Genomic DNA, 72089 nt, shown 5'->3' on the forward strand with positions numbered 1-72089 from the left:
TTCACTATAACTAGAGACATTGCTGCCGAACACTATTGAGAGACTCACAGAGGTGATCTCTCTCTCTCTCTCGCTCTCTCTCTCTCTCTCTCTCTCTCATAACTTAGTTATTAACTGCATTAATCTGCTATCAACGGCTCAAGCCTCCGTTACTAGGTTTAAAATGACGTTTTGGAATTAGCAACGGAGGCGTTGGATGAAATGTGGAAGAAATAATCCTACTCACAATAGCGATTTAAGTAGAAATACCGGACGAATGCCTTGAAATATATCATCTGATCGATGTCTTGAGGTGTGGCAACTGTAGTATAAGCGGAATAATTGACTTCGGTCCGTTGGATTATTAGAAAAATTAAATAAAAACCTCGGGTGTGCATTATTTTTCTAATAATCCAACAGCCCGTCGTCAATTATTCCTTATATATATATATATATATATATATATATATATATATATATATATAATATATGTGGGGCAGTCGAGACCTAATAGATAGAGAGTCGGACTTGTAACCCGAAGGTCGCAGGTTCAAGTCTCAGGTCCGGCAGGAATTGTCGGTGGGGGGAGTGAATAACCAACGCACTCTCCACCTTCAATACCACGACTGAGGTGAGACCCTTGAGCAAGGCGACGAACCCCCAACTGTTCCCCGGGCCACTGCCCACGTGTGTTCGCGGTGTGTGTGTTCACTACTGTGTGTGTGCACTTGGATGGGTTAAATGCAGAGCACAAATTCCGAGTATGGGTCAACAAACATAAAATGTTCCAGTCATGTTTCTAAATTACCTCAATAATGAAACGAAATTAAATATAACCACTTTGCCATTAAAAACCAAAACTGAACTTTTTTAATGGCTGCAAGAGCAGCTGTGTAAAGGGGAGAGAGAGAGAGAGAGAGAGAAAAAAGACACGGGCTCGGGTCGGAGACTTCTGATAAGCTGTCGAACAAGGGCCAGGCCCGTGCAGTGCTCTATATTCGTTCCCTTGTTTCAAAAAAATTGAAAAGTTCCTGCTCGGCGGGCCCCCAATCTCCCCGAGCCCATATGCACAGTCTGCATACCCAGATGCTATGCCCCTGGCCAGCGCGCTCGTGAAGCTCGGACAGTGCTGCCTAGCATCCATCTGGCGAATCTCCGTTCTCTACCCAACAAAACAGACAAACTGCTTCTGCTCTCCTGGACAAATAAGGATTTTTCAAACTCTGCTGCTCTGTGTTTCAAGGAAACCTGGCTGAATAACGCCATTCCGGACAGCGTGTTAAGTCTGGCAATCACGTGGTGGCAGGACATGCTTTTACATCATTGAATGGTGGTGTACAGATGTAACAGTGTTACAGAAATTGTGAAGATAATTTAAAATCCTGTTTTGACCTTGCTGATTGGAGTGTTTTTGAAGCTGCTGCCAATGATCTGGACAAGCTCACAGAGACTGAAACATCTTATATCAGTTTCTGTGAAGACATGTGCAATCCTACCAGGACTCGTGTAGAACCTGGTTGAAAAGGACACACACATACAGGTGCATCTCAATAAATTAGAACATCGTGGAAAAGTTCATTTATTTCAGTAATTCAACTCAAATTGTGAAACTCGTGTATTAAATAAATTTAGTGCACACAGACTGAAGTAGTTTAAGTCTTTGGTTCTTTTAATTGTGATGATTTTGGCTCACATTTAACAAAAACCCACCAATTCGCTGTCTCAACAAATTAGAATACTTCATAAGACCAATAAAAAAAACATTTTTAGTGAATTGTTGGCCTTCTGGAAAGTATGTTCATTTACTGTATATGTACTCAATACTTGGTAGGGGTTCCTTTTAATTACTGCCTCAATTCGGCGTGGCATGGAGGTGATCAGTTTGTGGCACTGCTGAGGTGGTATGGACGCCCAGGTTTCTTTGACAGTGGCCTTCATCTCATCTGCATTTTTTGGTCTCTTGTTTCTCATTTTCCTCTTGACAATATCCCATAGATTCTCCATGGGGTTCAGGTCTGGTGAGTTTGCTGGCCAGTCAAGCACACCAACACCATGGTCATTTAACCAACTTTTGGTGCTTTTGGCAGTGTGGGCAGGTGCCAAATCCTGCTGGAAAATGAAATCAGCATCTTCAAAAAGCTGGTCAGCAGAAGGAAGCTCCAAAGTGCTCCAAAATTTCTTGGTAAACGAGTGCAGTGACTTTGGTTTTCAAAAAACATAATGGACCAACACCAGCAGATGACATTGTACCCCAAATCATCACAGACTGTGGAAACTTAACACTGGACTTCAAGCAACTTGGGCTATGAGCTTCTCCACCCTTCCTCCAGACTCTAGGACCTTGGTTTCCAAATGAAATGCAAAACTTGCTCTCATCTGAAAAGAGGACTTTGGACCACTGGGCAACAGTCCAGTTCTTCTTCTCCTTAGCCCAGGTAAGACGCCTCTGACGTTGTCTGTGGTTCAGGAGTGGCTTAACAAGAGGAATACGACAACTGTAGCCAAATTCCTTGACACGTCTGTGTGTGGTGGCTCTTTGACCCCAGCCTCAGTCTATTCCTTGTGAAGTTCAACCAAATTCTTGAATCGATTTTGCTTGACAATCCTCGTAAGGTTGCGGTTCTCTCGGTTGGTTGTGCATCTTTTTCTTCCACTCAACTTTCTGTTAACATGCTTGGATACAGCACTCTGTGAACAGCCAGCTTCTTTGGCAATGAATGTTTGTGGCTTACCCTCCTTGTGAAGGGTGTAATAATTTTAGCTCTTTATTGAAGCTTTTAATTTGAATTTTAGCTTTAGGGAATCGAATCATAGAGATTCGCTGGATCTGATTAATTGGTATTAATCAAAACGTATAATTTATACTTTCTTAAAGACTCGAGCCAGCGAGCATTAAACCAGTATATTTTAGCAATTCTGTTTATTTCATGGCCCCAATAATAATACAGAATTCGTTGGGTAATTTTGAGCAACAGGTAACAAGATCTTTGGCAAATAGTTTCAAACTTGAAAAACACAGCACCAAACCATTCATCATAAATGAAACGAGAGTTTATTTACTATTCTATGATACAATACTAACACAAAACATACACACACACACATACATACACACGTTCGGGCAAGAGTGTTGCGATTTGAAGAAAGTTTAAGGTTCTCAGACCTGATGGAGTCACAAACAGAGGCTTTGACTTTACTCTTAAAGATTAATGCACATCAGCTCAGCAAATAGAGATGGTTTTGTTTGGTTACTTGCGTTAAGTTGACTTGAAGGCTGAGCTGGCTCTCTGTATGGTTGCTTGAGGGAATCCTGGAGCTGATTTTGCGGCTGCGGTGTCGTTGTTGCGTGCCGTCACTCCTTTTGGATTGGTGGCTTCCTGGCCGCGCGCAACTGGCAAGGCTTTGAAGTCCTTACGCTGCAGGCTTTGCAAGTTTCTTTGTCAGAAGTTGATAGTTTTGAAGTCTTGGATGGTCAACCTGATGTTAAGGCTGTGGGCTTTCCAGCAGCAAAGGTTGTCCAGTCGCAAAGATCTTCCAGCGGCCCAGTTTTCAGCAGCAGCAGCAGCAGCCCAGTTCTTTTTTAGCAGTTTTAACGGGCTGGATTCTGTCCACCCACTAAAGGCATCTTCCAATCAGATTGTCTGTACAGGGCGAAGCCACGCCCCGCACTGCTTTTTTCCGTGCATATTTTAAAATAATGCTTCGTCCATCATGTGAGGGATGTTTCTAATAGATGGTTATAAAAGTATTCACCCTTCATATGAAACTGAACATCGACATAACATTAATTTAAACTTCCTGCATTTGAAATACGCTCTAATATGATACTACACACGGCCATCTATTCAAAAGAAAGTTATAAGGTAAAGATCGAAATATAGCACACCACGCATAACTGTCACGGCCCTGCTGGTGTGCCCCGGTTGGCCACCAGATGTCACTGTGTGTGTCAGCACATGGCTTATTGTTTGTTGTTTGTGCCATGTGCTCTCCTGTCTATTGTCTGACCCCGCCCTCCTTGTTATCTCATTATTGTTTCAGTTCCTTCACCTGTGTCCTCCTCGTTTGGCTCCCCATATAGTCTCCTGGTGTCTGCAGTCCTGTGCTGTGTTGTTGTTAATGTTGGATGTTTGGTATCGTGTGTGGGTTTGTCTATGTGTGCTGTAGCTCTCTGCCGGCCTGCCTGTTTTCCCCCTCGGGGTGGTTTTTGTTCATCTTTTGTTTCTTTTTTTAATAAAAGACCCACTTTTCTCCTGCACTTGAGTCCTCGCCTCATCTCTCGACCATCCCGTGACAGAACGACACAGCCGAAATGAGGACTCAGCGGAGAATGGGCTCACACCATCCACCAGCCGCTAACGTCAGCAGCCCCCTCTACCAACGCATCCTCCAGTTCCAGGCCCTGAGCTCCCTCCGTCAGCAGGATACTGACGTGAGGAAATTTGCCCTGAGGTTCTGTGGTGCAGCAGAGGGTTTGGGGTACAATGATGCGGCCCTCAAGGACCTTTTCAATAGCGCCCTTGAGGAGCCCCTCAAATGGTGGAGGATGAGGGGGCTGGACCACCTGACGTTTGGGGAATTTGTGGAGTTCCTGGCACGTTCCCCAGCTAGGGTGGCTGGAGGGCCTCAGGCAGTGCTCGCCGAAGCTGCAGCGCCTCCAGTGGTGGCTGACAAAGCTGCAGAAGCCGCAGCGCCCCCAGTGGCGGCCGACGAAGCTGCAGCGCCCCCAGCGACAATCAAAGGGGCGTCAGAGGCCTCGTCTGCCGCACCCAGTACCTCCAGCCCGCTCCCAGAGCGTCCCGGGCTGATACGAAGCGTGCAGGAACCCCCACTGATGTCAATGCGAGCAGCGTGGTCGGCTCGCGCTCCCGAAGCGGCGGTGTCCGCACACAGGGTTCCCGAGGCGGCGGTGTCCGCACAGGGTTCCCGAGGCGGCGGTGTCCGCACACAGGGTTCCCGAGGCGGCGGTGTCCGCACACGATCCTCACAGTTCCTCCCGAGGCGGCGGTGCCCGCACACAAGGCTCTCGAGGCGGCGGTTTCCGCTCACATTCCTCCCGAGGCGGAGGTGCCCGCTCACATTCCTCCCGAGGCAGCGGTTTCCGCTCACAAGGCTCTCGAGGCGGCGGTTTCCGCTCACATTCCTCCCGAGGCGGCGGTTTCCGCACACGTTCCTCCCGAGGCGGCGGTGCCCGCACACAAGGCTCTCGAGGCGGCGGTTTCCGCTCACATTCCTCCCGAGGCGGCGGTGTTCGCTCACATTCCTCCCGAGGCGGCGGTTTCTGCTCACAAGGCTCGAGGCGGCGGTTTCCGCCACATTCCTCCCGAGGCGGCGGTGCCCGCCACATTCCTCCCGAGGCGGTGCCCGCACACAAGGCTCTCGAGGCGGCGGTTTCCGCCACATTCTCCCGAGGCGGCGGTGACCGCACATTCCTCCAGGCGGCGGTGCCCGCCGCATTCCTCCCGAGGCGGCGGTGTTCGCTCACATTCCTCGAGGCGGCGGTGCCCGCACACAAGGCTCTCGAGGCGGCGGTTTCCGCTCACATTCCTCCCGAGGCGGCGGTTTCCGCTCACATTCCTCCCGAGGCGGCGGTGCCCGCACACAAGGCTCTCGAGGCGGCGGTAGCCGTTCACGATCGTCCCGAAGCGGCGGTGTCCGCACACAAGGTTCCCGAGGCGGTGGTGTCCGCACACAGGGTTCCCGAGGCGGCGGTGTCCGCACACAGGGTTCCCGAGGCGGCGGTGTCCGCACACAGGGTTCCCGAGGCGGCGGTGCCCGCACACAGGGTTCCCGAGGCGGCGGTGCCCGCACACAGGGTTCCCGAGGCGGCGTGTCCGCACACAGGTTCCCGAGGCGGCGGTGGCCTCTCACGATCCTCCCGAGGCGGCGGTGTCCGCACACAAGGTTCCAGGCGGCGGTGGCTGCTCACGATCCTCACAGGATCCCCGGCGGCGGTGGCTGCTCACGATCCTCACAGGATCCCCGGCGGCGGTGTCCGCACACAGGTTCCCGAGGCGGCGGTGTCCGCACACAAGGTTCCCGAGGCGGCGGTGGCTGCTCACGATCCTCACAGGATCCCAGGCGGCGGTGGCTGCTCACGATCCTCACAGGATCCCCGGCGGCGGTGTCCGCACAGGTTCCCGAGGCGGCGGTGTCCGCACAGGTTCCCGAGGCGGTGTCCGCACACAGGGTTCCCAGGCGGTGTCCGCACACAGGGTTCCCAGGCGGCGGTGTCCGCACACAGGGTTCCCAGGCGGTGTCCGCACACAGGGTTCCCGAGGCGGCGGTGTCCGCACAAGGTTCCCGAGGCGGCGGTGTCCGCACACAGGGTTCCCAGGCGGTGTCCGCACACAAGGTTCCCGAGGCGGCGGTAGCCGTTCACGATCGTCGGCGGCGGTGTCCGCACAAGGTTCCCGAGGCGGCGGTGTCCGCACACGATCCTCACAGTTCCTCCGAGGCGGCGGTGCCCGCTCACGAGGTTCCCGAGGCGGTGGTTCCCGCTCACAGAGCTCCCAGCGGTGGTGTCCGCTGAGCTTTTCTCCGAGGCGGCGGTGCCGCTCACATTCCTCAGGCGGCGGTTTCCGCTCACAAGGCTCGAGGCGGCGGTGCCCGCTCACGAGGTTCCCGAGGCGGCGGTGGCTGCTCACGATCCTCACAGGATCCCGAGGCGGCGGTGCCCGCTCACAAACCTCCCGAGGCGGCGGTGGCCTCTCACGATCCTCCCGAGGCGGCGGTTTCCGCTCACAAGGCTCTCGGCGGCGGTGCCCGCCACATTCCTCCCGAGGCGGCGGTTTCCGCACACAAGGTTCAGGCGGCGGTGTCCGCACACATTCCTCAGGCGGCGGTGCCCGCTCGCATTCCTCCCGGCGGCGGTGCCCGCGCATTCCTCCCGGCGGCGGTGCCCGCTCGCATTCCTCAGCGGCGGTGCCCGCTCACGAGGTTCCCGAGGCGGTGCCCGCTCACATTCCTCGAGGCGGCGGTGGCCTCTCACGATCCTCCCGAGGCGGTGTCCGCACACATTCCTCAGGCGGCGGTGCCTGCTCACATTCCTCCAGCGGCGGTGCCGCACACATTCCTCAGGCGGCGGTTTCTGCTCACAAGGCTCTCGAGGCGGCGGTGGCCTCTCACGTTCCTCTCGAGGCGGCGGTTTCTGCTCACAAGGCTCTCGAGGCGGCGGTGTCCGCACAAGGTTCCCGAGGCGGCGGTGTTCGCCACATTCCTCCCGAGGCGGTGTCCGCACACAGGGTTCAGGCGGTGTCCGCACACAGGGTTCCCGAGGCGGTGTTCGCTCACATTCCTCAGGCGGCGGTTTCTGCTCACAAGGCTCTCGGCGGTTTCCGCTCACATTCCTCCGAGGCGGCGGTGCCCGCCGCATTCCTCCCGAGGCGGTGTTCGCTCACATTCCTCAGGCGGCGGTTTCCGCTCACATTCCTCCAGGCGGCGGTGGCCTCTCACGTTCCTCTCGAGGCGGTGCCCGCACACATTCCTCCAGGCGGCGGTGCCTGCTCACATTCCTCAGCGGCGGTGTTCGCTCACATTCCTCAGGCGGCGGTTTCCGCACACAAGGTTCAGCGGCGGTGTCCGCACACAGGGTTCAGGCGGTGTCCGCACACAAGGTTCAGCGGCGGTGCCGCTCGCATTCCTCAGGCGGCGGTGCCTGCTCACATTCCTCGGGTGGTTTTTGTTCATCTTTTGTTTCTTTTTTTAATAAAAGACCTACTTTTCTCCTGCACTTGAGTCCTCGCCTCATCTCTCGACCATCCCGTGACAATAACATAAAACATCAAGCATATATGTTAGACATCAAATATGTTATTTGTTGATACACTTGCATCAATGGCAATGGAAATAAATGATTGTCTTTAGAGATCATTTGTGTAAGTTAGTGTTTCTTTTGTTGCAAAAGAAAAGTTGGAGACCGAGCACGCGGGAGTCATGTTACAGATCTCGTGGTTTTGACGGCCTGAGGGCTTTAAGTTCCTTTAATGGTCCTTTTCCTTTTTGAAATGTATGGATCCCTATATCTTGACTAAATCACGCGGTTGCTCCACGGGTTGCAAGAAAGACTCTTGCAGTTCTTTAAAACACAGGAGCTTTGTTTTTCCTGATTAAGTTAGTCGTTATCGTCCCTCTGAGTGGATGAGAAAACGCTGACAGGAAGCGGGTCAAACCATGGTCTGAGATTAATCGTTAACTAGTCTCATGATCGCAGATGGCTGGTAGAGGACTTCTTTTAAGGACTGTGCTGTTTTTGCACTAATTTTGTGTGTCCGTTTGTTGAGGTCCTACAAGGGTGTCAGTGATTGTCTTCTGGACAACTGTCAGATCAGCAGTCTTCCCCATGATTGTGTAGCCTAGTGAACCAAACTTAGAGACCATTTTGAAGGCTCAGGAAACCTTTGCAGGTGTTTTGAGTTGATTAGCTGATTGGCACCATATTCTAATTTGTTGAGATAGTGAATTGGTGGGTTTTTGTTAAATGTGAGCCAAAATCATCACAATTAAAAGAACCAAAGACTTAAACTACTTCAGTCTGTGTGCACTGAATTTATTTAATACACGAGTTTCACAATTTGAGTTGAATTACTGAAATAAATGAACTTTTCCACGACATTCTAACACCTGTATAGTCCAGTTTTGTGGACATTCACACAAAGATCAGTCATTAGTCAGGTGGCGACTGCATTTGAACACTGGATTTACAAAAATCATTTCCGGTTTAAGAAGGGTTTCAACATTGCATCAACTAGGCTACTGAGGAACACATTAATTTTTATTTAAATTATTACTTTTTTTTAACCATGTATTATTAATTATAACTAATTAAAATGCACATATTGTCATTATTTCTTAGTTACATGTAATGCAGGCATTCCTAAACTTTTATATATGGCCGCCTAGTGAAGAGACTTTTCTTGAAAGGGAATTCAAATAAAAAAAATAAATAAAAAAGGAGTTTGTTTTAAAATGATTTATTTTCATGTAAAATTTTTTATGATTTAATTAATTGTCAGCTTTTCATTAAACTCACAACCCCTCTGCAGTTCCTTTACGAACCCTAGTTTGGGAAACCTTGATGTAATATAATGTTTAATGCACTTCATATTGTAAATTACAATGAATGGAACAAGTTTTCTTACTCTTTGCATTTTGTTACATCATTATGGTACAAGATAATGCTATTTAAATCAATGTGATAAACTAGTTAAATCAAAAGTAATCTAAAAGTAATCTGACTATATTACCTAAAATGTGTGATGTAACGGATTACATTACTGACTACAATTTTTGTCATGTAATCTGGAATCAGTAACGGATTACAATTTGTAAGTAATCTACCCAGCTCTGCATCTGATCATATGCACATTTTCATTCTTTTGCTTGGGTTGAACACATCATCATTTTTTGCTTAGTTGGAACAGCAACTATGCTAATTTTTCTCTATTTCCTTCTCTGTTTCTGCCACGAGATGCAACTACACTCTTAAGAAAAATGGTACTAAACAGTACCAGAAAAGGGTTCTTCAGCTTGTAACAATAGCAGAACCCTTTTTAGTGCTAAATGGAACCTTTTTTATAGGGTTCCATAGAGAACCATGCTTTGAATGCTATATATGACCTTATTGGTGGTATAAATAACCTCTTTAAAGATAGTTTTTCATTAATATTAGTATGTTAATATCATTAATATTAGTATTATTTGTATACATTATTTATTAATATAGTTTTTTCCCCTTCTATCTGCCTGGTCTTATAATATCTTGAAGTGTCTATTAGGGTTTTACATAAAATCAACAACAACAACAACAACGTGTCAATTAGGTACTTTTTTTTTTTTAATGACATGAAATTGTAGCAAAAATGACAGCGTTCTAACAACAGTTAATAGCAGAATACATTAATGAATGACAATGGACATTGAACATAAATAAATGCTTAAAGAAATAAAACAAAATAGAACATAAAATAGTGTATTGAAGACCAAGCTCCAGTGAAATATCTTCACAGTCCTCTATGATGCCTTTAAGTTAATCATTATCTGTATTTTGGTGTGACTGAATGGCAGTTTCTCTCTGCAGATGATGAGGTTATAGGATGTGACAGCATCTGAAATGCACAATTGAGTTTAGATATACAATGTGTCTCCTTTCATTTGTTTATGTGAAAACAATTGTTTATGAAGGTCAAAAGTAGCATGTGAGCACTTCACAGTGTTAAAAGGAAAAAGTAATATGAAGTCAATATGGGTATGTTTATGCATAAACCCTATACTAGAATAAAAAATATCTAACAAAATGGACCAAAAATTCAATCTTTGTTACTTTACCCGGGAAGTCGAGGCCTAATGGTTAGAGAGTCGGACTCGTAATCCAAAGGTTGCGAGTTCGAGTCTCGGGCCGGCAGGGATTGTAGGTGGGGGGAGTGACTGTCCAGCGCTCTCTCCACTTCAATACCACGACTGAGGTGCCCTTGAGCAAGGCACCGAACCCTCAACTGCTCCCCGGGCGCCGCAGCATAAATGGCTGCCCACTGCTCCGGGTGTGTGTTCACGGTGTGTGTGTGCACGTTGGATGGGTTAAATGCAGAGCACAAATTCCGAGTATGGGTCACCATACTTGGCCGTATGTCACTTCACTTTCACTTTTCACTTTCACTTACTTAGTGAAGAAGAGGAGAGTATCCTTAACTGAATAGAGCTGGTCACACTTACATGTTCTCTTAAACTAAAAAGAGAAAAGACATAGGAAACCAATTAGCATTTGAAAGTTATAATTTAAAGACATTTTAAGAAAGAAATGATTTACCTGTTGAGAGTGTGTTGACAGTCTATGTAGTTGGATGGCTGAGCTCCAGAAAATCAGTAATGAGGCTTCTTAAGGGTGTAGCCTTGGTTAAGGTTTTACAGTAAAACAACAACAACAGCAGCATGTTGTGTGAATTATGTTTTTATTCACATGCAAAATTGTCAGTGCTCTTAACAAGTTATTAGTTGAATACATTGACACTGAACATGAATAAATACATAAAGAAGTAAAACAACATAAGAACAAAAAAATAGATGTGATGAAGACCAAGTTTCAGTGAAACAATCACAATCCAATCAATATGATGCCTTTAAGTCCATCATTTTGGTGTGATTAAGTGGTGATTTTTCGCTGCAGATGATGAGGTTGTAGGATGTGATACATCTGAAAAACACAGTTGAGTTTAGAGTTACAGTGTGTCCATGTGTTTATGTAAAAACAATTATGTTTATGAAGGCCAAAAGCAAAAATGGGCAGTATGTGAGCCCTTCACAGTCTTAAAAGAAAAAAAGTGATATAAAGTCATGGGATAGTTTTAATATTTTTTTTGTGACTGGGTATGTTTACATAAACCCAAATAATAATTTGAAAAATCTAACAATATGAATTATAAATTCATTGTTTCTTTTACTTATTTAGTGGAGAAGAAGAGAGAAGTTTCCACAGCTTAACTGAGCTGTAAACACTTATATGTGACCAAAACCTAAACTAAAAATTAAAAAAAGATAAGAACATGTTTTGTTTGGAAACCAGATAAAATTAAATTTGTATTTAAATTTTATGAAATGAAATCATTTACCTGTTGAGAGTGTGTTGACAGTGTGTAGTTGGATCAATGAACTCCAGAAAATCAGTAATGAGGTGCTTTGACAGTGACAGATTTGAAAAACAAAAGGGCAGGAATAAAGAACCCTAAACTCTGACACAAAGAACCATTTCAGCATAAAAGGGTTCTTCAGGATGCTATGGTTCTAAATAAAACCATTACTGCATGTAAAGAACCTTTAAAGAACCATCTTTTTTAGAGTGTAGGAATTACACAAGCTTCAGTCTGGATCCAGCCCTTACAAAGACCTGAGATGACCGAACACCTGAGAAGAGATGATGTCAACCCCCAGAAGACCTCAGATGATGCCAACATACAAAACTACCAAATTTTGCTATAAGTTTGATCGCAACGTATAATCATTACTGTTAATAGTGTTCACCATCTGTTTGATTACATGACATTAACTGCTTGATTTTTACTGTACATTTCTGCCATATGTACATCAACTTGAGATAATCACCACTGATAAGCTATTACTAAATATAATGTAGAAACTTTAATTTTCTGTAAAGCAACGATTTGCATCGTGAAAAGCGCTATACAAATAAACTTGAATTGAATTGAAATATATATGAGAAAAAGCATGTACAAAAATAAAGAAACAACAAAGTGCAGCACAGATATATTATGTTTGCTCCTTTGACAACACACACACACACACACACACACACACACACTCTCTTTTGCATATGTGGTTTACGGGGACTCTCTATAGGGGTAATGTTTTTTCTACTATACAAACTATTTTCTATTGTCCTACACCTAAACCTACCCCTCGCAGGAAACTAATGGCAATTTTTGAATTTCAAAAAACAGTGTTTAATGTAGCCTTTTGGTTTACGGGGGCACATGAAGTGTCCTCATAAACCATGTTTACATTTTAGTACCCATGACATTATACACATTTGTGTATAATGATACACATAAACCATATAAACCAGAACACACTCTCACACTCGCACACACACACACACACACACAGAGAGAGAGAGATTGTTATGAGGATCTCAAATCGATCCTTTGATCCTTCACATGGATGAATCATTCACTGTGAAGGATTGTATAAAATGAAATTAGTTGATCTTCCACTGCCACATGACTTTTGTTGCATTTTTCTTGTTTTGTGTCTCAAACTTTGAAATAATTTACTAGCAAAATTCTGTTGTAAATAAAATGGTTGGAAAGTCATAACTCTTTATATCAATGTCAGTCACAAAGAGTGCAGTTGTTACAACCAACCCAACTAATAGTGTGATTTGTGATAGTAGGTCAGTTGAGCTGTAACACTATGCATGGACACACATTTAAATTTGGTACAAATATTTTGTTAATCAAATGTTCTTGTTCACAATCATTTTTATACTTTTCACCTTTTATATTTTTAGACAGTTAACCTTTCATATGGGCAGCAAAAGGTAAAACAAGTAAAACCAGCATTCATTCATTCCAAGCTCTTTCCCTTTGTCTACAGTTATATAATGCTAAAGCATAAATAGTTCCAAATAGTTTAAGTATGTAACACACCCTCTCTCTGTTTTAACCTCTAACGTAGGTTACACCCTCAATTGTAAAGGCCTCACCTTGCTGTCAAATGTCAAAGCAAACAAAAATATGTAATTAATTATCACTTTCTGTTATGAAATGGGCCTTCAAAAGGCAAAGGTCGCATGTGGTTCGAGGAGCACTAATTCACAACATCATCGGTGCTTCTCAATATCATAACCAATTCTTTCTTACTTCCCAGAATCCTGTAATCCAATCAAACTCTGCCAGGGTATATTAATTTTTTAATTGCTTTGTGACGAGGCGATGAAGGAGGACAGAGGAACAAAGACACAAAGTCGCTTTGCAAAATCTTCACCTTCTCTCATCCTCTCCATAGATTGAGGTGCCACCTGAACTGCTGATACATCACAACCCACAAACCTATACCAATTCACTTGCAAAAAACAAACAAATCCTCTTCTTACTCTTCCTTGCATTTTTCCTCTGCTTTAGTGTGTCTTCTAACTGAGCTTTTTAATAAATGTGGCACAGATACCGTTTGGCTCTGTAACAAATTGTTAATTTTCCTCTATTGTAAGTCACTTTGGATAAAATCATCTGCTAAATGCCTTACTGTAAATGTCAGTAGCATCCTGAGAACATGGTAAGGATACACATGTGCATCCTATGCAGAAGCCTTGTGTTGAAACTAGGGCTTGACATTAACTTTTTTGCTCACCAGCCACTGTGGCTAGTGGTTTTCCAAAATTACAAGCCACTCAGCATTTTCACCGGCCATAATTTTGTTGTTGGGAAATTACGTTTGACTAAAGTTACTGCATACTAAAATAGAATTGATTTCTTTCTTTTTTTTTGTCTATTTAAAGGGCATTTTTCCCTAACTGTATTAAATGCCTGCATCATCTTTTACATCAAATTCGTAAATTTTTTCTAATAATTTCACTTAATATAAGAAGACACTAGGGCTGTTACCCATCCAATGAAATCAGTATTAACAAAAAATATCTTTCCACTGCAGAATAAACAGGAGCAACTGAAGTGGCATTTAGAAGCATTTACACAGACAGTTTAATGAAGCTGAAATATAGAACGAATGCATTTAGACTGCAAAATTATAACAGCATAAATAAGGTTATGAGCTTGGTGTTTTAAATTTTTATTTTTTTATGGTCGACAGCCATATCACCCTGCAGCCCAAGACTGGTTACCCACTGAAGCTAAGCAGGGTTGAGCCTGGTCAGTACCTGGATGGGAGACCTCCTGGGAAAACTAGGTTATTGCTGGAAGAGGTGTTAGTGAGGCCAGCAGGGGGTGCTCACCCTGGGGTCTGTGTGGGTCCTAACGCCCCAGTATAGTGATGGGGACACTATACTGTCAAAAGCACCATCTTTCGGGTGAGACGTTAAACTGATGTCCTGACTCTCTGTGGTCTGTGGTCTCTCCCAGGATGTCCTTCGAAAAAGAGTATGGGTGTAACCCCTGGTCAAATTCGCCCATTGGCCCCTGACACGGCCTCCTAATCATGCCCCATACACTGATTGGCTGCATCACTCTCTCTCCTCTCCACCAGTAAGCTGGTGTGTGGTGGGTGTTCTGGTGCAATATGGCTGCCGTCGCATCATCCAGGTGGATGCTACACATTGGTGGTGGATGAGGAGACTCCCCCCTTTCATGTTAAGCACTTTGAGTACCCAGAAAAGCACTATATGAATGTAACAAATTATTATTACTATTTTTTTTATTATTATTTATTTATTGTAATATCCAAACATAAAATTATGGAAAAAATGCAAAGTAAAGGTACTTTTAAATATAAATGTAAACCACCAGTAGGTGGCAGCAAGTGACTGTCTTAATGAGTGAGTCATTGAGGCAAACAAATAATAATTTGTTACATTCATATAGTGCTTTTCTGGGTACTCAAAGTGCTTAACATGAAAGGGGGGAGTCTCCTCATCCACCACCAATGTGTAGCATCCACCTGGATGATGCACACTTTACTTCACTTGTAAAACTAAAAAAGGAAATCACAAAGGTAGAAATGACAAAATATCATAAATAACATAAAACTTGCACATTTGTAAACATTCACTAACATATTTAAACTGCTAAATAAACAAATCGAAGTGCAGTAGTGACGAGCATATATACGAAAACGACTGCACAGCTCCGTTAGCATGTTGGCTATCAGATTGCGATGGATTTCAGGACAGAACATCAATCTTTAAACATGTCAATAGTGACCCCTTTTTCATCAAACTAACACAGAGGAAGTATTACAGATGTTTTCAAAATAAAATTTGTGACTTACGGTCGTATCTACCACAAGGACTGAAAGCAAACAACAGCACGTCTCTAGATGCCGATCACAGTCTATTCTATACATGGGCGTAACCACCATATACTTTATTAAATTAAAATGATCATTAGGGTCAGTCATTATTCTTCAAGAACAATAATGGTATATGGTCATAATGCAGGCAGCACAGAGAGAGGGAGAGAGGGACAGTAACAGGCATGATGGAGGGAGAGGACGAACAGAGGCCTGCTCTGAAGATACACGTAAGATATTGGAATAGGAACTACAATGTAATTTAGTACAACACATAAATAGTAAGTGTAAGCATCCAAGAAGCTTAGTTTAGCACTATAGGTCAATAGTTCATATTTATTTTTCAGGAGCGATAGAACCAGACAGGGAGAGCAGTGATCAGCACGCAGAGGAGCTTGGTAGCTGCCCACACCAGCCAAATACCTGTTTCATTTCAACTCAGTCCTTGACAAAAAAGACACTGAAATTTCAGGACAGTTGGTTTAGAAAGTACACATGGCTTCACTACAGCCCCTCATTGAAGGGAGTGCTGTGTTTTTACTGTGCCAAATATTTTGGAGACCAGAAATCCTCTTTAGCCAGTAAGGCTGATGGAGCTTTTATTAAAACAGGATTTAGCAACTGGAAAAAAGCACTCCAGAGGTTCTCTCAGCATGAAGACAGTGATTGTCATTCAGCAGCGATGACAACACATTTGCACTGCAAACAGCCGATCAGTACACAACTCTCAGTTAAAAAAACAGCAGCACGTGGCCAGAAATAGTCTCTTGAAGATTGTGGGAGGGATTATGTGCTTGGCAAGACAAGGCAATGCTTTAAGGGGGCATGACAACAAAGAGGGCAACTTCCACCAGCTTATCAAGTACAAAGCAGAGGATGACGATGAACTTACCAGCTGGCTTCGGTGGCCCAATACTTTCACCAGCCCCAAAATCCAAAACGAGGTCCTTAAAATCGTCAGTAACACAATTGTACATGACATTACAAAGGAGATCTTGTCATTGCCAGTAGTTCAGTATTCTCTTATCATTGATGGGACACAGGATGCAGCAGGATTTGAGCAAGAGTCCTTCTGTCTGCTCTTTGTTGACAAAGACTTGCAACCCAGAGAGTCTATATCAGGTTACATCCACTACTGGAGAAAATATAGCGAGTGTAGCTAAAGATGTTTTGATTCGCCTGAATCTCCCACTATCACAACTACGAGGTCAAACGTACGATGGGGCTGCCAATATGTCTGGTAGGATGCAAGGTGTGCAAGCTCATCTCAAGAAAGACCAACCTCTTGCTGTGTATGTTCATTGCGGGCCACATTGTGTTAATCTGATTACCCAAGCTACCCGTGTATCTTCCCCCATTATAAGTGTTGTGCTTCTATACCGGTTAAAAGATCCAAAAATTCATCATTTACATCTTCATCATCCATAAGTACCTTATAAATGGCAATTGCATATTTACCTCTTATCTGGATGGATGCTGTTAACGATCCTGGGTGCTTTCCAGCCGGTGACCGTCCTGACTCAGTCAAGTTCGAACCTCTTGAAGCTCGATTAGGTTGTATTCAGGTTCAGATAACAAGTTATTATTATTATTAATTAAGCACTCAGAGACTTGTTTAAAAAAGTTAACGAATCACCAAAGCATTGGTTTCGCTTTATTAAAAAACAAATAACTCATAAGCAAATAATAAAAATAACAGCGAGTAGTCTTCACGAAAAGTCGGCCTTGACAAAAAGTCTAACAAGCATTTATATAGTTTTCTCTGTTACTAATTGCAACTGCCTCCTCCATCTCAGGCAGGAAGCATGACCTTTTATGTCAGAGTCTGCACAAAGAAATGTCAAAAGTTCAAAAGGAAATATTATCATATCTCTAGATAGCGCAGGTGTCTGGTTCTATTTTAGACTATAGGAAAAATTGTGACACCTTTTTAAAACATAAGCAACATATATGCCTATATACCTAAACAACACAGGATCCCTTTGGCGTCATGTTGTAACTCACTGGGTACCCCTTTGTCGTCATGTTTTGACTTGCAGGGATTCCCATAGACTTCTGACCGGAACCGGCGGCGTTGACATTTGACGTGCAGGAAAGCAGACCGCAGTGTGTACGGGACTCGAGACTATGATAAATCGGAATAAAAAAGAAAAGGCTGCAATAAATTAGTCATGGCAGGGCGAGTCGATTGGCGTCCCCCAGGTCATATTTAACTGATTTTTCATTTTAAAAACCACTCGTTGCCTGATATCAAAGTGCGTCTGTGAAACAGGTTCAGCGGTGACTTTAACAACGCTCCAGCGAGCAACAGCAGTAGTGTATTCCTCGGTAATGCTGGTGTTTTTGTCGAGGCTTGTTGATGATGATAAACGTATTTAATGTGGTGTGATTATGTTTGGTTAATCAGTGATTAATCAGCGCAATGCGATGCAATCAACCTATTATTTATTTATCTATTTATTTATTTATTTATTTATGTATTTGTTTGTTTGATTGATTGATTGATTATTTAATATTTTTATTTATTTATTAATAAGTCAATCAATCATGGTGCTGACCTCATTGTAAGGCGCGATCCCAAGGTCCACTGCGATTTCCCGCTTGGTAAGTAGAACAGTTAATTAATACAGATGGGAACAATCCTTACATTTACCGAACAAAAACTGTATAATCAGGTCAAGAAGTTGTGCTTAGAACCTTAAGAATTGCAAGGTAGCGGTTTCCTGATGCAGTAAATGACAGCAGATATTATAAAAATATAACGTGCTGCACTAAATGTGTAGTCGGCTAGCTTAAGTTAGCTAATTAAATTCAAGCTTGTTTATTTTTTTTCACATATAATCATGCAGGATAATATCATAGGAGATTGTATGATTTGTAATTATGATGTGTGTTCAGTTACCCATATTACAGTAAGTTAGCTCGATCACAACACTATAGCCATTTATAAATGTTCAGATGAAGAACAGTGTTGCCAGATTGGTGTGTTTTCCAGTAATTGATCAAAATCCACACAAAATTATATAGTAAACACACAAATCTTACCAATAATAAACTATACAAATTAATTCATAACTACAACAATAACATTTGCTCATCAAATGGCATAATAAAGCAAATTAAGTGTTCTCTCATTTTCCATGTCTGTCATTTGCCTTAAAGAAATAAAAGAGTACAACAGAAATATCAAAATGCCACCTGTCCAAGCCACGTAGTACAACTCAAAACTGCCCAATCTGCCAACACTGACGAAGAAAATACTGGTAAAAATCATTTTTGATAAGAGAGGGACCTGATAAGAGAGGAAAAAAAAATATTGAACTCCTTACATTTTTGAAAAATGTAAGGAGTTCAATATTTTTTTTTCCTCTCTTATCAGGTCCTTCAAATTTGCCAGCTTCCAACATTCTCCTTTATTTTAACCTCCCTCCACACACACACACACACACACACACACACACACACAAACCAAAGGCACTTTTAAGAGCCACGTCTGTTTTGTTAACCTGTACTTGTCTCTCTGTAGCTCGCTCTGTCTCTTTCTCTATTTACATTGTTCGATCTGTCTATCTTTCTGTTTCTCTCAATAGGTCCTACAAAAACTCTATTTTAACACATTGTCTGTCTGTTTTTTTGTATATTTCTTCTTTATATTTCTTGTCAAGTTATGACGAGGCCCAAATTCCGGCCCTGCCCATCTTGCCAGACTCCTAATCAGGCAAGCAGGAAAAGTTGTTATGTCTGCTTTGGAAGTCTGTCCACTAAACAAAAAATAAATGACAAAGTAGTGTCACTGGATAGCCAGTGGGGGCAATCTGTCAAGAAAAGCAGAAATGTTGGGCGCATAATTGATTCTGCCCGTATTGCAGTAAGTAAAATGCAAATTTTTCATAAGTGTTATTTGAAGTGTAACTGAAAGCCCATGTTTGTCACATAGTAAATATCATAGACTGTTAGCAGTATGATGTGGCCTTTATAAACTTAGTCTTATGTCATTTAAATTTTTATGTATCTTTAAATTGTGCTAAAGAGAAACAATAAGTTGTGTTCTCTGTCAAATAATGAGTCAGTCATGTTGGCAATGGTAGAAACTGAAAGAGTACCTCTGGCCTTATCTGAAATTGAACTTTGATCGTATAAAAAAAAAGAAAAGAAAAAAAGATTAAATTTAAAGTCCATTAAATGACCTTAAAATAAAATTGCTTTATACAGTACTAATGTATCTAATAATTCAGTGGGTTTAACTAATGTGTAGTAACTGCTTTTGTTCATTTCAGGTGCGGAAACTTGAGGCAGTGGGTTACAAGCCCATTTTATTTATTGGAAAACAAAATAAAAAGGCTTCAAATAAGTGGGTTGCAGACATAATTACCCATCTGCACCCCACTCCTGTCACAAGAAATTTTTTGGAGAATATGCATAGGGCTTATGAATTTATCTTGACTAAGGGTAAGAGCAAGATTTGTGTTCAGAAATGATTATTATTATTTAAAATACATGTATTTTTTTTTTGTTAATATAATACAGATTTGAAATGAATGTAAACTTGTATTAAAGCAACCTCCACAGCACAGCAGCTGGACAGTGACATCCCCACAGCAGAGCAGCACAACAGCCCCCGTCAGGAGCAGTGCAGTGGTTCCATTCTGGAGCCGGAGAGCCTCACCGAGGACCTGCCAGAGAACCTCACCGAGGACCTGCCGGAGAGCCTCACCGCGGAGCAGTCGAAGAATCTCACAAAGGAGTCCGAGACTGTATTTATACTCAACCTTGTTTCTCTGTCTTCCCCACACTCTCCAACTTCTCTCTCTCCTCCATCTTCTACTACTTTTACAGCTGTTCTTCCTCCACAGTCTTCTCCACTGCCATGCTCTAAGTCTTTGCAACAGAGGAAGAAAAGGACAAAAACCTCAATCTGTTCACCAGCACCTTCTGCCACCTCTGTCTCTCCTCCATCTCTTATCCCCACAGATCTCTCCCTTCCACAGTCTTGTCCTCCACCTGCTGCCTCTTCCATCTCCCAGTCCTTGAGTCAGGAGGGGCCAAGTGTGAAGAAGAAAAGAAAGGGTAAGTTTTGTTTTGCCGTGGGATATACCTTAATACACACAATTAATATAATTTGCTCTCAGACAAAGTTGACTTTAGGCAAATTAAATTTATTCGGGTCATCAGTCATTGGTAGCCATAGCCAACACACAGTATTTTGTGCTTTAGTTATTTAGCTGTGTTTAAGTGGACAGAGTCCAAGGGCTGAGGTTAATGTCAATCACTTACTTAAAGGTGCAGTAGGAGATCTTGGAAAATGCTAACTTTAGCCTGATAGCACTGAAAGCGAGCGTACCACCCTCCCTGCAAATCGCTGTCCAAAGCCATGCCCCCTGAACACATGAACGTACACAGATCAGACGATCAGAGACAACATTACTACAATACATCACATGTCATTAACTGGTGAGAAAACTTCACAAGTACTACAATACCAGGAAGGAAGGTCAGGTTGTTTGCTTGCCATTCTCGCTCTGTCTGCGTAGCGTACGTGAACGCGCTGATGACGTATCTCCTGTCTGCGCAAACCGGGTGTGCAGAGGTATGCAAATACATGTTGACAGGCAGGTAGGAAAGCCAATAGAAACGCTTGGAACGAGCGTTTTGATTGGACGTATTGGGCCTACGCCTTCCACAGATTATATAAATGCATATTAAATACATTTAGACCACTTAACTTAATGATTGCTATCGGGATGTGAAGAGACTTTCAACCAGCATAACAATAAATATTTCTGAAGACAATCACCTATTGCACCTTTATGCTAGGAGGGCTTTTGGAGACCCAGCCCAGTACATTTAGCTTGATCCACAAAAAGCAGGGACACAGTCACTTGGACACAAGTGGACAGGACCACAGATCACCTCACAAGTGAAATGACAACTATTAACTTGAGATTCAACTACAAAGCATGACACTCATTGCTTAATAAACTTTCCTTGTTTTTTGATCATTAAGGTTGCCGAAAATGTAGTAGACAGAAGATCTTCCTGTTTGATAAAATAACTGGGGAAAGAATAAATGAGGTAAAATGTCTTTTATTAGGCTACTTGCTTGTCTTGGTGACTGATTCTGGCCTTTAAAGATAATAAAACAATATGTTATGCCCTATCCAGTAATTACTTAAACAGCTCAAATAATAATTACTGTGTGTGTGTGTGTGTGTGTGTGTAGGGAAAAGCAGAATTGAAAGTCCACTGGTTGCCTTGCACTGTGTGGTAAGTCGTGTTTTATTAACTCTTTCATTCCATTATAATGCTGAGTAGTCTATTCTGTGACCAATATAATGTAGGCAAGGTTAAAATGGTGTCTTGCAAGCAGCATAGAAGTTTCTGTTATTGATGTCTGTGGCAAGAGAAGGGCTGATGGTCAGTAGTCTGGACTGAAACTCAGAGAGTGTGACTGAATTTCAAATTCTTGAAAGAATATACCATTATTTTTGATAGAAAAAGGAGAATGATCTACCTCCTTGTGTGGATTTAGATATCTAGTTATTAGTTAGAGCCCAAAATTTTGTGATTAAAGTGGACACAATGGATTGTGGGAGCTGGACAATTCAGTGCTTTCTAAGTAATTAATACAATTTTAAAAATAGTTGACAGGCAGCCAGTGTATTGACAATAAAATGGGGCTGATGTGACCATATTTTTGGTTTTAATTAAGTACTCAATTACATACACAACTAGCTGAAGCTTATTTATTGAGCAGGACATTTACCCAATAATGCATTAGTAGTGAATCATGAAGACATAAAATAATTTTTAAGCATCTGAAACATTAAAAAAAGCAATATTTCTAAGATGGAAAATGCTGTTCTACATGTGATTTTCAATGGACCGATTGCAGTCAAACGAGATCTGTGGTCTCAATTGTACTAGATGATGTAACAATACATCCAGTCTGTAGAACTGACAGATCTGCTTGGAATGCAACATGAAAGCATGCTGAAATTTTAAAACTTGTTCAGTATTCTGCAACTTATTCTGCAAGTCATAGCCCCTTTCCAGCCAATCCAATAATGTTTTTTAATAAATGTCAGTGAACTCTCTAAATTAAACCCAACAATGATCTTTATTTTTGTTCTGTGTCCTAATGATATGTTTCGCTTATGATACTTACAGTAGCAAAACTTGGGATGACACATGGGAGCCTGCCAGCGAGTTGCATCATTTTTTGCCAGTGTCTCCAAATCCCAGCCATCTTTCACCATGACAGTCTCCTCACCCTGAACACCTGGACTCGTCAAGCACACTTCAGTTCTGAGTGTGTTGTTGTTGTTTTGCTTGCTGTTCTTCATTAAAGTTTTTGCACAGTGCATACACTCTTTTAGTATTTTTTAAAAAAAAGTTGTCATTTTAAACACCTTTTGCATTTGTCATGAACTGCGTAACAGCCAGGTAGTGTAGCATGGAGAGGGCCTGCTACAAACACGCTGTTTGTTATAATGGCATGCCCAAAGATATTATTTTTAAAGATTTTTGCAGTGCAATTTTAGTATTGCATTGATGCAAACTCCTCCCCTGTAGGTGACAACTCAATTTTTTGAGAGCAAAATGAGAAAGTGATCCAATGAGAAAGTGTTTTTATTATATTTTAATATTCAGTTATGAAAAGTTAGACTGGTCTTATTTGTTTTGGAAAAGAAAGGCTGATAACCACTTGGCAACTGCTACCAGGTTTTGTATAGTATTTTCTTTACTCTTTACTAAAATGTCTAAAAAGGGTAATATTTTATGTAATTGAGGTTTGAGATGTGGAAACGGTGAAGAGAGAGAAGGCAAACATTTTGCATTTTAGGTCTAATCATCCAATATTGTCTTAAATAACCTGCATAGCACTTCATCTTTTATAACATGGGATTTTGACCAAATATATTCAATCTTGATTTTTGTAAACTGTTGCAAAAATATGTTTGTTTGCTTTTTTGGTGTAAAATTACAGTTTGGACATATATGGTAATACAAATATTTGTAAAATACCTGGAAGTATCTACATATGAGCATGTAAAACAAATATCTTTAAAAAAAATTCCTTGTGGAGCATGACCCCGGTTCTCACCTTTTTACCCCTTTTACCTGTTTGCATCTGTTTATAGGTAAGTTTACATGAACTGTCTGTCTGTTATGCCAAACATGAATAAATACCATAAAATAAATATAATAACAATATATTTGTTGTTACATATTTCCCAGTTACATATTTGTTTCCATTTTGTCTAAAATATAATAAATTTATTAATAAGAATGATTATTTAAATTTTTATATTTCACTAAAACGGATTGCTTTTATTTGCGTAAAATTTTATAATGAAATGCTATTTTTATGTCTTTAATATCAAGTATCTAGGTGAGAGAGGATACTGTACTACATCTGTCTACGTTTGTCTTTTTCTCGTTTTACATATTGATACATTTTGGGAAAGGATTATATATCTGTATATATATATATATACATATGTATATATACACGCAGAAATTAAACATTTTGAAATAGATTATTATTTTTATTTCTTATACTGTACACAGCTGTCACAGTTAGTTACCCTCCGGTTCATACCATGGAAATCATTAGGTCCTTGCTTTGAAAAAAAGATTAGCCAGGTTAGCCCCAAATAGGAATCTATAACTATAAAAATATATTTTTATTTTTAGTGAGAAGAAACAAATATTTAACTAACCTTCTGTTATAACCCACCTTCAGCCGGAAGATCCCGTAATGACCATATTTGGACAAGTGTGATGTTTTGACACGCTGTGGCTGGACTAACTTTTAGGCAAAAATACAATGTGCTTCATGTTGCAAACCATGTTTTATTGACATTATGACTTCAGTAATACTGTCATTGAACAATGACGGATTGCTATGTTGCAAGAATGACCCATTTACCGAAATCCTAACCCTAACCCTACAGCGCAAGTAGGGAACTACAATTTACAGTGCCATGTCCCATCGATAGAGTGACAATGGCTTATGGGTAACGTAGTTTAATAACCTTTTAGTAATTAAATTAAGTAAATACTATATTTAATTAACAAAGGGATATCTAAATATGTTCATTGTGCAAATCTTTACGATATATTTGAGAGCCAGTTCGAAATTTGGTATTTTACTAAGAACACTTTTTAAAACACTTTTTTACAAACTTTCTATAAATGTGAGAAAACTGTGTCCAACATTATTTATTAAACATAGGATAAGTAGTTGTCCTGCTGTTTTTCCCTTTGATATGCTCATTGGACTTTGAGTTACAGCCATTTGAAATGTGCGTTTTTCCTCTTCCAGGGGGCACTTCTGGTCCCCTGGGGGTGAAAGGGCAATAAAATCTATACAGATGTACTATCTTTGTCATGGACAACAAACTGTTGTCACATTTATGCCTGAACATTTTTATTGATTTCTGCCCTTTCTGTATTTACAACATGCGTATGTTAGGTTTTGATGGTGCTGTGAGACTCTGAAAACAGAATACAGAAATACAGTAAAATGTACACAAAAAAAGCTAAAAGTATGTCTAGGCAACATATTATTTCTTTATATATCATTCATTTTCCTTTAGCAAAATGGCAATGGGTGAACTTGCATGTAGTGTTGGGAAATAATGATTCTTCATCATGATTTTTTGTTGTTTTTTGTCATGCTTGTCTCCCTGTCATAAGCTGCTTATTCCATGTCTCCAAACAGGTTTCAATTGTTATACAGCACCCTACACTAGGACACAGGCATGTGGCCACAGTTGTTTTTCCTCAGCCCAGGACTGAAGACCAAAATGATTTTTTCCCCTGTGCATCATATTTCGTTTGATTATTATTACTCATGGTTATTTAGTCTTGTAGTTGGTTGAGGTGGAGCTCATTTTGAACTATTTTGTAGACAACTGTATCTAATGATCATTGTCAATATGAGTTAATCTGCTAATTATTTTCTCTGTCACTCAACTGATTGTTTGGTTTGTAAAAATTATGAAAATAGTGAGAAATTACACATTACCCAAAAATATATCATCACAAATACTGTGAACAGTTATAAAATATACATAGCAATTAAGCAACTAAAAAATGCAAATCTTACAATTTTCTAAGCTGGAACCATGACATTTTTTTCCATTAAAATGATCAACTTAACCATCCCCATTTCTTGCATTGTTTGGTGTGGCCTCTGAAAACACCCTTCTCAACACAAGAGAAATTAACATGTTGGCCTTCGGCTCTCTTTTGGCTAGGAGACTGATGTTGTTTAAATGGAAGGACCCTATTCCACCGACACAGCCACTGGATAAGAGAAGTCATGGGTCATCTTAAGTTATAGAAAATCAGACAAACAATCAGAGGGTCTATTGGGACATTTTATAAGATCTGGCAGCCTTTTTTAACTTTTGTGGAGGAGATGGAAGCACACAACATGGCAATGTAAAAGAAAGGGAACCTTTATTATACTTTTACTTCATGCTTTTTATTTTCTCTTTACGGTGGGGGAGGGGTACTGTATAATGTGAAAAATAAAAAAAAAACCTTGAACAAAATGATCAACTTATAAATCAACAAATTGTAATACTGTAAATATAAACTACTGAGTAGTTTTATTCATACCAAAATGCCATATTTTACAATCTCTTCATGAGCTGCAAGTTCAGTAAAAAGTTTTTTTTTTTTTCTTCTTTGAAGTCTAGCCTAGCACAACTACACAGTGGCATGAGAAGAAACAAATCATCTACGTAGAGGACAAGTACCTCAAATCTATACTTTAGTACAGTACAGTACTTAGCCTTAAAATAAAGCACTGAATTTCCAGCACTGACTGGTTGTAGAGGCATGCATGCATTCATTTCTATGTAAGTGAAGAAAGACAGACACTACACTTTGGTTATATTTATAATGTGATCAACAGCAGATTTTATTACATGCTTTGGATTCAGGGTTAAGGTCAAGGTCACTGTCAAGAAAAAAGAAAGGTGTCACAGTCTTGTGGATTACAGTTCGTCATCAGAAATTTCAAAGTCACTGTCATAGTCATCAGCTGACAGTTTGTTTAAGAAGTTGTTCTCTGCTCCAGACAAAACTTGCAGGTAACAGTCTCTTGCTTGCACCCTCATTTCTCTGATTTTACGTTGCTTTCTGTGGATGATGCTCTGCAGACCTTTCAAACCCTCTTCACTTAGGCCACATTGCGAATCTTAAAAGAAGAATGAAATAACAAAATAACATTAAGCCTCCCTTAGAAACTTTATAAAGTCATCATTGTTGTGTTTGTTTAATAGGGCTTCCCCTAATACTAACGCAAAAATGTTAGTCTTTCAGAAAAGTCATAGTTGGATTAATTTGTATTTAATATGTCCCTGTTACATAGTAATTACATACGTGGGGCAGGAAATTCAAAATTGGAACATTGAAAGAGTTTATAAGGACAACTCCAAGCAAGATTGCCAACTTTCAGCTACCAATTGGATAGAGATTTGGGCAAAGTGTAATGATGGCTCGTACAGCTACATCCACTTATGATACAATAAAAAGTGTTTTCATTACTAGGCTTTTTACTTTAATGATTATACAGGACACGTCCTCTATGTAGTAATAGGAATATGGCATTTAGTAAAAATCAGAGTCTTACTATTGAAATCAAAATAGTCTAACAGTTATGATGTTCAAAGAACTTATAACATTCTTCCATTTTTCAGGAAAATCTTTGGTCAGGGGCAACCCTATGCTTAAGTTTGTGCCATATATCACAAATACATACTTTTCAGTGTCTCACTGGCAAACAAGCAGGACAGTTCTCTGAGGGTATCAGCACGAGTTGAAAGATATTTCCAATGGTTGTCCATCTCTGCAACAAGAATCTTCTGCTCCTCCTGAAGTCTCCTTAATGACATGATGATGTCGAATGCCTTTCTCTTTGTCCTTAGATCGACAGAGTCTGGAATGCATGAGAAAAACGTATGTCATACATCAACCTTCAAAGAATCTTTAAAATCATATGGGGTTGCAGATTGACATTTGAGGCATTGTGGGTAATGTGTCAGTATGTATAAGAATTGTCAGAAGACTAGTGTACATACCACTGTGTGGAAGCTGCCATGGCCAAGCTGTCTCACCAGACAAAACGGTTTCCAAGCACAGAGATTCAGTGTTTGGAACCATTCTGTTGTATTTCTCTACAACTGATGTCAGGATCCCCTTCTCCTCCCTGATCTTGCGGCGGATCCTGGCACGACCTTTGTTGCCATCTGTATCCTTATAGAGTCGCTGGGAACGTCTCTTGATACTCGCCACCAGCACCTCAATTCTGCTGGCCAAGGCATCAACATCATTTGTGGTTGTTGTTGTTGCTGAGAAGAAATGTGTGGGAAAAATTACAATAACAGTAACAATTATTCATATATACATATATATATATATATATATATATATATATACACACACACACACACACACACACACATACACTAGTCATTTCCTCACCGTCTGCCCACTCCTTTACATCATTGAGCCAGTCTTCCAGTTGGCTCTCTGTCACTGCCAGGTCGACTTTCATAGACTCTAGGTTTTGCAACTGACTTTGCAGAGCTTTTGTGGTCTGCAATGACAAGCAATCACAGACAGTACAAAAACAAGAACCAAATGTTCACTGCACAGCTTCAAACACTAATAACATACATTAATGAACATCTAAAACAAATTCTACTGTTATTACCTTCTGATAACGGCAGGTCAGGGCGGTGGCCAAATTGTTGAACTTTTGCTGATTCCAGCGCATGGCCATGAGAGTCAGCATGTCTGTGCGTCCTGCAAACACAGAGAATATCATGTTACCATATTCCCCCTACTTATTATTTAATAATGTAACTAGTGCAGTATGTGGTCATTTTACCTGCTTTGGACATGTGTTTTGTGGTCACCGCAATCCTAGACAGGAAAGCATTGCACTGTTCCACCTCCTCCCCTAGTGTTAAACCAGCCCCATCCTGATATGCCCCACTCCATTTCACCTGATTAGGAATAAAAAAAATAAAAATAATAATGCTGAGAAAGTTTTGACATTCAAATAATGACACACTCTGGTCCTGTAGTATGTGCACTAATCTATCGGCCACCCAAACTGAATAAGGACTTTATTCAACAATTTGCTGTCTTTGTGAGTGGTCTTTTACCCATGTATGACAGACTATTAATTTTGGGTGATTTTAACATTCATGTAGACTGCCCATCTGATACTTTAGCGAAAGATTTTTTAAATTTGGTGGATTCTTTTAATCTACTGCAACATGTTCAGGGGCCTACACATGATCGTGGACATACCTTAGATCTTGTTCTATCTTATGGTTTGTCAATTTGTAATATTGTACTAGAGGATGTGGCCTTTTCAGATCATAAAGCTATCACTTTTGAGATGTCTTTCAGTCATGAGACAAGTAGGTCTGCTGTCTCTACTCGTCTTGTTCGGAAATTAGACTCTACAGCTGTTGAACACTTTGAAAGTCTGTTTATTCGAGCTCCTCTAACAACAACCTTAGAGAATCCCCCCTCCCATGTGGATGTGGAGATGTTATTAAATGAGTTTAACTCTTCTTGCTCTTCTATTTTAAATTTTGTTGCTCCTTTAACTGTTAAATCTGCTAAGTCGAAAACTGAGCCCTGGCTTGATGAGGCCACTCGGGCTCTCAGACAAGCTTGTAGAAAAGCTGAGCGCAAGTGGAAGAGGGATAAACTCCAGGTGTCTTATGATATTTTTCGTGAATCTCTTTCCACTTATCAAAGTTTTGTAAAAGAAGCTAAAAGACATACCTTTCAGAGTTAATTGCCAATAACTATCATAATCCTAGAGCTCTTTTAGCACTATAAATTCTGTGATCAATCCAAGTGAGAGAGTTGATGAGTCTTTGTTGTGTGAAGATTTCTTAAATTTTTTTTGTATCTAAGATTATGACAATCAGATCGGAGATTGTTAATTGTAATTTGGACCCTTCCGTTCCTACTCCATGCTCTGCTACTTTTACCCATTTTGAGCCGGTATCTTTGGTGACACTGACTGAGATTGTAGGTCGGATGAAACCCACCAACTGTCCCCTGAATAGTATTCCATCATGGTTGTTTAAAAAAGTTTTTGATATTATTGGCCCGAGCACTTTGTCTATTATTAATGGTAGCCTCCTCACTGGTTTGATGCCGTTGTCACTGAAACATGCTGTGGTGCAACCACTTCTTAAAAAGCAAAATTTGGATCGTTCTGTTCTGTCCAATTTTAGACCGATCTCAAAACTCCCGTTTTATCTAAGGTTTTAGAAAATTGCTCTTGGTCAATTACAGAGTTTTTGGATCAAAATGCTGTGTTAGAGTCTTTCCAGTCTGGCTTTAAAGCTTACCACAGTACTGAGTCTGCGTTGTTAAAAGTACTTAATGATATTCTATTATTAAGTGATTCCGGCCATTCAGTGGTCCTTATGCTATTAGACCTCACTGCAGCTTTCGATACGATTGATCATGGGATCCTTGCTTCACGTCTTGAGGAAGTGGCAGGTATTCAGGTACTGCTCTCAAGTGGTTTCGATCATTCCTATCAAATAGAAGTTTCTCTGTCAATTTAGGTCAGGCATTTTCTTCTTCTGCCCCATTGATGTGTGGTGTCCGCAAGGATCCATTCTTGCCCCTATTTTATTTTCCCTATATATTTTACTTTAGGGGCAATTTTTCGAAAGTATGGGATTTCCTATCATTTTTATGCAGATGATACGCAAATTTATTTGCCATTGAGGAAAAATCACGGTAATGCTCTGGACTCTCTTGTGAATTGTTTGAAGGAGGTTAAAGCCTGGATGTCAGCAAACTTCTTGAGTTTTAATGAGAGTAAGACAGAACTCATTTGGTTTGGAGGTCCTAATTCACCTGAACTGTCAAATTTAGGTGAGTTGACCCCTTTCTGTAAACCTATGGTCAAAAATTTGGGGGTATTATTTGATAATACCCTCAAATTTGATAAACAGATAAACGCAGTCGTTAAATCGGGTTTTTTCCATTTACGACTGGTGGCGAAGGTTAAACCATTTCTGTCGTTTAAAGACTGTGAGAAGGTGATCCATGCCTTTGTGTTTTCGAGGCTTGACTACTGCAATTCACTGTATGTAGGTGTTTGTCAAACTACTTTACACCGGTTGCAACTATTAGTTAATGCTGCCGCCAGGCTTTTGACAGGGACTCGTAAGTGGGATCATATTTCCCCCATTTTGTCCTCTCTGGGCTGGTTGCCAGTCCAGTATAGGATAGATTTTAAGCTACTAGTTTTTGTTTATAAGTCTTTAAATGGGTTAGCTCCCTCCTACCTGTCGGAGCTTTTACTGGTACACAAACCTGTTAGGTTTTTGAGGTCTTCTGACCATTCCATTTTAATTGTTCCAAGGACAAAGTACAAGCGAAGGGGTGATCGGGCTTTTGGGGTGGCAGCTCCAAAACGATGGAACAGTCTTCCCTCCAATATTAGAGTTGCTCCCACTCTGAATATTTTTAAAAAACGTCTGAAGGCTCATTTTTTATGTGTAGCTTTTGAGTCGGCAGCGTGTTGAGGCATTGGTTTCTGGTACTGTACCTTGATGTTTTATTTTGATATTTTGTTACTGTTGTTTTTTATTTTGTGGAATTATCTTTATTACTGTACAGCACTTTGGTCAACAATCCGTTGTTTTAATAGTGCTTTATAAATGAATAAATGAAATGAAATGAAATTTGCAGATGTTCAGTTTTGATAATTACATAGCAAAGTTCACCTACCTCGCATTTAAAATCTTGGGCTTTGGCATGGAAGACTGAAAGGAAGGATTTCATGTTAAGAAGGTGCTGGAGCTCTGGGCAGCTTTTTGCAACTCTTTGGAGGTAGGGCCAATATTTGCAGGTCACATCCATACAAAAAAAAGTGATTTGCCTACTGGCCAGCTTTTCTTGCAGGTACAGGGGATAGGCAAAAATTTCACCCCTGTACATATTTAAAGCACAGAGCAGCACTCCGTGTCGACACACCGCAAGCACCAATCCCTCCTCGTCTGCCTTGCTTGCTGATCTTTGGGAGGTCTCTCTGGCTGCTGACCACTCCCCTCCACAAACACCTCTTCCACTGACCTATAACATGGAAAATGGTTGATGAAAATAAGACTCTCCTAAACAAACTCTTCAGTAAGAGGTAAGTGTAGTCCTGTATATAGTCTAATCGTCTGCGATTTTACATGTTTGGATGTCTTGTGAATGTAGTCCACAAATTTTGTCACATCTTCATCCTTAGCTATAAAGACGTCTTCAAAGATGGCCTGTTCTTCAGATCTAAAAAAATAATAATAATAAAAAATACAGAACAGGTACACAAAAGTTTATGATACCTTGTAATCTAATTTTACTTGGTGCACATTAAAGAGATATTTTTTCTTATAAATATTGTTTCAACAGTGTGATATTATACACCATGTGAAATACCTAGCTGCATTCTTAAAATGGTAATGCTTGCGGTTTCCATCTACTGAAACCGCCAGCATATCTGGGGTGCACGCAGTACAGATGAAGGGCACTTCTTTGCAGATTTTGTCCACCTCATATCGCACAGCTCCCACTCAAAAAAACCTTTCTGAAAACTGTCTGTGGAGATCTTGCCAGTCTATTAAAATTAAGGAAACCAACAGCTAATAACGTACAACAAATACATTAGCATTAAAACATATTACGTTTCATCCCACAATACAAAGAGATTAACAATACTGTAGGATAAATAAATTCAATACTCACACGACCAAAGCGGACAGTTCGCTGATCCAGCATTCTTACAGTCCTGGTGCTGCCATCTTAATTTCTTCAAATGAGAAAAAGACATCTGTGGCATAAATTGTGGCAAAGTGAAGGGTCGCAGGCCAGTAGTCACTTCGATTTAGGTCGACCACTCCAGCAGCCCAAGTGTCTTGGCATGCCTCACAATTCAACTCAGGCATGCTTAGATCATATCGTCCTGGAAAAATCAAAAACACATCCACTTCAACGTAAACCTTATGTGATTAATCAGGGTTAATCAGGGTTGATCACAGCAACAGTCTTCCCTGGGCTGAGCCTCAATGACTGATGAACAACCACAAATTTTGTCAGGAATCTCCACAGGTACAAGCCGTACTGAAAAAGATCAAACATGTGAATTAAGATCATTTGTATTGACTGAGTAATATAACAGTGTAATGGTTCAATGGTAATGAAGTACATTGTTGAAAAAGTATAGAAGAGATGCTCAAAAAGCTTCAATTCAATATCAAACAATATGAGACAAAAAGGCATTATTTAAATAGTAAAGCTTATGAGGCCTAACGATTCTCAGAATGAAATGTATGTTGTATACTCACAAACCAGAACTTACCACAATGGGAAAGAGCCTTATCTACGACAAAAGTTGTTGGAGGCAGTGGCTGGTAGAACCCAGGTGTCATGGCATCTCGGTTATGGAGAACATGTCTGGTGTGCATGCTGACATCACATTCAGCACAGTAGAAGGGTCGTGGTCGACAGTCACCACACCGGACAGCAGCTGGATTGCTCCCACACTGTTGGCAGATGCGTGTTGCCACATTTTCTTGTGCCGCAGCGGTGTTCACCAGACGGGGTCTCTCTGCCCTCCACCTCTCTGAGAAGAGACTTTGTCGTGTGCTCCAGCTCGAGGAAGCTGGGAGAGGATCTCTTGAGGCTGATGCCTCATCATCTGAGATATCGCTCAGTGAGTGCTGGAGATCGTGCAGAAAACACTCCGTTAAAATAGTATGGAATATTTAAAAACAACACTTTAATACATTAAAATGTACTGTATGGAGTGCCTTTGACTGTGAAAAGGACAGTATTCTGGCAAATTTTTTAAATGTAAATTTACACAATGAAGTACACACCAACAGTCTCTGGGGCAAAGGTCACCTCACAGTTAGTGTCAGGAGCATTGATGGGAGGATCAGTTTTCTGAATGTGATCAGCTGCACCAGATTTAAAAAAAACAAAAACAAACAAAAACAACATTGTTTGTTTACATGTTTACAACATTTTCAACTTGTCCCAAGGCTTGTGGCACAATTTTACCTCCCTTATAACCAGCCTGAAATGGCCAAAGCTCACTGTTTAATGTTTAGCTAGAGAGAAGGACTAGCAGACTTTTTATTTCCCAAACCCAAATGTGGACAGTACAGTTCTTTGCAGTTATCTATAAAGTGTCATAAACAGATGAAAGCAAATAAGAATGCTTGCTGTAGAAGCAGATCATTTAAAAAAAGAAACAAGCTGGTTGGCTACTGACAACACACTCAGAACAAACACAGCCTTACCAAGACCACTATTTTAGTGTAGTTTATACTGCTTTACACAAATACTGCATGTAATCAATTTATTTTCATATCAAAAATTAAATGAGTGGTTCTGGTTTGATTGTTTCCCTGACACATTCCTTGTTTGATACATTCATAAGTGCCTAATCAATGTAGATATTCAATGGATCTTGAATGAAAAAAATATACTCACCCTTATTTGACTGATTCCTGCTTGATCTTGGCCTTGCGTAGACAATGTTTCCATCAATGTCTCTCTTTCTCCAATGCACCCTTGGTTGAGGTGTCTTTACTGGTGCTGCTTCCTCCTCTTCCTGCAGCTCACCGAGCAAGTCATCAAGACTTTGGAGTTCATCATTGAGTTCTTGATGATCAACCAGGTTATCCAGCTTCATAAACTGTTCTTGGAGTTCTGAATCACTCATGGTGATGGGCAGAAACACAAACAGACAGAAAGACTCACAACAGAGAAGGACAGATACGACAACTAGATATGTAAACAGAGAGAAAGAGACAGAGCGAGCTACAGAGAGACAAGTACAGGTTAACAAGACAGACGTGGCTCTTAAAAGTGCCTTTGGTTTTTGTGTGTGTGTGTGTGTGTTAAAATAAAGGAGAATGTTGGAAGCTGGCAAATTTGAAGGACCTGATAAGAGAGGAAAAAAAATATTGAACTCCTTACATTTTTACCAGTATTTTCTTCGTCAGTGTTGGCAGATTGGGCAGTTTTGAGTTGTACTACGTGGCTTGGACAGGTGGCATTTTGATAATTCTGTTGTACTCTTTTATTTCTTTAAGGCAAATGACAGACATGGAAAATGAGAGAACACTTAATTTGCTTTATTATGCCATTTGATGAGCAAATGTTATTGTTGTAGTTATGAATTAATTTGTATAGTTTATTATTGGTAAGATTTGTGTGTTTACTATATAATTTTGTGTGGATTTTGATCAATTACTGGAAAACACACCAATCTGGCAACACTGTTCTTCATCTGAACATTTATAAATGGCTATAGTGTTGTGATCGAGCTAACTTACTGTAATATGGGTAACTGAACACACATCATAATTACAAATCATACAATCTTCTATGATATACAAAATAAGATATAAAAAATAAGCACAGCAACTACATAACCGTTAGACATACACAGTTATCATCATCTATGGTTTCAACATAGGATATATTTATACACAGCTTTCAACACTCATATTTTTATAACAGAAGTCTAGAGTTTCACTGTCTCTAATTCATTTGTTAACTTTTGCAGTTCAGCTGAAAAATCACACAACTCAATCATCTCCCTTATCAATTTCATTATTCTCTTATTTGTCGTTTCCTGTTTTCTCATCAGTTTCAATATTGCCTTCATTTTGAAGATGATCTTCTGGTCCTCTCGCTCTCTCTTGGGCCCGTCTGCGACGCGCCTTCTTCTCCTGCTTCTTGACCTCCCTACTCTAGTCTCTTTGTATCCCTTGAACTAAAAAATCGTCAAAATCAACCTCTATTTTATCTGACCTCTTCTTCACGGTTTTATTAGGGAGTTGGTCGGGAAATCGCATATTAGATGAATTAGTGATTAATCTTACATAAGAGATTTAGTGCATGAGTTGGGTGTTTTATTTCATCAGTCTGGGAAGTTCAAGGCCATCTACACTGCTATAGCGAAGTCAGATCACTCCTCTCCTCACACATCTCTAAAGCCTCTCTGCCCCACCAGGTGGACAGTGCGAACGCCAGCCATTCGCTCTGTTCTCACCCAATACAAATCTGTGCTCACAGCCACAGAAGAAATGTCTCAATCCACCATAATGGAAATTTCTGCAAAAGCAAGTGGCCTTCATGACAGGTTTTTGAGGGGCAATACTATTCTCGGCATTGTTCTCGCAGAAGATGTCTTGTCTGTGTTGGAGGAGCTGAACATTTCTCTGCAGCAGAGAAGCCAAACAACATCAGGGATGCTGGCCGCTGTAGAGCATTTGATGAGAGGGATCCAGGATAAAAGATCTGAAGAGCACTTTGACCAGCTGTACTCCAGAGCATATCAGGTTGTAACATCTCTAAACCTGCAGCCCATTAAGATGCCTCATGTACGAATGCCTCCAAAGCGCTTCACTGGTCCAGCCACACAACATCATCATCCTACTGCTCAGGAGTACTACAGAATGCAGTACTTCAGTACCTTGGACACTGCTGTGGTGCAGTGCACTGAGCGTTTCAGTCAAGAAGGGCTTCAAAGGTTGCAAAAATTAGAAGATGTACTCATCTCTGGGAAGATTGATCCAGTCCTAGATGAATACCCAGAGTTGAATGCCATGGCTTTAGAAGTGCAGCTGAAAATGTTTCAGGCCAACTACAAATATGCGACTTCGCCAGAGGTAGCAGACATTTTACGGGAAATGGTACCAGAGGTGCGACACCTTTTCAAGCAAGTTGAGGTCCTCTTGAGACTGCTGATGGTTGTTCCTGCCTCCTCAGCAGAGGCAGAGCGAAGTTTCAGTGCCCTGAGGCGTCTAAAGACATGGCTGAGAACATCAATGACGCAGACCTGGCTAAACAACCTTGCCATTTGCCATGTGCATCAAGAGAAATTGGATGCACTGGATAGGAGACATATCTGTCAGAGACTAGTTGAGTTAAACGATGAACGCCTATGTATTTTTGGGTCATTTATTTAGATATGTTCAATGTAAGAAAACCTCTACAAGTTTGCACTGCTGCTGGCTTTGTCTCTGGTACAATGAGGCACTTATTTTTATTATCATTTAAAAAAAAGATTATGCTCGTTTTATACACAGTTCTATGTCGTTTTGACATTTCTTGTGACAGGAGTGGGGTGCAGATGGGTAATTATGTCTGCAACCCACTTATTTAGGGAAAAGAAAAAAAAGAAAAGAAAAAAAACAGCCACACAAATCCAGAGAAGAACCCCCCTCATGTATTTGAATTGAGTGGGCAATATTAGGAACACTTTTCTATAAAAGAGAAAATGTAGTATTATCAATTTGTATCAATTTAAACAAAACATTGAAAATGAAGGAGCTATGTAAAATTTGAATTTATGGTTGTATTGGATTTTAATAGATATTTTTTTTATTGCACAACTTATAATTGCATACAAGATCAGGGGAAGATGGTTGTATCTTTAACAATGAACATACACAGAATAAAAGCACAATGACAAGATTAAATATCTTTGAATAATAATATTCATGTGATCATAATGCATAAAAAAAATTGCATTTTTGTTGTTGATGTTTTTGTTATTTACAAACCTGAGGGATGAAACGAGACTTAAATTCAACAAGAAACATCAAAATATTTACAGCTCTAAACCAGAATTAAACCTGTTGCTCGAATCCTTTGTTGTTGCGCTTGTAATAACGTCATAGTTTACATGACAATGTCAACATGGCGGATTGCATTCATACTCAACGAGATTTGGCTGTAGAGCACGTACTCTTTTAGCGCTCGTTAAGTAAGTACTTATTGAAATTAAGTACCTACTCATTGAGTATGTAGTTTCGAACGCAGCCTCTGTCTTTGTGAATGGACCACTGAATCATTGACTCAAATGAGTAATTCAAAAACGCTGAATAATTCAGTAACGAAATACCAATGTGTGTTACTGAGAGATGCACACCTGTTCTGCTGTGATCTTTGTTTGTAACTATTTTCATTAACAAAATCGAGCAAAAACAGTCAACATTGACAATATTGTACTGTATATTAACTAGTGGTTTGAACTCTTGTATAAAATCAGTGTCAAATTTGCAACCTTGTTTCTGTCAATATTATCCATTATCAATCGCCGTTTACACCAAAATGAATAAAATCAGAATCATTCTAGCCAAAATTTCTGTGCTTTCCTAATTAGATGTTTCAATCAGATTTGTTGTTCAGTCAAGCAAGAAAAATTCTCTTTCACTTGCTCCTTCAAAAAATCCACTTGACCCAGACAAGCATTAATGTCGAGCTCTGTTACTGTATATAAAATTCAGCCCGCCAGAGTGGCTAGTGTGAGTGAGCATGTTACCCGCCACAGCTGATATCCACCCGCATTTGGCAGGTGTTAATGTCAAGCCCTGGTTGAAACACAGAAATCCTCATTGGCTACAAAACATGGAACATTTATATATTTTCTTATTATTACACTCATGGTTAGGATTAGGAGTGGGGTTATGAGATGGGATTTATGGGTAGGTTTAGGTTGTATGTTTTTATTTTGCCATATAATGACTTGTTTGTAAGTGCAAATCGCAAATACACTGTAAGAAGATCTTTTTATTGGTTTATATATTTTCATTGTTGTGAGATGAGGATAATGATGATGTTGTGTTTAAGTGTGGTGGGTTTCAGCATTCAATCAGGTCTTTAAAGAAAAATGAACAGATGTACACAGTGGCATATACAGAATTTTATTTTTTGCAGAACAAAAGTGAGAGGGCACTTGGGGGCAGTTGTGGTCTAATGGTTAGATAATATCCACAACTGAGGTGTTCTTGAACAAGGCACCGAATTACCAACTGGTCCCTGAGCACTGCAGCAAAACTGGCTGCCCACTGCGCCGTGTGCGTGTTCACTGTTAAAACAGATGAAACATATATATATATATATAAAATTTTATTTTATTTTATTTTTTTATTTTTAAAAATACCAGGATGGTTTTATGTTAATGATATTTCAGACTGGTGTTGTCTTCTTTGAGGGGAGTACAGCTACATATGGCACACCCCTTTTTCGTGGGTACAGTTCGCGGTGTATGCTACGCGTGTCTGTTTTTACTTCAACGCTTTCCAAAACACCACCGCAGCAGAAGATTCTAGACCACAGTAACTGGGGGGGCCAGACAGGGGCCACTTATGCTTTTAGGGGGCACAATTTTAAAATTCATCCTAACCTACTTTAAGTATTATTCATTCAGTCATTTTTGACCATGTCATGTATTATTGCAATCTCTAGAAGTAATCTATAACAATTTCAACTAAAATTAATATGTCATCATGTTTCATTTATTTTGACAAATAATTTTGTATGTCAGGGGCATCATTTTTGAGGGGGCACGACTGAGGGGGGGGGGGGGGGGCTCTCATGCTTGTCATATGACATACAGCAGCCACTGTATAACTGATATAGGCTTATGTATTATTATTATTTTATTCAAAATATTCCCAAAATATATCATGAAATATCGTTATTTTTATTTATATAGCACCTTTAAACAACATTAAATGCTGACCAAGGTGCTTCACAGTAACAAAGCACAATGATAAAACAAATACAAGGTATCACAAAGTCAAAGAACAAAATAAAACCTAGTAAAAAACAAAAATAAGAAATTACATCACTAAGACCAACATATCCAACAACTATGAGTAGGCCTGAGAAAAAAGATGCATTTTCAATGATGATTTAAATCCAGACAAGGAAGAAGATAACCTAACAGATTGAGGTAATGAATTCCACAGCTTAGGGGCAAAAACAGAAAACGCTCTGTCACCTTTAGATTTTAAGCGAGATAATGGGACAGTTAATAGATTATCAGAGGACGATCTAAGAGTTCTCCGAGGTGAGTATGGGCAAATAAGATCTGAGATGTAAACTGGAGCCAGACCATGCAGGGCTTTAAATACAAAAGTTAAAACCTTGTACTCAATTCTAAATTTAACTGGCAGCCAATGCAGATGTACTAAAATAGGAGTGATGTGCTCCCTCTTCTTCCTCCCCATTAAAAAACGGACTGCAGCATTTTGAACCAGTTGCAAACGTGAAAGGGAAAACTGGTTTATACCAGCATATAATGCATTACAATAATCAAGCCTTGTAGAAACAAAGGCATGAATAACTGTCACCAAAAGATAAAAAAGATTTCAATTTACGTAAACCCCTAAGCTGGAAAAAACTAGCACTCACAACAGAGTTTATTTGTTTGTCGAGTTTGTCAACTCTGAATCAAAAACAACACCCAGGTTCTTTACGCGAGTATGGATATTTGGTTGCAAGGGTCCTAAACTAGAGGACCGGGTGTTAACCAAATGAGGGGAGCCAAATAGAATGACTTCAGTCTTCTTCTCATTTAACTGAAGAAAATTATCACCCATCCAGCTTTTGATGTCATTTACGCAAGCAACCAACGCTGTTAATGACTTAGAACCAGGTTTGATTGACATGTACAACTGGACAGGAATGGCAATTTCGAGATAGGTCTATAATTAGGTCTATAATTGTTAAAATCAGCTGGATCCAGATTTACTTTCTTAAGCAGCGGATGAACCACTGCATGTTTAAAATAGGATGGAACTAAATTTGTCTGTAAGGAACTGTTGATAACGGAAATAATATTCGGTGCAACTGCATCCATCACTTCCTTTTAATAGTGACGTTGGTATAATATCAAGAGAGCAAGTGTTTGATCTTAAACTAGACACTATATTCAACAACTCAGCGTGCGAGATGGGATAAAAATTTGAAAATTTAGCTAAACTCGTAGGTAAATACCAAACCTTCTGGGATGGATTCCTAACAATCTTCGATTTAATGCAAGCAATTTTATTAATAAAAAAGCTGCAGAACTTCTCACACAACTCTGGGCCATGACTAGTAGCGATCCCGGAGGGAGGATTTAATACAGAGTTGATAGTAGAAAACAAAAGCTTAGGACAATGAAAATTTTGAGAAATATAAGGCATAAAGGAAGTTTAAGTTACAAAAAAAAAAAAAAAAGAGCAAACTTTAAACAATGTGCAATTGTACCTTGTGCAAGAACTGTACACAATTGGCAGATATACATAAAATAAGTGAGTGTACACAGCAAACTTTAAACAATGTGTAAATTAAACATTTAAACTAATGTATGTAGTGCACAATGGATATACAAAAGACAAATACAACAAAAATAAATTTTAAAGTGAGTGGAACAAACTGTTAACAGTGTGCAGACGTGTAGTGCAAACATTATCAAAGTAAAAAAACAAACACAGATAAAAACACAAATGCCTATGGCATTAGTCGGCGAGAGAGTTCTATTCCCGTCGGCCACTCTTTGCCTGGACGAGCATCCCCATGACGTTGAGGAAGGCTTGATTGAAAGCAGCCGTTTGAGAGTGTTCCTCTGCCCTCAAGGCCGCTTCCTGCTCCCTCGCTTGACTGGCCTCGTCAAGTGCCATCTGCAAGTGGCGCTCCCTCTGGGCACGGTTCAGCTCCTGCTGCTGAATGTCTGCTACCTGCATCTCTCGTAATATCGCAAGATGTTCCTGATGGTGCAGGCTCCGTTTCCTCTTTCCTGGTCCAAAATGAAGAAAATACAGTTAAAAATGGGAGTAATTCTTTTGAAAAAAAGTTTTTTTGTACTGTGATTTTGTATAAATTAATTTGTGAAAGAACTGTACAGTAACATCCTTAAAATATCTATATTATCACATTTACAGTAGCTACCAATAATGTATTTATGGTAAGCAACAGGAATTCATGACATGGTATATTATGATATATATCCTACATTGCGATATCCCATTTGTACATATTATGATATATGAAATATCAAATTTGTGTTATACCTGTTACCACACGCTGCGGTGTCGTCGTGCAGCTGGAGGTTGATGTTGATGGTGTTGGCGGTCGTGGAGGAGACGCTGTTAGCACCGGTTGGGAAGAGGACTCGTCGTTGCATGGAGAAAGTGCAAGTGAATCGATCGTAGACAATGAGTCTGAAACGCAAAGTTTGTCTAATTAGTTGGGAATGCACAAATTGATTATTGTTTACTGCAACACACAAAAAAAAAGGCAACAACAACTCCTGAACATCATGAACAATAGCACTACAGCTAATAACTGTTAGCTACTAGGACTGTGTGCTTAATTACGCCATGATTTTACAGTGAAATTGAAAAATAAAATAGGAATCGACGGTCAATAAAATCAGTAAAGTTAAGATTTCAAGCGTTATATTTAGTTTACATAACACAACATACCATCCTCGATCGTGTTCTCCAACAATGGCGTGGCCGAGTCCAGGGCACCCTCCCTCCCAATGCTCGTTGGTCTACCTCCGTAGATTGCGTCCATTTGGTCGAACCACTTCCACGATCGTCTGTTTGAACCACTCCGGCTGTTGTGGTCCTTTATGCTTCTGTAGTCGCTCTTCAGTTTTTTTAACTTGTCCCTACACTGTTTGTTGGTCTGGTGGTAGCCGTGTGCGGCCAAGAGCTTAGCGACCTCCTGGAAAACTTTTTCATTCCGCGTCGCCCCATCAAGCTCTCGCTGGATCCGCTCCTCGGCTATCAACGAGAGGAACGTCTGTACTTCCTCAGCAGACCACGAAACAGCCATTTTTTGGTTGATACAAACAAAAGTTGCGACCGATCCTTTGCTGGCTGTGCTGATTTAAATCTAGCGGGTCTGTTGTGTCTCGTGTCGCAAGTTCAGTGACGCAGTAATGACGATTTTCTCCGGCCAATCAGTGATCAGCAGAGTTTACACGTCACGTTTTGGTAACGGTACGGTTCGCTTGGAACCTCGGCCGAGGTGGTACTAAAAAAAGTACCAGGTACCGTACCCAGTGGAAAACCCCCCAAAAGTGACCCGTACTGAACCGTACCGTGCCGTACCATGCACTGGAAAAGCGCCATTAGTTTTGTCTGACTCGTTCTGATCCTACAGCCATGTGCTCTCATGTCAATTGTCTTGACCCCACCCTCCTTGTTTCCTGATTATTGGTTAATTTGCCCCACCTGTTTTCCTCGTTAGCCTCCTAATTTGCTCCCTTTATAATCTCCTTGTGTTTGCAGTCCTGTCCCAGTTCGTCATCAATTTTCCCATCAATGTTGCCTTGCCTTGCCTTGCCTTGTTTTTCCCCTACGGGGTAGTTTGGTTTGTTTTGTTTATTTTTATTATCAATAAAAGCCCATTCTCCACCACTGAGTCCTCGCCTCATCCCTTCACCCCAACCCTGACAAAGAGTCAACTATGTCAGTTACTGTACAGCCAACTTCAGCAATACTCAAATAAAGAAAGACCAAATGTAAAAAATAAATTCAGCATCCTCTGCCAAGTTGCATTACAGTATTGGTAATGTCCTTATTTGTTTTACTATAGCACTTTCTTAGTGTTCTGACAAAACACTTTCTCTGCCTCCCCTATATTCCAATGTGTGTTTACTTTATATTCTGTTTCTTTGTTTTGTAACCTTTCTCTTCTAGTGCTTCTCATCTACTGTAAGATCGATTTACAGCAGTGTAATGAAAGTAATCTTTTCTTACAGCTTTTTGCTGAATTGTACTGTATCTGCAGCGCTCTATTTATACTGTAACAGACTAGCAAAAGGATTCCTGTTTCCCAAAATGAGGTGTTTGTAGTAGTGTTTTGAATTGATCTTATTTATAATTATTATTATGATCTTGATTGTTCTGTACTGCCAACACATTTTCTGGAGAAGTTGCTAAAGGCAGGTTGATTTTTGGGTAAAAGTTGTTAAATGACATTGTGACGAAATTGGATGATGATGTCATTATTTAACCATGACGCAAAACTGCATCACTGCGTATAATACACAGTGAAATGAATAAAATCTCTGCAAAGAATATTATTTGAAATATGTTCAATTACATTTGTTAGTAAAAATAAACATGTAATATATATTATTAGTAAAAGTAACATAACCACATTTTCTGTATATTTAGTATTTTTAAATACAACATTGGATTATTGAAAAGTTACTTATTTTTGATCAATTACATTTTATGTGTTCTTCAAATCACTAGTCAAAACTACACATGATTAACACTTACAGTTTTAAGCAGTGAATTGGTAGTAAGTTAAATGCTACACTCCAAGGAAAGGAAGAATAACCAAATTGCCTATCACAGCTATGCTGAGGATACCTAGATTTACCTAGCCTTATCTCCAAATGACTACAGCCCCATTGACTCCCTCTGCCAATGCATTGATGAAATTAACAGCTGGATGTGCCAAAACTTTCTTCAGTTAAACAAGGAGAAGACTGAAGTCAGAGGACAAAATGCATGCCTTTGTTATTATTTCAGAAGACTAGCCAAAGTTGCCAAATACATTATTAAAATAGCTCATTTTATTGCTATGTGCTTTTTGGGAAACAAGTTGCTAGGGTAGTCAGAAAAAATTCTGTATATTTATTAGCCTACTACTTGTTAGAAACAATTTAGTACTATATTTTAGACAATACTGCATGAGAGACTTTTTTTCCTGTTTACCAGCTTCTGTAAAGGAGAGGACATGGTTTATTACATAGTCTATTACTTACTTACTTATGCCTACTACCCCTCCTGGGGCATAGGCCACCGACAAGGGTCCTCCAAGCATCTCTGTCCTGTGCCAGTCTCTCCAATTGTCCCCAGGTGTAGCCTGTCTTCTTGCAGTCCGCATCCAGGTCGCGGCGCCAGGTGTTCCTTGGCCTGCCTTGCTTCCTTTTGCCTTGGGGGTTCCACGTGAGGGCTTGTCTAGTGGTGTTGAAGGCGGCTTTCCCAGGGTGTGGCCGATCCATCTCCAGCGTCTCTGGAGTATTGTTTCGTCTAACGGTTGTTGTCCTGTTCTTTGCCAAAGTTCTTGGTTGCTGATGGTTTCTGGCCAGTGGATGCGGAGGATCCGTCGCAGGCAGTGGTTAATGAATGTCTGGGTCTTTTTGGTGGTTGCCACTATGGTCCTCCAGGTTTCAGCTCCGTACAGCAGAGCAGGCTTCATGATGGAGTTGAAGAGGCGGATCTTGGTCTTGATGGATATATTTCCAGACTTCCAGATGTTACTTAGCTGACTGAAGCCCCTTCCAGCTGTCTTTCTCTCTCTCTCCCTCTGCCACTCGACCTGTTCCCCTTCCTAGGTCCCGTCCTCCAGGTCTTCCTCGGGTCCCACCCCGAGGACTGGGTGGGACTGGCCAGGATTATACCGCTGGTCCGAGAATCCCGCCCAGGGGGGCGGGGCTGACCTCCGCTAGGACCGATACGGGCTCCGTTTCCCCGCTCTCCCCACGCCACTCACTTAACCCACTTCCTGCCACTAGGGCGGCGGGGAGGTCTGGGCCGGCCTGTTGGCGTTGCGGGGACCCGGGGCATTTTATTGACCGGTGATGGAGGTGGGAACAATGATCCGGGTCCCGGATGCACCGCAGGCTGCCCCCGATCAGGCTGGCAGGTACCAAATACCTGTGAGTATTAAGGGGGGTACCTACCAGGCTTTGGTGGATTCAGGGTGTAACCAAACCTCTATCCATCAAAGCCTGATTCGGCCCGAGGCATTGGATACAAGCCGCATGGTTCCGGTACGGTGTGTGCACGGGGATGTGGTGAGATATCCTTTAATGTCCGCTGTGATCCAATTTAGGGGACAAAAGCAAAGAGTGGAGGTCGCAGTTAACCCGCACCTCCGACATCCGCTGATTCTGGGAACTAATTGGCCCGCTTTTAGTGAATTATTGGGATGTTTTTGTGCAGATGTTTCTTGGGGAAGAGGAAAACAGGGAAGAGGCGCGCTTGTACAGGTGGGAGAGGTTGAACCGGGACCACTGAGTTCTGAACCAGAGGAACAGAGTGGAATCGAGAGGCTGATCCTCTCGGAACGCAATGATTTTCTTCTGGAACAGACTCAGGATGAGTCATTAAAACATGCTTTTGAACAGGTCCATTATATCGACGGTCAACCTCTCCAGCCGGCTCGACCGCTCTCCTATCCCTATTTTTCAATTGTGAAAGATTGGTTGTATCGAGTGACTCAAGACGCTCAGACAAAGGAAGATACAACACAGTTGTTAGTGCCAAAAAGCCGTCGGGAAATGCTTTTCCAGGCGGCTCATTGTAATTCCATGGCTGGACATTTAGGCCAAACGACAACATTAAATCGTCTCATGGCCCGTTTTTTTTGGCCGGGCATTCACGAGAATGTACGCAGGTGGTGCGCGTCTTGTCGCGAATGTCAGCTGGTGAATCCACCGGCCTCCCCAAAAGTGCCTTTGCGCCCGCTACCATTAATGCAGGTCCCCTTCGAAAGAATTGGGATGGACCTCATCGGGGTTTTCCCCCTTCGAGCTTCTTTATGGACGTCAGCCCCGAGGGGTTCTTGATGTCCTGAGAGAAACTTGGGAGGACGGGCCTTCTCAAAGTAAAAATGAAATTCAGTATGTACTGGACCTGAGAACAAAACTCCACACGCTGGGGCGGCTATCTAGGGAGAATTTGTTGCAGGCCCAGGACAGACAAAGCCGGCTATATAACAGGGGAACCAATTTGCGGAAATTTTCACAGGGAGATAAAGTGCTTGTATTACTCCCAACTTCGAGTTCCAAATTACTTGCGAAGTGGCAAGGACCGTTCGAGGTCACACGGCAAGTGGGAGATCTCGATTATGAGGTGGTACGAACAGATAGGAGTGGGGCACATCAAATCTATCACCTCAACCTGGAGCTTAGCTGAAAAAAATGGAGCGAGGCGGAGTCAGTGATGCTGGTGACGGTGGTGAGTGGAGAGGATGATCTCGGGCCAGAAGTGAGCCTCAAAACGCAATCTCTCGCTCTGGCCCCGGGAGGAGATAATCTCTCGCCCTCCCAGCTCACTAACGTGGCCAGGTTGCAAGCAGAATTTGCTGATGTGTTCTCGCCCCTACCTGGTCGAACAGATCTCATTCAGCATCATATCGAGACCGAGCCAGGCGTAGTAGTACGCAGTCGGCCGTATCGGTTACCTGAGCACAAGAAAAAGGTGGTTCAGACGGAATTAGAGGCAATGCTCGAAATGGGAGTGATAGAAGAATCCAACAGTGATTGGGCGAGCCCGATAGTCTTAGTTCCTAAGACGGACGGCTCGGTCCGGTTCTGTGTGGATTACCGCAAAGTAAATGCTGTGTCGAAGTTTGACGCGTATCCAATGCCGCAAATCGACGAATTGCTTGATTGGCTGGGCACAGGTATGTGGCGAGGGGGGCGTGGCTCAGCGAGGTCTGCAGCGTGAGAGAGAGCTGGGAGACGAGCGGTGAGAAAGTGGGTCAAGTGCAAATGACAAACACCTGTGTCTTATTCCAGTAAGTGGCGTGGGGAGACCGTATAAAAGACACCTGGGAACGTCAGAGAGGAGAGAGAGACCTACTGTGGACTGGAGGCTGCGATCTGGGGATTGTGCGAGTGTGATGTGTGCTCAGGAGAGCAGGACTGTTTCCGTGCGGATGCACGATTATGTTGAGCGCTGAGAGCGCGACTTTCTGTTGTTTGAAAAACTAAATAAAACCCCAGTCTCAGCCTAGCCGACCTCGTCCTCTTCCTTCCTACCCATTGACTTTGTTACACCGAGTTTAAAAACTCAGGACACCATCAAATCTTCCCTTCCCTTCTCTCTCCTGTCTTCTCGCCACCGCGTTTTGACGCTGCTTTTTAGCGCTCTTTGAGCATGCTCTGGCCTACAGGCCAGTTGCTACTTAACACCACAATACGAAGAAAAACCACCTAGTCTCGTTACTCATTTTATTCTTTTACTTCAGTTTCTTTTCTTTCTGTTGAGTCTCGTGTTCAAAAGTTAAGTTTGCCGCAAAGTCCAGCTCCAACTGCACCCGTTTCAAACTTCAACCAGCAACTGATTCCAAAACCATCCTCAGCCAACGCCCAACCATTGGCTACCCAAGACATCACTTCAAAGACTACTGAACTTCCAGCCAATCACCAACTCGGGAAAACCCCTTTCCTGCAACGACTATGACAGAAGGGAATCCCTGTAACACAAAGGCAACGCAAGCAAGTAACCACCAGATTCTGGCTGAACTGGTGCATTTAATATATAATATATATATTTAATTTTAGTCTCATTGAGAAACTCAATGCGAGGGTTAATTAAGTGATTGATGGTTGTGCAGGTCTATGCAATAGCACATATTGCTATAAACTTGGGATTTCACATTCTCTAAACTCATCCTTTCTCTCTTTCTGCAACGTGTGAATGTGTGTGTTCATGTGTTAGATTAGTTTATGTCTTAGGTTTATATAAAAAAAGTCTTATTTATATTGAAAAGAGAAGTATCTTGTGTTTTGTGCTTACAAATTAATGTCTTAATCTGCTGATCTTGTTATTGTGCTTATTAAGTGTTTTCACTATATTTTGGATTTTAATATCCAGTGCAGAATTAATGTTATACGGCTCGTTCAGTGAACCGCCGGCCGACTCAGTGATCAGCCGCAAAACAGTGATTCTGTTCAAATTCCCTATAAAATCATAAATGATTCCCTTTGAGCTAAATTAAACTATTTACATATTAAACCCTACAAAAGGCAAAACTAAATGAGCTTGAATATGTATTAATTGATTACATTTATGTACCACAGCTACAGAAGAGACACATGTGGACACCCAGTGACACTGACATTTCTGAAAGACAGACAGACTTCCACTCTCAACCTATCTATGACGAGGTAAACACCCAGTGTGACACTGACATTTCTGAAAGACAGACACACTTCCACTCTCAACCTATTTACCAAGATCCACACACAGACTCAGAGAGTCTAAAGAGTACACCTGAGACTATGAAAATACAGGAGGGAGAGCCTGGTGTAGATGTTTTGACAGAATGTCCACAGGTGAAGAAACCTTTTTTTTATCTCTATGGCAAGAAAATTGTTGGATAGGATCAGGCCACAAAAAGGATCCTCCAAATGAAAAGGACCTTGGACAGACCACGTGTACAACATCTTTAAAGAGAAAAATCCATCTTGTACTCTCTCATTTAAATATCAACATATCAAGGTTCCTGGAGCAGGAAAAAACACACCATATTTATCAATGAAAGCAGGCTGCACATTCCCCTCTTGCCCAGCCAAATACTCTTTCACACTGCAAAATAATTATGTTGCATCGGACCAAGATGTGCAAATTCTAGTCCAACAAACTGGAGACATACAACACAAACTTTCAGAGACAAAGGCTAGGCCAGCAACCAACCAAAAAAGAGGAAAAATAGCAAAGGCCCTAACGCATGAATCCAGTCAGCATTATTACAGCACACTTCAATCCACACCAAAAGAGCAACTCCTTGCTGGGAACATGACTGAATGTCTCAGTAAAAAAGTGTTGAAAGTAATAGGTGCAGAAATTAGGAAAATGCAATCCATTCACTCTGACATCTTCATGGAAATCTACCTACTGCAGGGACTACTCAAGGAATGTGGGCCAAAATACTTCAGAATACCAGGCTACATACAGTTTTTCAGTATGAATCTGTTCATTGTTCATTTGTACACAGAGTGTGGCTCAGCATTCTTGTGCATCATTTGCGAAGGTCTCCTGTGGCCCTCTATCTTGATGCCACTGGAGGAGTTGTCTCAAAAATTCCAGACCAGCCGAAGCGTGTGTTGTACTATGTAATTGTTCTTCCAGGAAAGGATCGAAATGCACCACCTCTTCCTGTTTTTGAAATGCTCTCCAATGATCACACAATACCACCAATCACATTTTGGCTCATGCAATTTACATTGCATTTGTCAAAATAAACACAAATACAAATTCACCAGGTCGAAACTGATTACAGCTGGGCGTTAATACAAAGTGTGATGCTGGCTTTCAACAAAGAGCACATCAGCTCTTACCTCAACAGAGCATACAAGTTGTGCATAGGGCAAAAATCATGGGTGGAAATGAAGTCATACACTGTCCTGCACATTTGCTCTGCGCACATTTTGAAAGCTGTCAGACAGGCGATCTGTTGGCAAACAGATGACAAAGGACTGAGAGACTTTGCCACGTTTGCTTTCGCCAGACTCCAAAATGCCAGCAACATGACTGAATCAACAATCGTTTTCCGTGCATTATGTGCCCTGCTCACAACCCCACAAAATACAAAGCTTGTCAAAGAAAGTCTGTGTGTTTTGGAGAGTGTAATCTCAAGATCTAAAGAGGATACACTGGAAGAAACTACCCAATCTAAAGACTGGGAAATGTGTGAAAGTGAAGACAGAAGACATGCAGCGACTATCACTGGCAGATCACCATTCACTGCTTATTTTCAGCAGGCCATGCAAGAGGTGAAGGAACAAGTGGCAGGTGAAGAGACATGGTTGGTAAAAGAGGACAACCCATACTATTGTCCAGGCAACATCACTGTCCTCTTTGATACCTACCTTGCCATTTTTCCTCTTTGGAGTGGCTTGCTGTTGGGAGACCTGAGTAGGTATGAATCTCATGAACAGGACTTGGTGACAACAAAGAAACAACCAAAAACAAGAGATACCAATTGTCATGTAGAAAAATGGTTTGGAATTGTGAAACATTCCATAATGGAGAAAGGAAAAAAAAAAAAAAACAGGAACCTTCATTAGAAAAATGCATCAGTCTCTGCAAGGAAGATATACGGAGAATATCATTCAGCATAAGCTTCCACAAAAGCTGTTGCTCCAACCTGAGACGCCTGTGAACCTCGATCAGTCTCAAGAAACTTGGATGAAGACAAACCTTCCTCAAAAGCCTTTGCTCCAACCTGAGCCACCTGTGAACCTCGATCAGTCTCAAGAAACTTGGATGAAGACGAACCAAGAACGTTTCCCATCCACCAAATCTAAATTCTATTCTGTTCCACAAAAAATACCTGTTCCCAAAAAAAGAAGACTGGATGTGACACAGAGCAAGAAAAGTTCAAGTTGTCACACAAGTCAGCTTCCTGCAAAGGTACTCCCTGTAGATGAAGAGGTAATTAAGTCATTAGTACAAAACCAAAAAATATGTCTTCTTTATATTAAAGGGGTGGTTTACTGCGATTTCACTTTTTTCATTTTAAATAGTGTGTAATGTTGCTGTAGGTGCATGAACAGTATCTGCAAAGTTGCTGCGCTGAAAGTTCAACGTAAGCGGAGATATCGTCTTTTACAAATCAGGAAGTTTAATGCCTACAAATACGACTCATACGGGACTACAACAAGATACTTCCCGGGTTGCATACGTAAAAAACCCATACATTTGCATCAACCCCTCCCTCCGGAACATGCCAAAGAGGGGGCAAGGCCATGTTCTGCGGCTTTGTTGAAGAGGAAGAGTTATAGTGGAGATGTAGCCATGCCGTCGAAACGGTGTTATTTTCACCCAGCTGTCAGGTCTTCTGTGTTCGGGCTTCCTACGGACGCTGTAGTTCGTCAACAATGGTTAAAATTTATGTTTGATTATATTCCTGACAATTATAATCCTAATTTAGCTCTCTGTGCTGCGCATTTTACGGAAGACAGCTTCCAGAATCTACACGAGTTCAATGCCGAATTCACACAGAAACTATTACTAAAACATGGAGCAGTTCCAACTTTAAAACCAGAGGCAGCAGTTGTTGGGCCACAACCTGTAAGTAAGATTTCATAATTTTAAATGTATTTGCATGTATAATTTCAGACGTAATGTTTTAGTTTTATAAAGGTCGTAAACAAATGCCAGCGCTGGCTTTAGTAGCCGGTTAGTTAAATGCTATTTCGTGTGTCTGTGACAAACGCGTACAAACATTTTGGACGCGAATTTGTAATTATGTACTAATTTTGTAAATGTATTTTCCATGTATACTTTATGACGTAATTTTTCGATTTGATCAAGAACGTAAACACAAGCCAACGCTGTTTGGTTATAGTAGCCAGTTAGTTCGATGCTATTTTGTGTGTATAAGACAAACGTGTACAAACTTCAAACAATTATATGTAATCACAACAGCAAACTTCATTCAGAAACGTTTTGTAAGAGCCGTGCTTGCGGAAGTTCTGCTTGACTCTCTTCATTACTGCTTTCTGGGTCTGATTCTGGCTCAAACTGATACGGCAATATTGACACCATTATTTACATTTGACCGCAGCACATGCAGCTGTCGCCCGTGAAGGTGATGGGCGTGAAGTTTCCGGACAATGTGCAGTACGCAGTTTAGCCAATCACAACACACCGGCCCAACTAACCAATCTGAGCCCATCGCCTGTTTCTGAGGGAGTGGTTTCATAGAATCAGGAAGTCAACCGGTCGTTCAAATGACAGAGGAGAAAGCGGCTTACAATAAAGGTGAAATATATGAAAAATAAGGCTCTTTTTAACAAACGAAACACGAAGACATGTTATATTGCACCCCATAAACACAATCAAGCAAAGAAAAAAAGCAGTAAACCACCCCTTTAAGGCACGCTATTATTTACTGTATGAACTTCATGTCATTATAGGTCGACATGCTATGGAAGAAGCCACCTACAGAGCTGATTGTAGCAATTTTGAGGTTTCCTAGGCAGAAGAATGAGTCCCTGTTACATCACAGGGAATTCCAATCACTGAGGCCACATGAGTGGTTAAATGGAGAGTTACACATATGAAAACTAAAATGCAATTGCATTATTTTACATTTCTATTTCTATTTTACAGTATGATAATTAATTTGATTCCAATTGAAATGCTGTATAATTTTTTTAGATTATTGCCTGGTATTTCAGAGCTCTACTTCAAATGAAGGGTGCAAATCTCTACCTGCTAGACTATTTCACCACAGGTGTCATTTTAAATGAAACAAGGGAGTGGATTTTAAAGACGAAATTTAAAAAAGTGAGGGACAATATTTACATTTCTTCATTTTGTTATGTACAGTACTCAGACATGATCATTGACATTTGTGATAAACAGGTCATCTTTGAGGAATATTATGGTCTCATCACTTTCATAAATATCAACAAAAACCACTGGAGGTTTGTGGTAAGTAAAAAGTCTGCAAATAGAAATGTTAAGCTAGTACATATAATGTAAACATGGATAAGCCCATATAGAAATGTTTGATATTTTCACTGATATGTGTGAGAATTGGCTTAGTAGTTAGAATTTCCTTGTTTATTTGTCTCCAATTTAGTATCTTCATGCTAAATGTGACACCATTTTCATACTTGACTCTCAAATGGGTACAAATGAAAAGGAAAAAGCCGAAGAGATACACAACAAGTTTCGGTATGACAGTGTTTGTTTATAACTGAATGTAGCATGTTTACCTCAAAAACAATAATAATGGTAAATTAGCATAGTTGGTGTTACTTAAGACCACCATAAAAACACACACTGCATTTCTCCAAATAAAGACATTTTTTCTAAATGAGACCTCATATGGATGAAAAGTCAGATCGGGCGAATAAGAACTGGATACCTGGCACAATCACACATCCAATTCAGAAGGATAGATCCTGCTGTGGTGGCTTTGTGATGCTGGGAAATGGAGGGGGAAAGTGGTTGACATAAGCACTGTCCTGACGTTTTGCCATATGACACTGTGTCTGTTACTTCTCACTACTATCCTTCTAGATGGCCAAACAGGTGGTGGAAGAGTTCCCCAAAATTCCTGACATAATTAATATAACACCCAGCACAGAGATGATGAGCCACTACAGGAAAAGTGTAACCAAAGAGATTTTGCTGGCATCAGGTATAAAGCACTTTGAACAAACAGATTATAGATAATCCTATCTATATTATAATAATTGCAATGTCAAGACAGGAGTACTGCTGTGTGTGTGGAAAATCAGAAAAAGACCAAACAGAGGAGCAAAGCACCTGGGTATTCACTATACCATTTCTGGCTGTTTACTACTTGTGTAAAGTGAAAACACATGTTTTGAAAAGTAATTTTACCAATTTCTACTATTTCTATATATATCTAACAACATGTCCTATTTCCCTTTCAGATTCAATGTGAATCATGCCTGAGGTGGTTTCATGTTCGGTGCCTCAACATTAATGTGCCACCAGAAGAACAAGCATGGATTTGTGATTTCTGTTGGTAAGCTATGCAGTTTGGAGCTTATGCTGAAAGTGTGTTAAAACAGTAAGAATATGTCTTGCCTATTTGAGATGTTATGGAATTACAAACCCGATTCCAAAAAAGTTGGGACACTGTACAAATTGTGAATAAAAACAGAATGCAATGATGTGTTCAAATTTCAATATTTTATTCAGAATACAACATAGATGACATATCAAATGTTTAAACTGAGAAAACGTATCATTTTAAGGGAAAAATAAGTTGATTTTAAATTTCATGGCATCAACACATCTCAAAAAAGTTGGGACAAGGCCATGTTTACCACTGTGTGGCATCCCCTCTTCTTTTTATAACAGTCTGCAAATGTCTGGGGACTGAGGAGACAAGTTGCTCAAGTTTAGGAATAGGAATGTTGTCCCATTTTTGTCTAATACAGGCTTTTAGTTGCTCAACTGTCTTAGGTCTTCTATGTCGCATCTTCCTCTTTATGATGCGCCAAATGTTTTCTATGAGTGAAAGATCTGGACTGCAGGCTGGCCATTTCAGTACCCGGATCCTTCTTCTATGCAGCCATGATGTTGTAATTGATGCAGTATGTGGTCTGGCATTGTCATGTTGGAAAATGCAAGGTCTTCCCTGAAAGAGACGACGTCTGGATGGGAGCATATGTTGTTCTAGAACTTGGATATACCTTTCAGCATTGATGGTGCCTTTCCAGATGTGTAAGCTGCCCATGCCACACGCACTCATGCAACCCCATACCATCAGAGATGCAGGCTTCTGAACTGAGCGCTGATAACAACTTGGGTTGTCCTTGTCCTCTTTAGTCCGGATGACATGGCGTCCCAGTTTTCCAAAAAGAACTTCAAATTTTGATTTGTCTGACCACAGAACAGTTTTCCACTTTGTCACAGTCCATTTTAAATGAGCCTTGGCCCAGAGAAAACGCCTGCGTTTCTGGATCATGTTTAGATATGGCTTCTTTTTTGACCTATAGAGCTTTAGCCGGCAACGGCGAATGGCACGGTGGATTGTGTTCACTGACAATGTTTTCTGGAAGTATTCCTGAGCCCATGTTGTGATTTCCATTACAGTAGCATTCCTGTATGTGATGCAGTGCCGTCTAAGGGCCCGAAGATCACGGGCATCCAGTATGGTTTTCCGGCCTTGACCCTTACGCACAGAGATTGTTCCAGATTCTCTGAATCTTTGGATGATATTATGCACTGTAGATGATGATAACTTCAAACTCTTTGCAATTTTTCTCTGAGAAACTCTTTTCTGATATTGCTCCACTATTTTTCACTGCAGCATTGGGGGAATTGGTGATCCTCTTCCCATCTTGACTTCTGAGAGACACTGCCACATCATGTTGCCAATTGACCCAATAAGTTGCAAATTGGTCCTCCAGCTGTTCCTTATATGTACATTTAACTTTTCCGGCCTCTTATTGCTACCTGTCCCAACTTTTTTGGAATGTGTAGCTCTCATGAAATCCAAAATGAGCCAATATTTGGCATGACATTTCAAAATGTCTCACTTTCAACATTTGATATGTTATCAATATTCTATTGTGAATAAAATATAAGTTTATGAAATTTGTAAATTATTGCTTTCCTTTTTTATTCACAATTTGTAGTGTCCCAACTTTTTTGGAATCGGGTTTGTAGTTTTGTAGTGTTTAGTTTGATATTGGTCTATTGGTGTATGCAAATTTCCAGTGTGCTTATATTTTGTTCTTTTTCATATTCATTAATACAACATATTTCTTATTAGTTTAGCCAGTACAGTAGAATCATTACAAGTAATTTTTTTCTTTATGCACTTCTTTTTTGCATTGTATTCATATTACTGTCTTACATTATTCATATACAAGGATTATTCATCGATATTATTTATATTGTTCATTTCACATATAAAAAGTATATTTTCCTATGCTTAAGTGATGTTTGAACAGGATGTTGGAAATGTAATCTGCTATTTTTTTTATGCAAGGATGTACTAAGTGGTCTATTTTAAATGACCATGGTGTTGGTGTGCTTGACTGGCCAGCAAACTCACCAGACCTGAACCCCATAGAGAATCTATGGGGTATTGTTAAAAGGAAAATGAGAAACAAGAGACCAAAAAATGCAAATGAGCTGAAGGCCACTGTCAAAGAAACCTGGGCTTCCATACCACCTCAGCAGTGCCACAAACTGATCACCTCCATGCCACGCCGAATTGAGGCAGTAATTAAAGCAAAAGGAGCCCCTACCAAGTATTGAATACATATACAGTAAATGAACATACTTTCCAGAAGGCCAACAATTCACTAAAAATGTTTTTTTTTATTGGTCTAATTTGTTGAGATAGTGAATTGGTGGGTTTTTGTTAAATGTGAGCCAAAATCATCACAATTAAAAGAACCAAAGACTTAAACTACTTAAATCTGTGTGCATTGAATTTATTTAATACACGAGTTTCACAATTTGAGTTGAATTACTGAAATAAATGAACTTTTCCACGACTTTCTAATTTATTGAGATGCACCTGTACACACATATAAATAGTACAGTATATATATAGTAATGCACCAATTGTGACCAACATTACAGAGGCCAACCCCTTAAGAAAATTTACCATGGTTTTACTATAAATTTAACCAAAAAAACATGGTTACTATAGTTAAACCATGGTAACCACAAATTAAGCATAGTTTTGCTACATTAGGGTGACCATACTTCTTCTTTTTCCAGGACATGTCCTGGCCAGGACTTAAATTGCCTAAAATGTCTGCATTTTGGCTTTGTTTTCCTTTTGACGTCAGGTGTGTTCGACTTGAAATGGCGCTGCACAGACCAATCAATGTATGACATCAAAGTACCGCGAGAGCGATTCGAAAGCATAAGGAGCGTCTGCTCTCTACAGGTCTCATGGTTCTCTGATGTCATACACTGATCGGTCTGTGCAGCGCCGCTTCAAGTCGAACACACCTACGCTCTCTACAGTCCTCATACATTATATGTGTGTTTGTATTGCTTTGACCAAAAGTCATTGGTTGATTATGTACAATGCCTGCACTTTATTTGTCAAACATCTTTTTTTAGTCATATGCTATTGTTTTCATACCTGCAAAAGGTATAACAAAACCAAAACCCGGCAATTTAGAAATCTTGGCCTGGACAAGTCCAGGAAAAAGAGGAAGTATGGTCACTACAGTAATCATAGTCTAACCATGGTATTTGTAGTAAAACTATACAAACTATAGTCAATATGGCAAAAAAGGCATGGTTACTTACTACACTTTTACTATAATAAAACCATGGTTAATCTTCTTAAGGGACAAGCCACCACTGAGAATTACCTGTCATTATGCAAGTTAAAATCAAGTCATTGTTTCTCCATTTTGATTTTATGTTTACCTCAGCAGCCACTTACGTGTAGTTGGTGGATTGCTAACAGACGTGACAGTTATTGAACTCGATGGAGCGGTTTAAGATTTCCTAACTAGACCATACGATTTTGTAAGATAAGATAAGAATCCTAAATTAACTTAAGTTTTGCTTCTCTAGTATGAATTTGTGAAAAATCCTAAATTCAATTATCATATCTCAAGTTTCTCTAATATGCCCTCGTTCTACAACTGAATATTAGTTGTGGCTTAGGGCAGGGCATTTCAAAACATGTTCCTGGAGAACCCATAACACTGCATATTTTCAATGTCTCCCTAATCGAACACACCTGTTTCAACTCATCAGCGCATTACAAGAAAATCCAGAGCATGAAATGGGTGTGTTAGATAAGGGAGACAAAACACTGGCCCTGGGGATTGTTCACAGACAACGTGGCACCAAGTTTTGTGTTGGGTTAGGGTTTTGTTGTATTCATTAAAAATACTGAATAATTGTGTGTATGATTGGATCAGCCACTGCAGCTGTCAACATAGTGTAAGTTCATAAGAATAAATGACACATAAATTCAGGCCTGTGGGCTCATAAGACACATGTATCAAAAGAAAAAGTGAGTGTCACATATTACCTAATAACTATTACACATATAACGTCTACACTTAAAAACATATCCAAAGTTTTACATTCATTAAGTTGAGGATGTCATAATCATAAATGGACTATTTGTTTTTGCACATGACTCTAAACACAGAGTTTAATAAATAAATTATGGTTAATAAGTAGTCAATTAGTTGAATGATGTTTGTTTCAGACCATTTTAGTCTGTCCACACCAGTACTTCGACACCAGGGTTTTAGGTATTCACATGGCCTGATCCAGGAAATCAGCCACCTCTACTATTGTGCATTCATCTTAATGAGTTATACCTTAAGAAAACCAATTAAAAAAAAATTAAAATGTTTTGCTTACATATTTGTTTTTACTCAAGTAACAAAGTTGTCAGGCTTTCTTGTGTAAATTTTATAGTTAGTCATAACACATTATTTATTCATTTAATTAACCAATAAAATAATTTGTTTAGCATCAGCTCATATTCAGTCGTTAGCCAAAAATGTAGGTGAACTATTTCATTACTATTAGACAATCTACAGAAAGTGAAACAAGCTTACAGCCGAAGTTTTAGATTGTAGTTTAAATTGAACCTTTTTATTTTCCTGCATGTGTCACAGTAGGCCAACTGTGGTTCTCAACTACATCACATGGCTGCAAGTACAGATATAAACCATAGTCTGACTATGAAACCAGACCAAAAATTTTGCTAGAACCTTAGGACACATTTACACAACAGCAATGTTCTAAAAACTCACAACAACATTGTCAAAACAATCCTTGTTCACATGGATCCATGAAGATGACTAAAAACACTGTATTATGCATGTCAGGCCAGTAGCTGACACTATACACCTGCTGACATACTCTTTTTGAACACATAATAGGCATGGCTATGCATTTTCACGAATTAGAGTTTCCATTGTTTACACAGATGTGATACCATTTTCAAAAACTTTGAAACCGGTTTTCAAATGTTTGCCTTTTCAGGCTAACAAAATTTCTTACTCTGTCAATTTTGTTTTACTAGCTTTTCTTTAAAACGTTGTGAATAAGAGCTCTCAGATGAATGTCTTTACATAAAAATAGTGTGTCATAAAAATGGCTAAATAAATAATGTTTGGAAAAAAATCTTATTGGAACATCCCTATCAATAATGTTAGGTGGGAAAAAGTTTGACACCATGATTGGTGATCATGATCTATGTCAGCCAATACATCTTCCAGTGATCGATGGTCGACCCCAAAACTTCTGATCGGAGCACCGTGATTTTTTACCAAGCTATATATACTCAAGTTAAGTAAAAGTTAAAGAGGTCAGCTGGCTTGACTCTGAAAGTCTTGACTGAAATTGTAATCAAATGAAGAAAATATTAAGTTTGAGATGACTGAAATTTATTTTAATTTTAACAATTTTTATATACAGACAATCTGATAATCTGAACAAAATAACCATAAGCAAAAAGAAAAGTACAGGAAAGGATTTTCAGGATTAAAAACTAAATAGTGAACAAATTACTGCTTGTGTTTGCATCATTGTTATCATCCAGTACCCAAAATACTCATTTAAAGTAAGTCATGAAGTATTATCGTGTTTTTTTTTTTTTAACTCCTCCCCCCACATTGAAGGAATTTCAACTTTGCCCACCAAGGAAAATTTTTGTCAGACCAGCTTTAAGGTAACTCAGAGCATCTTTATTTGCTTCCTCAGCTTCAGCGGTTCTTCTCATTTCTTCAAGCTCTCTGACCCAGTTTTCTTTCCCAGCCTCCTTCACTCTGGGGATGAAGAAGTCGAGATGCTGAAGAGTGAAGGCAGAGTCTGGTTTTAATGCGATCTGAGACAGATTCTTGATGGTCTTGTAAGCATTGAACAGAAGAATTGACTTTTGATCCTCAAGCTCCTGCAGATCTTTGTGAAGAGAATCCATTATAATTGAAAACCTCTTGCATTTTTCTTGAGCTTTTTCAAATTCCTTATTAAAGTCATCAAACTCCATCGTCATAAATGAGGATTTGATGACATATTTCTTGTTATCTTTGACATGTTTGCTGTGATGACACTTCCCAGTGCACACAGTGCAGTAGCCTTTCTTCATGACTTCACATTTACTGGGATCAGAAACCCACCAGCAGTCAAACTCATGACAGTTCTCCTCACAGACGGTGCAGGTCGTCGCCTTCCTGTTCTTCCATGAAGCACTTTCAATGGGCACCTTCTCTTTGATAGTGTTTTTGACTTTAATGGTAAAGTTTTTACAATTTTCAATTTTTTCCTTGTTTTGTTTTATTGCCTCCTGAATCTGAAGTTTTTCTGCTTTTTTCAGCTCCTTCTCCTGAATTCGCAACTTTAAGTTGCAGATGGCCGCTTCTAATTGAATGCGCTCAATGAGGACATCTGAAGTCATTTCTAAACTTCTTCTGTTCATTTCATTCATAGACAGAAGGAAATGCCTCATGCTGTCCACGCTGGCTTCCCAGGCGTCGCTTTGAGCATGAATGTGACGCTCTTGAGTGTGACGGGCATCAGCCTGCCGATTGTTGAATAAGAAATAAACAGGTTGGCCGCTTTTGTCTCTTCTGCAGGGGATTTTAACTTTATTGATGGCACTGAGGACATTTTTGGGTGCCATACCATCAGAGTGTGTGATTAAAAACACAATGTTGTTCATAATGTCTTTTCCAAACAAAGACAGAATTGAACTGATAATGTAATGCTGTCTGTCTGAGAGACGATTCTTAGATGCTTGAACCACAAAACACACGGCATCAACTTCACGAACTCCAGCACTGCTCTGAAACAGAGTGGCTAAATTCGCTGCGACTTCCAGATCTTTTTCCAGTCCTCTAGTGTCTCCGTAGCCTGGAGTATCAATGATGGTGAGAGATATGGGACTCTCTACAGAATAGACCTCATACATGGTTATTTCAGAGGTTTGTGATTCTGATTGGTCTCCAGCTTCTTCTTCTGTGATTTCATGCCATATTTCTTCCTCAAACTTCACCTTCAGTAAGTAGTTGATTACAGTGTTGATAAAAGTCGTCTTGCCAGCTCCAGTCTCTCCAACCAATAGAACAATTTTGTTTTGTTTACTGGTGTCCTTTTTCCCATAAGTCCATTTTCTGACTTTCCCGTTTTCATTAAGGACTTTTCTTTCTGTATGTAGACGGATTCGTTTTGGAGGACCTTGATGAATCAGAGTTGATTTGCGTGGTGGAATAATTGGCTGTCTGTAAAATAAGAAGGCAAATGTTTCTCAGAATTTTTGTGTTAATTTTACCTAATTAGTTATAGGGACATCTGTGCTGCACTGTAAAAAAAATATATATTCAAGTTGTAAATAAAACAGTTTATTGGACCATGTTTTACAAGAAAATGCAATTTCAATATTTCTACTTAATTATTTCACTTTTAATTCAGTGTTTTACTTGCGGTTTCTTTGTAATTGTTTGTGAAAACAATTTTTTAAGTGTGGGCCACAGGGCTGCACAGTCACCTCTGAGTAATACAAGAAATGACCAATGAAAATTGGTGAGAGGAATTTGCATGCCAAGCCACTCTTCGTGCATATGGGTATATAAGATGTCGGCGTGCATCCACACATTCAGATTTGATGAGGAGTCGAGAATGTGTCCTGGCCAATCAGCGGTAGTTCAAGGGGGGTGTAACGTCTCTGTTCCCTCCTTCAGCAAAAAAAGTTACATATGTAACCATGACGTTCCCTTTTGGTCAGTCATATTCAATGTTAAGTTGATACTGACATAATGGGGTCCCTATGTAAAATGCCACAACAAATTGATTGTGTTACGAGACTTGGCAGTGGAGGTGCTGGCAAGACAGAAGCAGTTGCAAACTGTAGCCTTCACTTCAAAAATGTCAGTTTTGGTCGAATTTGAGGTTTTCACAAAAATGAGTTCATTAAGCCCTCTTCTAGCGATCCAAATGCTCCAAATAGTAATTAAACATCTAAAATGATCTTTATTTGTACATTTTCTGAGAGGAATACCTTTTTCTCTGCTCACTTCTGGACGACTGCTGCTTCTCACCACAAGTTCTAGATCTATTGTTGCAAAGCGTAGCAATCCAGCTTTGTGAATATTCATATCGAATTCTCAATGACATGAGTCAAAACCAGTGAAATATGATTTTCAAACCCATGCTGATGAAAGCAAAACGATCACACTGACTGACATTTGCAAAGCGCGTGCATAAGACGTGCCTTTACGAGAGCACGCAATCTCCCTATAAAGTAGCTACATTATTGCGAAATATACCTTGGTGAGATTCACACAAAGATAACCTGTTATGTCTGACATGATGCTTAGTTAATGGTTGGGGAAAAATCTGATGTGTAACATTATATTAGTTCCATGCATTACAGTAGGTCCTAATATAGACCTGTCTCAATGTTAATTCAAACATTAAAAGAAAAGAAATGACTCGCTGCTCCTGATTGAACTACTGTTTATTTGCATCTTTGTTCTTATTTTTATTAGCAAAGATAAAATTAAAAATAGCTATATTGTGATAATATAGTAATTATTATAAAGAAAAGAACAGCAGGAAAATATGCAACGTTGCTTGGTGATTATGCTTTGGAATCTTCCAAAAACTTTTACATCATTAATTGAAGGTATTTTAATTTTAATAAAATAAGAAGAACTCATTTTTGAAAATTTGCTCATTCCGACATTTTGCCAGCACGGATCACATATGGACTGGCCAAAGGACAGTACTGCATATGGAGGGTCCACTGCAGTAGTTCCTAAAAGGGGTGGAATGACTACAAATGTAGGGATGGACAGAAGGAAATCTGTCAAGAGAAAGACATGGGTTTACCAAAAAGGGAATACCGTTCCATGGGAAATACACATACAGGATTGCCCAAAGGGAAACTCGTCGACTGAAAATGCATGATAGTGCCCCACTCTCTTGATGGAAGTGAGCACTGTCTTAAGGGACAGGAATCAGGATGTTAAGCGCAACTGACTTAAGCGGCCCAAAGAGAGCTCTCTGTAGTCCAGCCATGACCACAGAGAGATCCGAAGAGGAGATGAGACACGGTCTTGAGGATTTAGCTTCCTAACACCCCTTGAAAATCTGATAATCAGGTTGTGCTTTCCCAAGGACCTGCCATCCACTGTGTCATGATGTGCCACAATGGCGGCATCATACACTTTCTACCTGCAAAAAGGAAAGCACCACAGTGATCAGGCATGTCTGGGTTTTTTTTATTGATTTTTGGTTGTGTTGATTTTCTTCAGAGAATAAGCCTGCCTAGTAGAGGGGGCTGTAGCCTGAGCAGTCTCTAGTGTAAGCTGTCATGATACCTCACTGGCTGCATGATTGAGCTCCCCCAAGATGTGAATGGCATATAGTGATCTGAGCCACCTCCAGAGAGCGAGGCAAATGAGAATGCTGGGACCAAAAATGGGGCACTGCATCGTTCATTGTCAGAAAACATTTGTGACCCAGAGATAGAGAAAACTGCTCTTTTGGTGAAAATTTGGCGGAACAAAAGATGTCAATAGTGTGTCCCCTCAGCCCTCCTCCGGGGAGGGTGTGACAGTATCACCACCCCCTGGATAATAGCAGTTCCCTCCATCCCTGGGTCACGGTCTTCCTGGAACACTTAGCAGTGTGCCCTGAGAAGCAGGCTGTGCCGCCTTCTTGCGGGAGGCTTGTCTTAATGGCTGCGTCCAAGGTGGAGAAGATTTTGATGCCCAGAGGGGGTCAAGAGGTTCACCTCGGCAGCTTTGCGTCAGATGAATCATGCAGAGGTAGGATGAAAAGCCTCCTTGACAGTGGCGCTGAAGAGGCCAACCTTGGAGATGGGAGTGTCAAGAAAGTGAACTTTGTCGGCATCCTGCATCTCTGCCAGGTTCAGCCAGAGATTACATTCCTGGTCTACTAATGTAGACATCACCTGTCCGAGGGACCACACCGTGACCTTCATTGCTCGAAGAGTGAAGGTGGTCACCGTACACAGCTCCTGCATCAACCCCAGGTCAGAACTACCCTCATGCAGGTTTTTCAGTGCCATGGCTTGATGTACTTGCAGCTGATGTCAGTTTACAGGCAGTGGATGCACGCTGACATCTTATATAAACATATGTGCAGTTGCTTGGCATGCAAATTGCACTTTCTTGTACTACTCGGGGGTGATTGGGCTCACAACTGAGACCCCATAATGTCAGTGAAAAAGAACACAAAACTGTACAGCTTTCACTCTAAGGCTGTAAAAACCATAGAGCTATACATTCCCAGACATAATAGGATAACCTTTTAGAGGTGAGAATGGTTTGTGTTTTTTGTGTATACTCAATATTTAATGTCCATATGCAGAATTATTACATTAATGAAACTAAATGCTGTGAAAAATCATTATTTAATAACTGTTGCAGATATAGATATTCATACAAGTGCTGATTGAGCATTAGTGATGAACACCTGCTGTTAACAAGAAGAATCACTGAAGGGAAACAAATAACAAGAACAAAAAAAAGAGAGAAGAGATGAGGAGAATCACAACAAAATAAGTGTCATTAAATCATTAAATGATTATTTATTGATGGAGGATGATTAACCAAATCCAAAAACAGCATTATCAGCTTTATTTGTTACTAATCAGTTTGACTTTCTATCAGACGTCTACAAAAGTTATAAAAAAGTAACTCCTTTGAACTTGTTTTAAAATGCATCATTATGCGTGATGTGAGTGCACAGTGGCAGAATTTCAGAAGAATTTCAACTCACCTGGAATCCATGCTGATCACTGGACTGAAAGTGTCCACCTCACTGAAGCCCTAGCGCTGGAGTGTCTGTCTGAGCAATCAGCTTTGAAGGAAATACTGGTTTATTTAACAAGCCTAACTGGCTGAAGTCCCTCCCAGCCAAATGTGCCTTCTGTGTAATCTGAATAGTATGTTATAAAAAGCCAGGAACATTTAAAGTGCACTTCATCCTAGTTATTAGATAGTATTATTTATTATAGTCATATATAAATAATTATCTTGAAGATTAAATATTCCACTTCATAAAACATGTTTTCATGTTTTTCATAGGTTTTATTTGTGTGTGAGTTTGTGCTGTAAAACATGATGAAATTATTCACATTTTCAATTGAATTGTTGAAGAAGAAAAAAAGGGGTCACACTTTACATACCCTTTTCCTGCAATAGGGTACTTCAAACCAGGTGTTACCAATCCCAAACTCGTTACCCTTGGCCCACTCAACCAGGCGCTCACCTCTCTTGTTTCTAAAGCCGAGCCCATATGGTCCAACAATCTTCTCTTGTCTGCCCTCGCCCACTTTAGCATTTAAGTCTCCAAAAATGATGGTATTTTCCTGAGATTTGCACTGCTTTATGGCCATCTCAATACGCTCATAGAAATCACCCACATCCTCTTCGCTGCTGTCATTCGTTGGTGCGTACACCTGAATTAGGTTGATGTTGAAAGGCTTGGTATTCAGTTTGACCAGAATGACCCGTTCTGAGATTGCCCAGTATCCTTTCACTGATGTTGCTTGTCTAAGGGTGTTTTCACATATAGTTCGTTTGAAGAGAACCAAACCCAGTTCACTTAAAGTGAACCAGAAAGGGAACCAGCCGAAAGTGACCTCAGTCCTTTTGGTGTTCACAATCTAGTGAACTCAAAAGAGAACCCAGTTCTTTTTTTGGTCCTCTTCAGCAATGAAGAGATCTCAGACCCTTTCTTGTTCACACCACAACTTTATAAGAACTCAGACCCCAGCTTTCTTTGCAGCAGTGGATTTTGGGTATTCAAGATGGCGTCTTCACATGTTGTCATCACATGGATGTGGCACATTTTGAAGCAAATGACAAACAGAGAAAGAGTCAGACAAAGCAGAACTAAAGGAAAGCATCTGAAAAAACGGAAAAGGAAAAGGATAGCAACTAAAAAGAAAATTTTCTTCCAACACTATCAACAACTGCTGCTGCTTGCCACAGGACTGCTTATGACGTTTCAGCTTTCATTTGAACGGTTAGTATAGAAAAGTTTCATAAACAGAAAACTACATAATTACATATTGTCGTTTGATCTGTAATAATTTTAGTCATTTATTAATATATAGTTTTGTTGTTATTATCAGTGCAAAGTAGGGCAATTTAAGTGTTATAATGCTTCTTGCCAACCTTTCTGTATATTGCATATTTTTACCAGGTCATGTTGGACAAAACCCAGGTCTCGTGTCTGGTGGGAAAGCACTGTAAACTGGACAGACAACGATTGGTTGCGGAATGTCAGGATGAGAAGAGACTCATTCGTGTTCCTCTGCAGTAAACTTAGACCATGCCTGGAGCGACAGCGAACTTGCTACAGAGTTCCTCTCACTGTGGAACAAAGAGTTGCAGTTACGCTTTGGAGGCTTGCTACAAATATTGAATATCGATCCATTTCACACTTGTTTGGTATCGGCCTCTCAACAGCATGTATCGTGACGCAGCAAGTAGTCTCAGCCATTCTCCAAATCCTGAAGCCAAATTTGATAAAAGTTCCTACAGGAAACAACCTGAGAAATGTAATAAACGGCTTCAGAGACAGGTGGGGCTTTCCCCAATGCGCTGGGGCTATAGATGGCACACATGTGCCTATCATAGCCCCACATCTTAACAAGTCTGATTTCTACAACAGAAAAGGCTACTACTCCATAATTCTGCAGGGTGTTGTGGACCACAAATTGATGTTTTGGGACATCAATGTCGGCTGGCCTGGGAAGGTCCATGATGCAAGGGTGTTTGGGAATTCCTCCATCTTCCAGAAAGGTCAATCAGGCAGACTTTTCCCACCATGGACAGAGGAATTTCAAGGTGTTTCTGTCCCTATATGCATTGTAGCAGATGCTGCATACCCACTCCTACCATGGCTTCAGAAACCATTTCCTGAAACACCAGGAATTACACAAGACCAGTGTCTGTACAATTACAGACTGAGCAGAGCCAGGATGTGTGCAGAGAGAGCCTTTGGCACGCTAAAAGCCAGATGGCGTTGCCTACTTAAGAGAAACGATCACAACATCAGCAAGATCAACAAAGTTGTGGCAGCTTGTTGTACACTTCATAATTACTGTGAGAGCAGAGGTGAAATGCTGGAGTCTGACCTACTGGAAAATTTGGAAGATGAGGTGGACAGCGAAATGGGTGAAGGAGAGCTGCCAATCCCTGATCATGTCACTGGTCAAGATATTCGCAGAGCTTTAACAACACATTTCAGACAAATTTAAAATGGAAAGGGAACATTATGTGTAAAGTTAATCCAACTTCCTTTTATCTCAGAAAAGATAGTGACAGTTGAATGTTAAAATGTTTCTTTGTTCATTTCATTTTTTTTTTTTATTATTCACAATAGGATGCATTTCATTGTTTTAGGGATTGTTTCTTTTTCAAAGGAATTATATAATAAAAGACAACAGAATTGTTTTGTATTGTTCCAGTTAAGTTGGTTTATTTATTTTTTGGAAAAATGTAACAAGTGACTTCTGAACAGAATATTTTCAACGTCTGAACATGACATCTGTAAACAATATAATAATAACAAAAAATAAAGTGCTTAGTTAAACTTCAAGCATTACTGTGTTGTGTTTTGTCAATACAAAAAAAAAAAAATCTGATTCACAAATCAAAACCATATCTGAAAATGTTTCAGATACTATGCTTATAAAAAAAAAGAACATTCAAATGTCTTCTCTTACAAAGAGAAAATGGTTTCCGATTTGTAATGCAGCAACAAAAACAAAAATGTTTTCAAAAACTAACATGCGCTGCATGAACAACAGCAATCCAGTGAACAAGACATCTTTCAGTTGAATTTGTTTATCTCATGTAAAACTGATGAGAGTGGCACTTCGGTAGAAGCATCAGTGAAAACTTCCTGGTTATACACCGAAAATCCTTGACTTGACTGGTGATCACGGGTGAGTGTGTGAAGTGTGGTTGACTGCTCTGTTGCATAGATTGGAGCAGAGAAAGGTGTTTGACTAGGTGCAGTATGGGTTGTTGCACTAATCACTTGGGCAAACATACGCAACATAGCTTGGTCATGCTCCATCTGGGTCTGCCGACGCCTTTCTTCCAACTCCATTTGCAATCTGAAGCGTTCTCGCTCCAGTTCAACCTCTCTGCGGTGTCGTTCCTCCTCTTCTGCAGCAAAGAGCTCAAAGTAATGTCTTTGCTGGTCAATTATGCTACTTAGCATAGATGTCACCTCTGTGGTGCTGGAACGTCGGGTTGGTCGTTTTTCAACTGACTCCAGATGTGTACGTCTTTGAGTCTCTGCTGTAATCATTTGATCGTCATGACTGCTGTTGCTTTCACTCGCACTACTGTTTTCATTAACAGTGCTGCATCTCTCCAATTCTGAAAGGCACAAATTACAAAAAAATAAGCAGTGGATAACTGATCAGAAGAACTTATCTCATCACACTATTTGCTCAACTTAATCAATCTCATTTGATACTGTAATCTTCATGTCTGCTATACATCTTTTGTAGCTCACAATAATAATAACGTTACAATAAGGTTAATTACCATTGGTTATAAATTTAGATATCATGAATTGAACAGCATTTATTATAATAAAATAGTAATATACGTCTGAAAGAAGAAAGTCATATACACCTAGGATGACTTGAGGGTGCGTAAATCATGAGGTAATTTGCATTTTGTGTGAACTATCCCTTTAATGAGTGTAGCAAACTTATATTAATAAATGCAACCATTGTAAATAGTTCTATGAATATGGACCCGTGACACTAGTCAATAGTAAATCCCATAGTGTTGATATATTATAAGCATTAATGTAGGGATGCAAAATTATACCCTTACCTTGTTCTTCTTCATTTTCCATATCCACACTTCCACCTTCGACAACATTTGTGGGGCAAGCACAAGCGCTTGCACCCAAAATTTCGTCCAAATCTTCGTAGAAGGGACAGGAATCCTTTATTTCCGCGGACTCTCCACTTGACGGATTTTGTCCCGGTGCTCATGTACTTCTGGCGAAGTTTTTCACTTTAACGCGGCATTGTAGCGCGGTTCTGTTATATCCCCTTTCCTTCATTTTTTGGGCAAACAAAAGAAACACTTTTATGTTTTATGTGTTGAGGAGAGTTGCCGTTTAATGTAATCATCTTTCCAAATTTCAATAAGTGCACAACTCTCCTCCTGGGACCACACAACCCCACGACCTGCCATGGTGAAAAGTTTTTTTCTGTTGTTACAGCAGTGACGTAACATGGCTGCAGGTATGGCAAGCCTCCATGTACACATGTCGAAACGAACGCAAAGCGGACCGATCTCATTGCTTTCGCATATCATGAAGATATCGAACACAAACGGACCTAAGCGAACGTACTCAGACCACCTCCGGAGGTGGTCTGAGTACGGTTCGCTTTTGGGTCCTTTTAGGGGTCTGAGATCACATGGTTTGTTCACATATACACTCTGAACTGCTCCGAGAGCGTTTGAAAGGGTTAAACGAACTAGGTGTGAAAACACCCTAAGATGACTCCAACTCCTCTCTCATTATGTTCACCACCTGAGTACTAGGGGTGTAACGATTCATAGATATGGATCGATACGATGTCTGACAATACGATACATTGATGCCACATGTAAAATATTGATATCTATAGTATAATTAGGCACCTTTATTTTGGCACTGTCCACATTTTCACATAATGTCCATCTGTGCAATACTGTCAACGCGTGCATTCTCGTTCAAACTCATGTATCAGGACTCGATATAAGGCAGTCCCTCCAGGATTTTGCGATTCTGCAATCGCTGAATTTATCGCAAAATCAAGCAAACTCTGCAATTTTCGCAAGAGCTCACAAATTTTCGTAATTGCTGCAGATTTTGGGCTTAGACATGTCCTGTGACGTCATCACAATGCGCGTTCAGTCAAAGAAAGGTTGTTTCTCAGTTCCAAAAATGGAATGAACAGCCTTGCGTTCTCATCATGACCGATACGGATATCAGAACAAATGCCACTGATGTTGAAACCAGGAAAAACATTGTTCAATAAACACAAATCTCCACCATTCACCATGGATTTAATATAACTACAGGAACAACTTGTGGCAGAAATGGTCTAATGTTTGTGAGTGTTTTTAAATGCTTCATTTTTCAATTTATTTATCAAATTATATTTAGACATTATGAATTACAGTAATAAAAGTTAATTTTATCTGCATCTCAACTACCCAGACAGCACAAGTAAATCTGTAAGACGTCTGCTAAAGATCTGGGAAACATCTGCCTTGTAATCTGATAAAGGTTTCAGAAGCAGCTTTACATGCATTCTAATAAATTTCTATTTGACATCTGACAGGAAACGTCTTAGAGATGTATTGCAGAGGAGCAAACACCCTAAAAAATACATCTTGCATATGTAAATCAAATAGACATCTCCGAGATGTACATGTGTGATTAGGGTGAGTGCTTTACTGTCAGGTGCTGGTGTCACCTTCTGTAGAACTTAATGGCACTGTTGTTCTCAAATGTTAGTCTGGAGCCCTACGATGGTTCTCGAAGTCAGAAAAGTTATAACAATGTTAGAAGAATGTTGTCCATGGTATATTTTCACTGAAAAACAATAAGAAATGCTGCAAATATCACTGCAAATTTTAAGAAAAGCCACAGCAAAATCAGTCATTTTAGGCCGCAAAAATCTGAAAAACGTCCCGCGAAATCCTGGAGGGACTGATAAGGGCTGCCTGAAGGCACAAGGCGAGCATAAAAGATGCTCGGGATTGTTGGCGGAACAGTTCAGTGCTGTGTGAGAAGTTTTCTGCGCGCACATCTGAAGCGCACACACACAGACTGCAGCATCTACACCGCACGAGTACTAAACTGAGCCCTTTTCTGCTTTTTTGTGCAGGGATGAATAAATACAGAGAAAATTACATCAAAATGCGTGTTTTGGCGAATATCCTAGTAAACACAGTCGGTTAGGCATATGTCTTAATGTAAACGGTTGAGAAAGAAAACGCACGTGTATCAGTAGCCTATATTAAATCCGTACTTTCGTTCTTAAAGTGAAAGCAAATGCTGTCAAAGAAAAATACTCAAGTGCTCACTGCTCCTGACCTTTGGAGCTAAATAACCTTTGTAACATCAAAAATGATTAATCTATATTTAATTTATACTGTGAAGACTATGCAGTTATTTTACATTTGATTATTACATTTCTGTAGCATACCTGAAAATTTATTTTAGACTGAGCAGAAAAACCTGAAAAGCACTGTTTATTGAACTTTTTTCTTTGTTCTATTGTATTTATTTTCTGCTATTGCTTGTAATTTGGTTATCTGTAGAAATGTTTTTTAGCACTGAGCCCATAGCAGCTAGAATTGTTTTTCCAATTGTTTATTTTCTTTATTTAAAAAAAAAAAAAAAAAAAAGTGTATAGGCCTATTTTTTTGTTGTGAATGTCCCAGTTGAGGTACAGGATGTGAAAATTTCAGATAAATGTCCATGTTATATATTTTGGTTGCATTTGTGAGTTAATAAAAATGTAGATGGTTGTTTAAAATAGGTATATAACATCATAATATCGAAACATCGATCGATATACTCTATCTATACGATATACTATATCGAATCGTAATCGTATGGTAGAATTCTTTGAGGTATCAGCAAATATCGTATCGCTGGGTATGAGATTCGATATCGTATCATATCGTGACGAACCATCTGATTTACACCCCTACTGAGTACAGAACCCTATAAACCTCCTTCACCACCTCTCCAACTACCGTCCACCGCAGCTCTGACATGCCCATGATATTGATCTCCATTCTTTTAATTTCTTGCAAAATGTTCTCTAACTTTCCACTTTGGTGCAATGTGCGCACATTCCAAGTGCCAATGATGACTCGCCTGCTTTTCTTGTCCACACTCGTAGGATGACGGTCAAGAGCCACCTGGGACTCATGATACCCTCTACCAGACGTGGCACCTCTTGAGGAAGAGCTCCCATTCACGTCGTACACTTGAGAATAAACTGACTTAGTCATTGTTGTGCTTGGGAAAGTACGGCAATGGTTTCCTCTTGCCTTCTGCCAGGGGTGTTTTATTGACATCCCCATGTCACCACAGTTATTGGCAGTGGGCCTAGCCTTTGATGCAAGCATCCATTCGCAAGGCAACGAGGGCCCCAGGTTATTTACTGGTGACCTGCACTCGCCATGTCACAAAGATGTCATTGGGTATATGCAGCATTTTATTTCTTTGGTTGGTGAGGCGCCACCCTTTCACCCCCGCCGCACCCTGCTAGCTCTGCCGCTGCTGATCCACGACTGCTTATTCGACAGATGAGACCCATCTGCTTATATAACAGCAAACCCCTATATCTAGGGGTCAATCCACTATCCGCCACCTATGGACGCGGTAGGTAGCAGTTACAGCTCTGCCCCTACAGAGGAGTTTGTCACACCATAGAAAAATGTATTATTAACCACCCAGCCAAATTTGAATGCTAAAAAAACCGCCAAGTAAATAAAATAAGGTATC

At 40.4% G+C, this 72089-nt stretch overlaps 5 protein-coding genes across 6 annotated transcripts; 2 read left to right on the top strand and 3 right to left on the bottom strand.

Annotated features, from left to right (window-relative positions):
• The first annotated feature begins 18003 nt into the window (after positions 1-18003).
• Positions 18004-23032, top strand: LOC131539402 (uncharacterized). 2 transcript variants are annotated; one of them, XM_058773980.1, is made up of 8 exons: positions 18004-18054; positions 18830-19318; positions 19728-19899; positions 20008-20204; positions 20304-20517; positions 21455-21522; positions 21671-21714; positions 22618-23032. In XM_058773980.1, exons 2-8 carry the CDS (start codon positions 19118-19120, stop codon positions 22706-22708), a joined length of 987 nt encoding a protein of 328 aa, XP_058629963.1. In that variant the 5' UTR covers positions 18004-18054; positions 18830-19117; the 3' UTR covers positions 22709-23032. The 2 variants fall into 2 exon arrangements, with proteins under 2 accessions (XP_058629963.1, XP_058629962.1); XM_058773979.1 differs by having other exon boundaries at positions 20008-20517.
• Positions 23033-26410: 3378 nt separating this feature from the next.
• Positions 26411-32025, bottom strand: LOC131539383 (uncharacterized). The gene is made up of 9 exons (XM_058773950.1): positions 31945-32025; positions 31701-31794; positions 31252-31596; positions 28361-28478; positions 28184-28275; positions 27952-28066; positions 27549-27818; positions 27230-27406; positions 26411-26665 (listed from the first exon to the last, which is right to left on the bottom strand). The coding sequence occupies exons 1-9, from the start codon at positions 32001-32003 to the stop codon at positions 26463-26465; spliced, it is 1473 nt and encodes a 490-aa protein (XP_058629933.1). The 5' UTR covers positions 32004-32025; the 3' UTR covers positions 26411-26462.
• Positions 32026-39000: 6975 nt separating this feature from the next.
• Positions 39001-45906, bottom strand: LOC131539434 (uncharacterized). The gene is made up of 3 exons (XM_058774044.1): positions 41784-45906; positions 41370-41519; positions 39001-41095 (listed from the first exon to the last, which is right to left on the bottom strand). The coding sequence occupies exons 1-3, from the start codon at positions 42139-42141 to the stop codon at positions 40836-40838; spliced, it is 768 nt and encodes a 255-aa protein (XP_058630027.1). The 5' UTR covers positions 42142-45906; the 3' UTR covers positions 39001-40835.
• Positions 45907-58938: 13032 nt separating this feature from the next.
• Positions 58939-64392, bottom strand: LOC131539381 (uncharacterized). The gene is made up of 2 exons (XM_058773945.1): positions 64308-64392; positions 58939-60781 (listed from the first exon to the last, which is right to left on the bottom strand). Exons 1-2 carry the CDS (start codon positions 64316-64318, stop codon positions 59188-59190), a joined length of 1605 nt encoding a protein of 534 aa, XP_058629928.1. The 5' UTR covers positions 64319-64392; the 3' UTR covers positions 58939-59187.
• A 1431-nt stretch (positions 64393-65823) lies between these two features.
• On the top strand, positions 65824-66798 carry LOC131538489 (uncharacterized). The gene has a single exon (XM_058772362.1). It carries the CDS (start codon positions 65824-65826, stop codon positions 66796-66798), a length of 975 nt encoding a protein of 324 aa, XP_058628345.1.
• The last annotated feature ends 5291 nt before the right edge of the window (positions 66799-72089 follow it).

Source organism: Onychostoma macrolepis, chromosome 04 (genome assembly GCF_012432095.1).
Source record: "Onychostoma macrolepis isolate SWU-2019 chromosome 04, ASM1243209v1, whole genome shotgun sequence".
NCBI lineage: Eukaryota > Metazoa > Chordata > Actinopteri > Cypriniformes > Cyprinidae > Onychostoma > Onychostoma macrolepis.

Bases quoted from the DNA above. Each gene is read 5' to 3' on its own strand.
- LOC131539402 (XM_058773979.1), top strand. From the start codon at position 19,118: ATGACGAGGCCCAAATTCCGGCCCTGCCCATCTTGCCAGACTCCTAAT. The intron at 19,900-20,007 runs GTAAGAGCAAGA...CTTGTATTAAAG, and splicing joins TGAATTTATCTTGACTAAGG to CAACCTCCACAGCACAGCAG. The intron at 21,523-21,670 runs GTAAAATGTCTT...GTGTGTGTGTAG, and splicing joins CTGGGGAAAGAATAAATGAG to GGAAAAGCAGAATTGAAAGT.
- LOC131539383 (XM_058773950.1), bottom strand. From the start codon at position 32,003: ATGCTGGCGGTTTCAGTAGATGGAAACCGCAAGCATTACCATTTTAAG. The intron at 31,795-31,944 runs GTATTTCACATG...TTATTTTTTTAG, and splicing joins CATTTTAAGAATGCAGCTAG to ATCTGAAGAACAGGCCATCT. The intron at 28,067-28,183 runs GTAATAACAGTA...TTGTCATTGCAG, and splicing joins TGACCTGCCGTTATCAGAAG to ACCACAAAAGCTCTGCAAAG.
- LOC131538489 (XM_058772362.1), top strand. From the start codon at position 65,824: ATGAGAAGAGACTCATTCGTGTTCCTCTGCAGTAAACTTAGACCATGC.
- LOC131539434 (XM_058774044.1), bottom strand. From the start codon at position 42,141: ATGGCTGTTTCGTGGTCTGCTGAGGAAGTACAGACGTTCCTCTCGTTG. The intron at 41,520-41,783 runs GTATGTTGTGTT...TTTGCGTTTCAG, and splicing joins GGAGAACACGATCGAGGATG to ACTCATTGTCTACGATCGAT. The intron at 41,096-41,369 runs GTATAACACAAA...ATTTTGGACCAG, and splicing joins ACCGCAGCGTGTGGTAACAG to GAAAGAGGAAACGGAGCCTG.